Genomic DNA, 60,948 nt, shown 5'->3' with positions numbered 1-60,948 from the left:
AACAGCATAACCATCTAATAACTTTGCAAATTAAAGATATACATTAGGTAACAACTAGTAGTTTTTCACTTCTGTTGTGTTCTAAAAAAAAACATCACACATTTTCTGGAAGTTTCTGGGTGAGTTTTAATGGGCAGCTTTGATGTTTCTTCTTTCAAACTTCCAGTTTGGACAAAACATACAGATTAGGAGGCCCAACACTTTGGTTTTGTTTATGTCGACTGCCTTGTGACCTAAGGAAATGAACTTTTCTTGTTTTCTTTACTATTGATGACAATATTCCCTATTTCTTGTTGTTCTTTTTCCTTAAGCTACCAAGATTTCTGGGAAAAAACAGTAACAAAAAGAAACTGAAGTTGCTACAAAGAGGATTATTTTGTTGTCTTTGGGAACTTCTGGTTGCACAGCATGACATTATGACTTACTGAGGTCACTTAAAAACATTTCACTAAAATTCAATTTAGCCAACATCTGCATATCTAAAAATAGTAAAAAGTAAGGATAAAAAAAAGAAAAAAGTAAAACACTCATCAGCAAAATGTTTAGTCCTTTATTGCCCTCTTTGGTTTGATACAAAGATTCATTACAAAAATACAAACGTAGTTATTAGAAAATATACAAAATTATACAGATATTCCAACATTAAGGGCTATAAATTCATGATGGTATTATTGGAACAAACCGAAAGAATTAAACACCTACGCTAAGAAATTTCTTTCAATTTAGGATGAAATTTCTAAAATCAAATAATGTAGCTTATCAAATATATATATATATATTATATTTCAGAATATTTGATAAAAGCTTAAAATTATAAATATTCTTATAAAATAAAAGCAGTAAGTCCTTCAGCATTGGCAGATTTCTCTATTGAATTAACACCACAGCTTCAGTAAACATTAAGACTCAACATTTCTTAAATTCCCTTTTATATAATTTAAAGCTATTTCTACTTTTTGATGATTTGGTTTGAGAATTTGCTCTGGAGGCAAAAAAATAAAAGATTTTATGTGACATAAGCCAGAGAGTTGATAGAAGTGGCATCAAGAACTCATGTCCTGCTTTGTTGTCTTTGTGTTTCTGCTGTTGGTTAAAAAAAATGAAAATAAAAACTGCAACCTGCCATCAATACATATTTTGTCAAACTGTAAAAAGAGTTCAGTATAAATATTGCACTGAATGATTGTGACTATAAAGAAACTTGATAATTTAGTTGTGAGCCGACGTCTCGTACCTAAAATACACTCATTCCATCTAGTTTACAAAAACAGACACCCTGCTTAGACTGGCGTGCTTGTTAGAAATAAACCAGTAAAAAATGCTGTTTAATAAACAAAGGTATTGATAATGTTCTCTGTAAAAGAACACTGTAAAACAGGGATAGGTTTTGAGGTTGTTTTTTTTTAAATACAACATTCTTAACAGCTACATTGTACATTGGTGGTTGGGAATTTTGTTCATTTATACCACTTACAGCTACAACAGAAATATTTTTTTTTCCCCAAACCATAAACTGTAACGTATTTCTAACAGAGTTTCCAAGATTTGTGACGGTGTTGTAAAATCTGTTTAATGTGAGAGGTGTCATGCTGTAGATCCCAGTTGGTTAAAGTTTTTCAGGATGAGTCTTTTTCTTCTTTTTCCCTCCAGTTTTCCTGCTGTCCTGTGTGGTCACTCTGTTTGACCACATCACTTCCTGGACAGCAGCTGGTTCTCCAGTTGCTCCAAACGGGCAGCCATAGAAGCTAGTGGATATTGTATTAAGGAGCAACAAATAAAAGAATGCTGCAGCTGCTGCTGTGTTACAGTGATTTGCAAAAGTGTCCATGCTCCTTACACTTTTTCACAAATGTTGCTTATTTTTCCATTTGACTGAATATTTCAAATCATAAATATACATAAAGAGTAACACTTGCATGCTAAAGATCTGTTGAATTATTTTGAAAGGATATGTTTTTGTGTGAACTGATCCAGGCTGTTCATGGTGGCCTGCTGGAACTCCACCAGGTTCTCACAGGCACATGGATCCTTTACTTCAACCTCCCCCTGACTCTCCGCTGCAGACAAAAAAAAATAAATAATGTTTTCACAAAGTCATTACATTCATTATTCATTTGCATTTTTGAGATATTAAGTCTGTCAAATTTCAGACTAAATGTCAACTTATATATGTTTGTGATGGTTTTCTGTTGCCATATATTTTAATGGTTTCCGGAGAAACTGCCATGCTAAAAGTTTACCAGTAGATGGCGACAAACAACAGGGCATCTTTTGTTATGGAGAGAGTCACAGTACATCATCTGATGGGTGAATATTGATTAGTGCATAGTGAAATAAATTAAACAGTTTTTTTAACTCTTCAATTGATAATATAAAAAGCAAGTGGCAGACGTCTGACTTACTTTGCTTCATAATTTGTGTTTTATCTGAACTTCACAAACATGCACAGGTGTTGACATTTATGTCTGTTTTAAATATAGAATCCATCACTTGGTAAAACAAGATATTATGCCAAATATTTCTTATTAAATTGTTTTCTTAAGGGTTTTGTTGTCTAAATCTAATCAATCAAAAATAGTAAAACAATATAAAAAAAATCTGAAAACAAAGCAAGGAAAAATGACATACTGTATTCTTATTTCTAATCTGTGATTTCAACTTCCTCCTCGAGGATTTGTTTGTTTAGATCTTTTCCTTGGTCATTTCTTTCTTTCTTTTTTACCTGGGCACACATTAAGTTTGAGGTTGTCTGCGATGGTGTTGATGGCACTGAAATCTGTCGTGTAATAGAAATGTTTTTCCACAGGATCAGATGCAATCTCACGCAGCTCATCTTCCACAGCTTTGCCCACACCAACAGCATACATGGTGATTCCTGCAAGCATACAGATAAACATTAACTCAAAATGTATACTAAATGCTTTAAAATGTACAATGAATTTGAAAAATTGACATGAACTCATAATAGGCAGGAATTACATATTATGGAGTTTTTAAATTGTTATTTTTTTTCATCAGCAACTTTCAAAATCATAAACTGGGGGCACAAAAATTAATTTATTGAGAATTTTCCCCAGTCAAAATTATACATATATGTGCAAATATATATGTATAGTAAATACACCCCCACCTATTTTCATTAAACGTCGAATGCCAAACAACATTTATTGTTTATAACCATTAACAAGATTTTGGCAGAATTCAGGCTGGACATTTTAACCCTCTTATTACATAAAATGGTGCATTTTATTTATAATAGTTGGCATGCTGACTGTTAAGCATTTTTAACAGGGATGAGTCTGCAAGCTCAGGAAAGGACCCTGCAGAGGATTAATGTTGGCTTGTCTGTGTGTCGTTCTGCGTGCCTGGAATCAATATCTTGTTGAAAGACCAAACTGTTTCAGAGTTTCAGTCATAGCTGTTGATTTAATACACAGATGTAGAATATCAAGGTAGCACTTCTAATGACGATGATGCTGCCACTGAAGGCTTTCACAGATTCTCCTGCATTTAAAATATCATCTTCACTTTGAAAACACATCTCTTGCTGCTGTGGCTGAATAGCTCCATCTTTGCTCATCTGATTATGAAACCTCTCTCCAGGAGGAATTTGACTTGCCCATGTAAATAGCTGCAGTAAAGCTTGAGGGTGTTCACTTTGGAGAAATTGTTTTTTCTTGGTTGGTACTTTCTCTATCAATGGGTAACTTGCCTCACTGTGGACGCTGCTGTTCCAGCAGGTTTTAGTTCATGGTTTGGTGGTTCCTGTATGGTCCCCGGACATCCTAGCCAATTTATTTAATTTCACAATGGATAGTTTGGGTCATATGGGTAAAAGTTTGACACGGTTTGGTTTTCCAAAAGGATAAGGATTCCAAACAAACAATTTAGAGCCGATAAAACTGGCTAGCATGTATGATTATCCAACCATGAAGACAACATTTTCAAACTTATTGTTTAAAGTACAAAAAATGTGATTAATGACCAGATGAATGTCAACCTTTTATAGATAGAAAAACCTATTTGGTACTGACCGGCTTCTTTAGCCTTTTTGGCGTATTCGCTGATGTCATCTTGGGATCGTCCGTCTGTGAAAACCAGTCCAATGCGGGGGATGTTGCGACTGGCTGGACGGGCGCCTTCTGCTTCTGAGAAGCTGTACTCCAGCATGTGCTTTAGTGCCAGACCTGTCATTGTTCCTTTTTCCATGTAGTCAACCTAGAAGAATAGATGTTGTAAAGCCATTAAACAATTCTGTTGTGATTATTTTGCCTCCGAGTGAAGCAGATTTTAGCCCATAAGTATAATTTCACGTGTTTTTTGCAACCTTCATGACTGCAGCTTTGATGTCTTCAGCAGTGTGGTACATGTTGAGTGGGAACTCGGTCCTGACTCGGCTGGAGTACTGAACCAGACCGACTCTGGTACCATGAGCAGACACGTCCAGAGAGTCGACAACCTGAAGGGTGTCAGGAAATAAGCAAGACACCAGCTGCTTCTTCCAGTTTTTATTTGTTTTGTTTACTCCTAAAATAAAATCCAACTCCACTGTAAGAATATTTTCTTGTCCCTAGGGTGGAAAATACAAATACTAACCTAATATATTTATTACTAAGCTTTCTTTATGTAAAATCAACATTTACATGGTGCATTTGTCACAGTTTTGTGGTCTGTTGATTATCTTGTCAACACTCTGTAATACATCACAAATATATCAGAAAAAATAACTACCTGATTGACAAACTTTTTGACGAGCTCAAAGTTTTGAGGGCGGACGCTCTTAGAGCCGTCGATCAGAAGCACCAGGTCGATGTTTGCAGACTTGCAAGCTGAAATAAATACAAACAACAGATGGGTTGTGTTTGCTCCATGAAGGAGAGGATGTTGATTCTGTTCTATTTGTTTATCTGTTAAAACATAAGATACAGATCCCTCCATAAAAGACAGTGGTAAGGAAATATTAATCCTGAAGACAAAAACACTACTACAATAGACAATATTTAGCACAATATTAAAGTATTACAGCAGTGAAAGCATAAAAACTAACTTAAAAGTGCAGCATTTTTTAAAATAATCATTATTTATAATTATTTGAAACACCTTTCATCATGTTAGAAAACAAATTCCCCTTTAAAAAAAAGATGACATCTCCAACATTTAACTACCGTAGATTTTTTATTAATTTATTGAACACAGACTAGAATCCATTTTGGTCACGTAGTTTGAAAGTGGTCAGGTTTTGACTCTTGTTCTCCTTCCAGGGATAAAAACATTTAAAGATAATCCTCTCAAGCGTGGAGCCATTTTTTATTCAGACAGAGCTGAGCTGTTTTTCACATCAGTGCGGGTTCATCTTCAACATCTCATTTATCTTCATTTCAGTTCCAAGGCGTAGCTTCCCCTCTTCTTTTAGTCGGGTTCCCACCAGAAATCCTAACTCTTTAGTATGTTCTGACAAATAAAATACATCTGCTACAGTTTTTATTAATACTCTGCATTTATTTATGCTTTTCTTCTTCATAAAGTTTGTAACTAATCAGGTCAGTATCTTATAGTGATACTGACCTGATTTCTTAAGCATCTTATAATAAATCTCTATAGATTCACTTTAAGTTCTCAGTGTGTGCCAAGCTGATTTATAAAACACTTTCCATGTCTATCAATCATGTTTTTCTTTAAGGGTTGGTCTTACTGCCGCATGTCTTGCCATCATCCTGAAGCAGTTGTCCTTCAGGACAGATACAGTGGTAAGATCCAGGGGAGTTTACACACTGGTAGTCACAGCCATGTTTCACCGTGTTGCACATGTCCATGTCTAAAAAAATACAAATTCATTAACAATTACTCAACAAAAGATACTTAAAGAGACGAAACACATTTGGCATGTCATGCTGTGATATGCTGCTGTGATAAATGATGAGACATTGACAAAAATCCAAAAGTTATTGCAAGTTAAAAAGATTTATGAGCAATACAAATTTCTAAATTCAAAAATATTTCAATTAATAGTTATTGCAACACCAAATTAATCAAATCAAAGGACATTGTAATTATAGTATTTTTATTTCTCCTAGTAGCCTTTGACTTGACAGCAAACCCGCTGCTTTTGTTGCCCAGTCATTATTAAATTAGACATATTTCATAATAAAACATTGTTTTTCTACCAGTTTGTTGCACACAGAAAGCATGCTTTATATGTATCGTTTCACAAAGTTGTTTATATTACACAAAAGCAAAGCAATGCATGTCCTGCTAGATGATCCTCCTGAGACACATTTCTCCCTCATCTTTTCTGGAAAAGGGCTGCCTCTTTCTCAGTCAGCACTTAATCATCTTATGTTTGGACTTTTATAACCTTACCTTATAAATATTTTTGATTGAATTAAAACCTGGATGTCTGGAAGGTGGAAGAATAACTACGACGCTTGCTGGCAGATTTTTCAGACAGGTGGGAGTTGTGCATAAATGATGTGTGACAACTCAACCTAATCTGGTGTGTTGGACGATGCCTAAACTGACTAGTATATTGTATTACTATATTTCCTTGAACCAAAGTGCCCTACGTTGATGTAAAGGTTTCAAAGTTAACTGGAAAACTTAATGGTTTTGTACAAATACTGGATGTCCAATTCATCCAGTATTTTGAAGTCACTTCTGGCCATTAAAAGACAACAATGACACAAAATGTCATTTTAAGATCTGAGGTTAATACTGAGTTTTTACATTCAGTTACGGTATATTGTCTTTTTCTGTCTAGTTTCTCTGTTGATCAACTGTACACACATTAACCAGAGAAGAGGTTTAATCAAGTTTTGAATGTCAATTTTCAGGTAGTTAAAAGGATTTGACTTACAAACTGTAAGCCAGTGCTGCTTAAAACAGCAAAAATATAAAATGATTCTACAAATGAGCTGGGAAACATGAAGGCAGAGAAACAGTAGTGATGAATAAATTACATTTAATCAGCAATTGGTATGCAGAGAAAGCAAATGAAAAACAAACAAGCAGATTCACTGACTTGTGCACGTCCTCTTGTCCCTGTTGAGTTTGAATCCTTTGTTACAGTCACAGGTGAAGACGCCCGGAGCGCTGATGCAGATCTGTTCACAGTCATGTTTCCCCTCAGCACAGAGGTCAATGGCTAAAACAACACAGACATGCACATAGATGTTTTTCCAAGTCAGAGTTAAAGGGCAACGCATTATGAGTTTCTTGGTCAGCAAAACCAAGGACACGGTGACGGCCGTTCTGACTGCAGAACCATCTGTTGAGATTCTCCTCCAATACAAAATATATTTTTAAGAAGTGCCAAGACTGGCAATACAACCTTATGATGTATAATTCATTTTCCTCTTTTGACTTTAAGTTCAGTTTTGTTTAACTTTATTTATTTAACTAGAGCAGTGCCCATACACTGCAAAATTTTATGTAGTCTTAAAGCAGGAACTAAAAACATAGCCTACATTCAGATTTACCCAACAAAGTATCTTGAAACACTCATAACAGTTTCATATTCAAAAGGTGACACGAAACAAATGCAGACTGATTTCATCTATTTAAACCTAATAGGTATAAATATTGCATATTTAAAACCTGAGCAGCTCTTCTCATCCTCATTGAGTCTGTATCCCTTTTTGCAGTCGCAGGTGAAGACGCCCGGGCCCATGTTCACACAGACTTGGTCACAGTCATGTTTTCCCTCAGCACAGAGGTCAATGGCTAAAATTAGACGCAACAATTAGTTTCAAGCTGTTGTTAATTAAAACGTATTCATAAACAAATACATATGACTCTGTTGCCTATTAAAAAAGAATAGCCTTGTATAATTAAATATTATGTAGCAAGAAGCATTAAGACCAACAGTAGTAATAAGATTTAACAGAAAAAGCAAATGAAGAGGATAAAGGGGAGGATAGATATTTTTAGTCTTTTTCTTGTTCAATGAATGGTAAAGTCTCTATGAAACAAGAAGGCAGAATAGACCTGTAGTTAGTGATGTAAAGAGTTTTCTACCAAGATGGTGAAATTAATCTTATGATTACATTTAGAAAAAAGTGGCTTGATTATTAAATGGAAGTGTGAAAAAGTTTAAGTTCAATAAAACCCTCCTTTAGTTTTTGTAGTCTGTTGTCTGGGATGTTGCCAATCATGCTAACCACTAAAATGATTGACAAACTTTCATCAAAGCTTCGTCTACTGATCATATCTATGTTTTTATCACATTGCTCATTTTTCTGTTCTAGTAAAAATGTTAAGAACAATTATATTTAATAACTAGCAACTTTTTGGTTGGGTAGTTGACAGTTTTATATTTTAGATAATCTATTTTGTGCATTTTTTAAAGGTCAGTTTGAGCAACATCTTGGATAGTATACTTATATCTAAATATTTACTCTTGTACGTGTGTAGGTGATAGGGGGATAGAGGATGTAAGGCCATTTAGATCCAACATGTTTCAAGACTAGTGAGATAGCTGATTTTGACCAATTTAACAAACATCAAATACTGAACCTTGCAACAGCAGCAGATATTTTATGTTTTACAAAAAAGACTTAACTTCAACTTTGCTGTTAAGAGATATAATACCCATTATCCTTGGATTTGTGTAAATATGAACATATGGCTGTGTGTGTATTTTTGTGGGGGACTGACTAACGTGAGCATGTCTTCTTGTCCCCGTTGAGTCTGTATCCCTCGTTGCAGTCGCAGGTGAAGACGCCGGGGCCCGAGTAGACACAGACTTGTTCACAGCCATGTTTTCCCTCAGCACACAGGTCAATGGCTAAATTACACACATTAATTTAGTCAAATTCCCAGTCTATATTTCCATAAAGTTTTTGACAAAGTCATCAGACATTTCTTACTCAAAACATGACATTTGTATTTGTACAATTTCTTTTTTCTTCTGAAGAAGCATCATGATAACAAGACACAAGACAAGAAAGAAAGAGGATAATTTATTCAGGGTTGCTATATGAAGGTCAGGATTTGATATATGTAAAATCCAATAATGAACCAGGAAAGAAAAAAACCATAAAACTAATTAGAGCAATAAAATGTCAAAGAAGAAAAGCAAATAAAAATGCCTGTTGAATGTTTTTTGTTAGTTTTCAAGCAAATGACAGCAGGAAAAGCTAGACTATAAAGTTAGTAAAGTGAAGCATTTTTAATCGAGGACTATTTTGAAGACTGTAGCATCAACTTCAAGCTTACTTTTAAAATGTCTCATACCATTTTTGTCGTTTTTAGCACACTGACTCATGTTATACCAAAGCCAGTGGACCCAAATCCTTATCCTTGGGATCAACTGTCTGATATGTTCTAGATATGGCTGTTTTTTTGTTGTTGTTTTTTAAAGAATAGGTCATAAATGCATTTCTGCAGAGCTTGATGTCATGCTAAGATGGTCATGTAAATATTTGAGAAAGCACTTATTAAAAACATGCAGGGCAGTGGGTCCCAAGGACCAGGGCTTGGGACTACTGATTTTGTTATTTAGGCAGATAGCTTGGTTAATATAACAAATTACATAGTGAAAAATGTAGAATTTTTAGTACTATAAATCCAACTAATTTCTCACACTATAAACTAACATTACTGAAAAGTACTTAATACTTGAAAAGTTGTGTTTTCAACTTCAAAATAAGTATCACATCATCTGCATAAAGTATTACTTTGTATTTACTTGCACTGTCATTTAGACAGTGTTAATTGTACCTGCACAGAATTTTATAAGGTAAAGTTTAGTGATCTCATTTGATTAGCAGTAAGTAAATAAGTAAGGGTATTGATGTAGCCTTTTATACAATACTAAGTGATTTTTTTTATCACTTAGAGAGTTTTGGAAAAAAAGACAGAGTTTCGCAGAGAAAATTTTCAAATGTTTAAACAAATACATAAATAAATAAATTACATTTTTAGTCCATATGCAGCACAAATGTATGGATTAAAAATAGAGGCATGATGTGTGCTAACTATCCTAACAAACCTTTTCATTTTTGTACAAAAATCTTGGAAGCAGCAAAAAATATTTAATACTTTCCTAAGAAATAATGGAAAGAGGAAAGAAACTTTGTCATTTTTGTAAGACATATTCAACAGAAGGAATGATGAATAGATCTATATATGTAGATATGTCTGTACATGTGTGTATTTCTGTGATGGCCTGACTAACGTGAGCAGGTCTTCTCATCCACGTTGAGTCTGTATCCCTCGTTGCAGTCGCAGGTGAAGACGCCCGGTCCCATGTAGACACAGACTTGTTCACAGCCATGTTTTCCCTCAGCGCACAGGTCAATGGCTAAATTGTAAACATTTATTGAGTTAAACTTGTTAATCATTAAGCATTATTTAAACATTTTCAAACTACGTGGAAATGTTTTTAACAGTTCCAACAAGTAAAAACAATGTTTCCCATGTGGGCATTTTTAACTTTCAAATAATCCCTGTATTAAATTAAAAGCTAAATTAGTAGATTTAGTAAACAACCATTTGGAAGACCTCAAAAGCTCTCAGTCCTTGGAAAAGTATTCCTACAAATTCTCCCAATTACAGGGATTATAATATTCTTGGAAGTATTTAATTAATAAATAATTCTGAATCACTTCTTTGAGAAAATGCAAACATTGTGTTTCTAAATAAATATTAGCTGGAACAATAAATGTTGTCAGATAGTAAATGTCGTGTCTAAAAGCTTTCCTGATCAAAGTTTCAGCCATTTGACTCAAATACGAAGTCTGTGTAGTAGCCTGGTAGTAGACTTTAAATTTTACTTCAGGACAATAAGGGCAAAAGCATCTTCAACCTTGTTATCAGATTTAAACAATGTAGGTAATTGTCAGATTTCTGTAATTCTACTAATGTCTGTATAAGTATGTATGTTTGTGAGAGACACAAAACTGACTAACGTGAGCAGCTCTTCTCGTCCACGTTGAGTCTGTATCCCTCGTTGCAGTCGCAGGAGAAGACGCCCGGTCCCATGTAGACACAGGCTTGTTGACAGTCATGTTTTCCCTCAGCGCACAGGTCAATGGCTAAATTGTACACAATAATTGAGTTATCTTGTTGGTTTTAAAACACAACCGAAGTGAAATAAATATAAGTGTCTTGCACTTAGTCAGCAAGAAACAGCACAAATTTTGCCTACAAAATGAGGAGGTTGACTTTTTTTACAGAGAGTTTTTCCAATTTAATTGATCGTTTTCATAAATAATAACAGTATGAAATGAATTAGCTGGGTTGATTGAATTGCATAGGTTAAAATCTGTGGCTCGACTAACGTGAGCAGGTCTTCTTGTCCCCGTTGAGCCTGTATCCCTTATTGCAGTCGCAGGTGAAGATGCCGGGGCCCGAGTAGACACAGACTTGTTCACAGTCATGTTTTTCTTCAGCGCACAGGTCAATGGCTAAATAACAAACATTCCGTCAATTAAAATTGTTTTTTTGCAGCTTTCTTATCAGCCTTCACAAATAATTTTTATGAAATTATTTATGAATTACTTGCTGAATCTAATAAGTAATATGTGGTATATACACTGCTCAAAAAAATAAAGGGAACACTTAAACAACACAATATAACTCCAAGTAAATCGAGCTTCTGTGAAATCAAACTGTCCACTTAGGAAGCAACACTGATTGACAACGGGGACCCATTGTCGGGTCAATCAGTGTTGCTTCCTAAGTGGACAGTTTGATTTCACAGAACTTCGATTTACTTGGAGTTATATTGTGTTGTTTAAGTGTTCCCTTTATTTTTTGAGCAGTATATAAGCTGTTTTCTCATTTGGCAGTTTAATAATTCATGTTTTCAAACTGAAGCAAAAAAAAACAAACATCTTATTTGCAAGGCTTGCATCAAGATATAGATCCCAGTGTCTAAGTTTTGTTGAGTTGATAACTGTCAGATTGAATATTTCATAACTACTTAATCCCTTAAATAGAGCTTATCTCACCAGGTGTCGTAGGATCTCCTATACTTAAATAAGAGATATGCATTTTTCCTTAAAAAAAAAATTGATTACAACTGCATGTGACATGTTTTCAGGTAAAATAAGTGTGATGTCTTTAAACTCTCTTGAAGAACGTTCCAACAATTACAGTGACATGTGGAAGCTGTTCAGTGGTTATAGTTCAGGTTTCAAAATTAGAAGTGGGCAAAATATAAGTAAGGTTAACTTTGTTGTTGAGTCCTTTGTCCCTAGATATGTCTGTCTGTAAAAGTGTGAGCAGGTGTATTTTTGTGAGGGCCGGACTAACGTGAGCAGGTCTTCTCGTCCCCGTTGAGTCTGTATCCCTCGTTGCAGTCGCAGGTGAAGATGCCGGGGCCCGAGTAGACACAGACTTGTTCACAGTCATGTTTTCCCTCAGTGCACAGGTCAATGGCTAAATTGTAAACATTTAAGTTAGATGTACCGCTTATGTAACCATTTATTTCTAAAACCTTTAGCAATTGCAGAGAAATTTACTCTCAAACAATATAAAAGTAATATATTTTGCAGTCTCACATTATAAGCACAATGAGGGTATATAAAGGAGCTCATCTAAATATTCAGGTTTTTATGTCTTTATTAAAAAGTGGTATTTATTAATTATTATCTGGATGAGTCATCCACTGAATTTGATTTTCTAAAGCTATGGCGAAAAACAGTTGCACTCATACTGTATCAGGATTTAACTGTCTTTAGATAGTAAAAAAAATAAGTTAAAAAAATTATGGAACTTATGTAACTCTTTGATTTTATGTGTGCATATTTACATATCGTTATATATAAGGATTGTTTAGAAACATTGACTAACGTGAGCAGCTCTTCTCGTCCTCATTGAGTCTGTATCCCTCGTTGCAGTCGCAGGTGAAGACGCCCGGTCCCATGTACACACAGACTTGTTGACAGTCATGTTTTCCCTCAGCACACAGGTCAATGGCTAAATTGCACACATTTATTGAGTTAAATTGGTCCTGAATTAAATCTTTTTTTTTTACTGAAAACACACTGAGAGAACAGGCCTGAAACATGGTAAAATACATGTAATTATCTGTTTCACATATGCAATCACCAGTAACCTCTAAGTAGCCCCTGTACTCCAGTTGTTATAAATCAGAATAGTTGACAATCTGTCATTAAAAACACATTTTTCTGTTAACAGTAATTACATGGTACTCAGTCTTTGAAGATCTGTGTGACTTAAAAACAAATGTGGTAAGTCTTTGGTTACCAAAAGGTCTTAAATTGTCTTAATTTTTTGTTTAAATTATCCTGAGATCCAGGTGTTGTTTGCCTCCCTGCATCTGTAAATGAGTGCATGTGAACAGAAAATGCACATGAACAAAAACACCACTAGATGGGCATGTCTGAGTTTTATAGCTGTTAAAACATTCTGTATTTGCTGTTCAAAAGGTTCATATTGGTTTCAGATTGGATTGAATGTTACTTTCTTTTAAGGAAGTACATATTTTCAAAAGTAATAATTGTCAGTGCCATGATGGTTGTGACATGAGTGTGAGAGTAAATCCGATGCAAATACACTGGATTTCTTGTTTATAGTATGTTGTGTTGTGCCAAGAAGATAAATATAATAATGAAAAGTTGTTTGCCAACTTTTGTGGAGTGGTGGAAATGTGTTAGGAACACAAACAAATGCTTTTGGAAATGGCAGCTGTGCAGTGTTAATTGTCATCATTTAACCTCACGTCATTTGATTAAAAGGGACAGGGCAAGCGCTGCTACAGCCTGGCATAATTTTGAGTTTGCATCAAGTTATAGCAAGAAGCAAGAGAAATTCAGCAAAGCATTTATGATTTGCATGAAGCCAGCCAGAAAATGAATATTTCAGCATTTGATTTAGAGATTTAAATCCATTTGATGTTGCAAACTGCATGGCTAATTACAAACAAAATCCAGGTTTGTCTTAAACTGGAACTACTCTATTTGTCACATTAGTGACTAATATTGCTAATTTCAAAGCTAATTAAACTAAAATGAAAGTTCTCCAGGAGCCTATATAATCTTGTATGGTAAAGTAATATTGTAAGTATTCATAAAATGTTCTGTCAGATTATCAGCCACATGAACTTAAATCCTTTTTACAGTTCCAATTACAGATTACTAAAACAAGTAAAACTATCCAGCTGAACAAAACGTTTTTTAGCAAAACTTAGAAAATGTACCACATTTCCATTTCAATAAAAAATTGTTTCACATGAATTCATGCAAACAAAATCTTGATTATTGTAAAAATAGCAGTTTAATTTGCATGTGTCAAACTGGAACATGTAAAAACAGTGAGGTTTGTGTGAGTGTGTGAGACTAACGTGAGCATGTCTTCTTGTCATCATTCAGGTGGTAGCCTTGGTTACAGTCACAGGTGAAGGAGCCAGGTGAGCTGATGCAGATCTGCTGGCAGTCATGCTTTCGCTCAGCACACAGATCGATGGCTGGGAAACACATGAAAACAAACAGAAACATAATCACATTTAAAAAAATCATGGATTAAGTGTACAAGTTAGACATTTATCAGATCTTTTAGTAGAATAGCCAGTTGTACTTTCTCCAATAAATGATATTTGCTTCACTTCTAAAGTACCTGTATGTATTACTTAGTATGCATTTATTCCACAGGTGCAACTACAGGACAATCTGATCTAAAATATTCCATCTTGATCTGTAAAAACAAATGTGAAGCTTGTTGGTAATATCTTTACCTGAGCATGTCTTCCCATCAGCATTGAGCCTGTATCCAGGCAGGCAGTGGCAGGTGAAGGATCCTGGGGAGCTTTCACAGAGATGCTCACAGCCGTGGTCAGACTCCAGACACAGATCAATGCCTGCAGCATAGTTCAGGCCAAAGTCATGTTAACAACTGAACTATTTGCTTTGCAATGCAGTCTAAAACATGTGTCCAATGCAAAATCTAGTGATGTCATTATCATGCATATCAAATTAACCTAATATATTGTAATTCTGACGCTTTATTAGTTGAACTGTTGCAGTCACTGTTACAAAAATCTCCAATAATGCTGATAAAATAATATTATTAGTATAACATTTCTACAGGAACCTTGAGCACCTAATCAGCTTCATTCCACCCTTTGTTATATATTTTTGATGAAATCAAAATATATAACATTTGAATAGATTAATCTGATCTATTCAAATGAATTGTTTCCAGATTACTTTCTACCCCTTTCTTCCATTTAGCAAAACTACAATATGTTTTCAGAGTAACCGTTCTGTTCAGAAAGGCTGATGGAAGTGGAAATATGAAGGGAAACTTTTAGTCTGGTATGAAAGATATTAAAACATTTAGCAGAGAGATGGGAATTTTTTTATATTCAGGGTAAACATTTATTGTTTGTTGACTCCATAAAAAAAGGTTATTTTGGCCCAGTTGAATCCAGCTGCAAGACATTTTCACAATAGTTGGCTACAAGATAACTTCAAAAAACTGTAATCCATTTGTTGAATTAAACCTGAAGGCCAGGCTCAAATGGGACTTTTTATAAAAACATGATTTGAAATCCAGGAAAAGTGACTTTCCAGAGTTCAGGTAATTTATGAGCACCAAATGGTACTCAAAACTGTTCTGAGTCAGAGTTTTACATTCCAGCAGAAATATAATTTGTTTTTTACAGTTTATGCTAAGTACTGAAATAATAGGAAAAGCTCAAGCATCAAACCTAAGTTGGTCAAGAACAGTTTAATGAACATTTTCTTGAAACTTCACATTTGTGCGATGGTTTTTGTTCTGCAGTCTTACCACAGAGCTTGTCCTGGAACTGCAGGCCAAACTGGTAGATAAGGTCAAACCTCTCCACCAGGAACACATGATCTTCGAAGGGCGGGGAGGCCATGGCTCTTAGTGACGTCATGTCGGCTCTGGCCACTCCCACTGCATAGATCTCAATGCCTCTTTCTCTGGCCTCAGCCGCCACCTCCGCCACACGGTCCTGAGGACGTCCATCTGTCACAATCACAGCCACGTTGGGGACCTAAAGAGAAAGAAAGTCATTAGCTCGCTACTGGTGTGTTGACTATTAGTGAGCTCTCCCTTGCTAAAAGCATGTTCTCTCACATCACAGATATTACATTGCTAAATTTAGATAACATTTTTATGCCTTCCATACCAAAAATATTGATGAACTCCACTGAGTTTAGTCAAAAAATTCAGATTAAGATTTTTGAACCTCATTTGTATCAGTTTTGAAGGTCTTCAACCAAATCAGCTCGTCAAATAAATAGGAACAAATTGACTTCAGGCAGCAGTTTGTGTCATGTATACCTTTGGCCTGTCTCCTTGTCCGGGACTGAAAGCTTCATTCATCAAGTATCTGATGGCGAGGCCCGTCATGGTGCCCTGAGCCAGCGGAACGATCTCATTGATGGCTTTCACCATGTTTTCCAGCTTGCTGTGGGTCTTGAGGGAGAACTCACTGCGGACCTGAGCACAAAGAAGGTGACTGTCGACAGCAACATAAGCAAACTGTTCATCATTTCCATAATTCTTCTGAAAGAAAATCTGCAAATTAAATAAACTACCAAAGAAAATTTGTGTACACTATGAAAAAATAACTGGAAATGGTTTGGATGGGGACTGCAAAAAGTACCTGGCTGGAGTACTGAACAACCCCCACTCTTGTGGTGTCTAGTCCAATGTCCAGGGTGTTCAGGATGTCGATCAAGAACTTCCTCATCGTCTCAAACTCATGTGGCCTCACGCTGCGGGAGCTGTCGATGAGGAAGACTAGATCCACCGGGCCAGACTTGCATTTCTGATTAGGACCTGAGACAAGGGTCACAAGAAAACACTGTTAAGATAGTAGAACAAATGTCTGACCAAAGTCTTGAACTGGAAAGCAGGAAACATGTGAGTACTCTTATTCCATGTGAGCACCTGAACATTTTGATCTTTCATCTCCAGAGTCACTCTCCTGCCCACTTCAGCTGGCCAGCTTGATTTTATGAGCAGAAGGGCTTCGATATTAAGAAAACAAATAGCCACACTATAATAGTTGAAAGTTACAATGAGGATACTGTAACTAACTCATATTTCCCTCACTCTACTCCTTATTTTATAATTATCAGATTTCCCACCACTTCATGAGCTTTTTGAACTGGAATCTGCTATTTTGTTTTTTGACATTGATTGATCCATCCATCCATCCATCCATCCATCCATCCATCCATCCATCCATCCATCCATCCATCCATCCATTTTCTTACACCCTGGTCCCTCAGTGGGGTCAGGAGGGGTACATTGATTGATTGCTATTGGATTTCCAGTTTGTTCAACAATTCGTCTCAAACTGTTTAAATAGTTAAACATATTGATTTGATTTGTGCTGAGCAATAAGACTCTTTTAAAGCAGCTGCTGTTTACAACACCAGTAATTCATCTAAGACTTACTTCCAAACTAAACTTTGCTCCACACTGTTTGAGTCAGGATTTATAAAACAACAGATTATTTCCAGACCAGGCAGCATTGGGAAGCTCACTTCTGCATGAGTCTTATACTTAACATCTACAACACCTAACCTTACTTTTCCATGGCTCCAGCTTTCACTGGGCGTCTGTTTTCATCTTTCGTCTTTGACTCACTTTCATGTTGTAACATCATCATGGTTCAAACACACTGCAGCCATGAATGAGTTTTTGATGAGCCTGTGTTTTCGTAGCAGATTTATAAGCTGGAATGGGACTGTTTGATTAATGTATATCCAGAGTTTCAGCCCAGGAGATGAGCTTATGCTGGAAATAATAACCAGAGACACAGCGGTCAGTGTAAGAAGCCATGTGGGACTCAAGGAATCCTTCTTTAGTTTCGAACAGACGTGAGCAATGACAAAGTGTTTAAGCACCTCTGAAAGTCTATTGTCTGGCCATGAACATGAAGTTAATACCAGATGGAATATGAATTGACTGTTTAAAAGTCCTTTTCATGTAAATTATGAGTCCCATTAAGATGATTTGTTCCCACTGTGAGTAAGAAAAATGTCAAAAAATTAAAGATGACATCCACTTGATGTTGGCTGCATAGTGGCGCAGTTGGTAGAGCTGTTGCCTTGCAGCAAGAAGGTTCTGGGTTCGATTCCCAGCCTCGGTCTTTCTGCATGGAGTTTGCATGTTCTCCCTGTGCATGCGTGGGTTTTCTCCGGGTTCTCCGGTTTTCCTCCCACAGTCCAAAAACAATGACTGTCAGGTTAATTGGCCTCTCCAAATTGTCCCTAGGTGTGAGTGTGTGTGTGTGCATGGTTGTGTGTCTCTGCGTTGCCCTGCGACAGACTGGCGACCTGTCCAGGGTGAACCCCGCCTCTCGCCCGGAACGTTAGCTGGAGATAGGCACCAGCAACCCTCCCGACCCCATTAAGGGACAAGGGTGTAAAGAAAATGGATGGATGGATCCACTTGATGTTTACAACCTAATATTTTCTCCTGGTAAAGGCAGACTGACCTGATTTTGGTCTGGCGGAGGTGAAGACGGCAAGAGTCAGAACAATGAAGACACTCAGTCCTCTGAGGTTTCGCATCTTCACTCTGAAGGTCACAGTTTTGCAGAAAGTTCACCCACAGCTGCAGCTGGTTCTACTGGAGAAGGACCAAAATGTAAAGCTGAGAGTTGGTGGGTCAGTCAGAGGGAAAGCAGACAGACAGATGCATGAGCCAAAGTTTAAGGTGCGTCTTAAGCAGCCACTGTGAAATGTCAAAAAAACCTTAAAAGGTTCAGACCAGAACTACCTGAATTAATGATCTAGTTTAAATACAATGGCAATGTTGGCAGTAATTTCTACTTTAAGGAGATTACTGCAACAACTACTACTACTACTGTTACACTACTACTGCTACTACTAATAATAATAATGTTTAACTTCAATGTTGGGTGTGTTAAGGATGAAGCTGGAACTACCTGCTTAAAACTTAGCATAAAGACAGATAAAGAAAGTCAACATCAGAAGAAAATCAATCTATCATTTATCTCAGGAAAAAACATTGTTTCTAAAGTAACAATGATTTCCTAAGCTTATTTCTCAGTTTACAGATAGTTAATGATAAATATTAACCACAGAGACTTTAGAAAGAAACTCTATAAAAAGACACCAAAGTCAGGGAAAAAGAGGCCAAAGACAGTTTTTTTTTAGAGTGGCACTAAAAATGAGATAATAGTTTTCCAAATTTACTGGTTTGTTGAAACACACAAAACATGCGCACAAACAGAAGAGTTAAACGCTGATCAGTACAATAGACATTACTCTTTAAGATGAGAGAGCCTGCCTAATCTCTAGAGGGGCTGCTGCCTAAATCCAACAATCGCCTGAGCGATAGACAGAGTACACCCTGGACAGATCACCTGTCCATCATAGAGAAACATGGCGCATTATATAGAACCATGCAGACACTCACACCTAAAAACAATTAACATCGGTCAACCAAACATACATACTCTGGATGTAGGAGAAGGCCAGAGTACTCACAGAACACCCAGAACATTTCTCACACACTGGAATCATTTTTTATGACTTTCTTTTAACAGTGTTACAAACCGATTCACCCACATTTACTAACTTTCTGTCCCAAACTTTCATTTCCAACATCTACTTATATTGTTTTAAAACTCTCCTCATTTCATTTGTTGGTGCCGAACACAGTGATTAGCGAGGAAAAAAAGATTCCTGCAGAATTCCCCCCTTTGTGTTCCTAATGGCTCTGGCAGGCTTGTGTTGCAGTGGGACATTCCAGTCCGGCCCCATCATAAACCACTTGGCTGGAAACACCTGGTGAAGGTGCACAGCGGTTCCTGCTAATAGAAGGCTGTGGAGGAACACACACAAGTGCCTGGCCTGCCTGTGTGTCTGTCAGTAGCCCTGTAGGCTATCAGCTCGGCAGCAAAGGGGTAACGATAACGTCTGAAATGTGTTTATGTTCATGGAACCTGGTCAACTCAAACAGGCAGCATGAAAGCCACCTCTCTGTTTTTAGGTCCACAGAGATCATCCTGTGGGAGTTAATCTCTTTCAGACGGGTACAGAAACTGGAGTCAGATCAGAGTCATGAGTCAACAGATGTAGCCGAGCACAAAGGAACGTTTCTCTGCTTTTTGTCTCGTCTTTCTCTGAAGCATCTGTTCTTCCTCTCTGTGCCTACTTTCTCTCTCCTCCTTCAGTCTTGTCACTATTTTTTATTTTTACAGGAGCATCTCTGTGGTTAATGAAAGGCCAGCCAAACATCTGGAGTACATTCCTTATGCTTTTACATATATGTTGCAACAGAGCCAGGTCAATGGCTGCATCTTCCATAAAGGGAAGACAGAATTAAAGCCAGAAAACATAAAAGTTTTTTAAACACAAATGTCCTGTTGTTTTCAAGCCTGATAACTTCAAAACACTGACACAAAATTGCCCTTTTGATTCACCCCTTGTAAAACTGAAACACTATTATGGAAACAATGTCACAGCATCTGCAACATTGATGGTACATATTGTGGTTTTTGTTTTCTTGACAAAAAAATGCCTTAGTAACTTTGAATATGTTGAATATGCTACGACACTGAAAACACACAACAAGAACAATGTCTCTGTTGAGACCTTTTTAACTCAAAATTTAAGAAATAACTGGAATCTTGGAGCTGAAGGATGAGGACATAATACTGTCACGCCATGATTACGATATTGATTCAACAGCCAGACAGACCAATAAAACAACCGCTAGTGTTGCTTCTTGTGAACCAGCAGTTACCAAAAACCTCCACTATGTGGCAGCCTTGTAAAGCTCAACACATAATCAGCATCCAACACCAGGCATGGTGTTTGTGAACAGCTGATCTTAACAAGTGGAACTAGACGCGAATTTGACCAGTTTAATAGTCAAAAGAGAAAAAAAATCTGCAGCAGGATGAATCTGAATGTGCAAGAAATAAAAAAATCAAAAAAATTACTAACACCTGTTGTTAAGTTTACAATATGAAAAAAACATAAATGAATAGCCTCTGGTTTCTCTCTGAGTGAAACTTTTGGTCCAAACATTATTTTGCATGTAATCAAAACAGGCTGCAAACTGGAATGTAGATGTTAGAAATGCTGCCCATGACAGAGAGAGAGAGAGAGAGAGAGAGAGAGAGAGAGAGATGAATGGAACCACTGCATATGTTTTTCCTGCTGCTGCTATTGACAGTATTTACTAGGATTCTAGTGATTTGAGCAAATGGCAGCCGCTGACTGCTGAAGCTGAAGCTGTATGAAAAGTCAGCTTGTGACTTTGTGAAATTAATAGGCACTATGACTCTGTTAGAATAAATAACAGGACCCAGTACAGATATTAGAAAAAGAAAGCTCATATTTTATGCTGTATTATATTTATCTAATGAACCACTAATGAGACGGCTTGAGACTTGATGCTGTGTAACCGTGTGTGTGTTAAACAAAGACTCCTCAGTCTAACTTTCTGTGGAGAAGTGCCCCTTACCCACCGCCCCTCCTCCTCCTCCTGAGTCGTCCTCTCACCATCACCAAACAATGACCCACTACAATCCTGCTGCTGCTGCTGCTGCTCAGCACCACTGACACTCAAGCACACACATCTCCACTGCCTCCCACAGGCCAGCATATGTTCTATAAGTATCCACAAAGAAGATCATTCAGCCCATATTTTCTCTTTAAACATCTTATTAACTGGCCAGGGTGAAAGCAGCAAACAGTGTTGACAGTCAGTTATCAGTGCGGCTTTGACTGAGATCCTATTTCCTTTCATTAACACTTTACATAAATCACAACTGTTTGCCTCCTTATGTTCTTCAAAAATATAGCAGGCTGTGCAATTACTGAACATTTGAAAGTTGAAATACACTGAAAAGAAAAATGTACTCCGAGTTTAAAATCAAAGCAAACAGCAGTTAAATGTTTGTGAGGCAGTTTGATGCCACATACTGAAGCGCCAACCAGCCGTTACGTTTATAGATCTACTTCTGAAGAATAGTGGGGCCCAAGTTGGCATTGGCACACGGCGGCATGCAAGAGAGATTACAACAGATGAAACATAAACTGTAATTTTTACATTTTGGCAGTAAAAACACAACGTTCTCTTTGTACCAGTCTATTTGCTCTTAAATACATGGAGCAGTACAAGTTTGGCTTTGAAACATTTATTTTAATGTTTTTTTTTTAGGCTTTTCCATGTCATTAATACATGTGTCAAACTTCTCTGCATGTACACAGTAGATCTGTTTTAGATTACTTGTCAGAGACGGTTGACCACAGAAAACTTTTCAGTAAACTCTTTTGGAGTTACAGACACTGCTGAACTCTGAAAAGTGTATTGTATATTTTTGTCTTACAGATAAGACTGTTGATGTGATTTATTGACTACTTAGACCAAATCTTGGAATAATTATACATGTGCAGACACTGTTCTCTGTTATCCACAGTGTTGGAAGATTCTGTTAGGAAATACACTCATAAACAGAGGAGGTGAATGACTCTGAAACTGGCATCTCTTTTTTTAGACTGTGAAATTAAAGGGCTATTGCACAGTACAGTTTTTGCTGTTCTAGACTTGATAAGGAGCAATACAATTGCAGGCCATTTGCTATTCAACCACTTTATTCCATCTGCCAATTGCTTGGTTTAACATTAATCAAACATACAAATCTCTTCACTTACTTGAATATCAGAAAAGAGAGCATAAACACTCAAATCTGTGAGCTAAGCAAGTGGGTAGATTTTACAGATTTCCCAAAAATATTTCCCTCACATCCACTGAAACTATACAACCACTGCATGAAACAAACTCTGAGCTGACCCCAACTTCAGTTTGATGCTCCTGCAGAATAAGTTGTACGAACAAGATGTTGCTCCATGTCTGAAGTAACTGGAGGTCTGGGTTGTAACTTACTCTTCTTCTGGCATGCTTTACAGATTGCCGATTTAGTAGTGAATTATTGATCTAACAGGGTTTCAAAGGAGCACATTTAATCCTTTTCCATGTTATTTATATGAGACCTTTACGTAAATGTAAAGTCTTTTGTCTTTAAATCTGAGGTGTTTCTCTGGTATCTCTTTACGCAAATAAAGTAAAACACTTTTACAGATAACTCAGGATTGTAGTAAATAATGCAAGTGTGCTTTTTCACACAAAGACTGTTACTTTGAGATCAAATTGTTGCTAACACTTTAGAGTGTTTAGCAGCTGGAGACACTGCAGGAGATGTCTGACTTTAAGATGAATGTAAACACACCATCACAAAGGAAGCAAACTTATCAAGTGCGCCGCCTCTGTGGATATAAGTAGTATGGCAGACCTGCTGCAGAGAGTGTTGTTTCAAACCCATAAGGATGGTTTTACAGTTTCATCCTGCTGCCATGTCCAAGACCACATTCAGACTAAAAGTACACTTTTAAATAGCAACCTTTAAGCAGGTATTAAACCAACTTCATATTAAACACACATTTCTGTATTAAAAATATTTTATTTATATTTATAGATCTGGAGTAATATCTTATTTTAAATGTCATGTTTTCATTAGCCGTAAGCAGAAAAGTATCACAATTAAGAACTAAATGCTTTAACATAACTCTGAGCATAATTAGTTATATGTGTTTGACTTGGTGAAATTAGTTCCTGAAAATAATGAATGAACTTTCTAATAATACGATTATAATCCTGCAGATATGAATTAGATTTGCTATAACCTAGTGCCGCATATTAAATAGGTTTGAGCTGCACACTGTCCCTTTTTAAATAACGTTTATTATTGTTATTTATTTAAATGGATCTGTATGCAGTACTTCAAAAATAAAGAATGTTACAGAGTTGGATAGAAAGATTAGCTTCAGGATAAACTTGTCCTGTTTTCCCGTCTACGGCCAGGTTTTAGATAAGATAAGCAACTTTTTTTGTACCTATTTCTTTCCTGTTTGCTTGATATTTTCCATTCAAAAACTTTTAAAAGCAACACTTTTCTTCAGTATAAAACAACCATTTTCTCACAATAAGATGCCTTAAAGTCATGTATTGTACATTAGACTGACATAATAACTATAAAAAAACAGAATATCCTATTTGTGAAAAATGTAGTCTTCAAATATGTCGTGTGTTTGTCAAAGAGAAAGGTGTGTGTGAGAAAGAAGCAGTTCAGGAACAGGTGATTATCTCTTTAGGTATACAGACTGAACCACACACACACACCCACACACGCACACACACACACACACACACACACACACACACACACACACACACCACACACTTCTTACACACTGAAACTAGATAATAAGCTCATAATGCAGAGCAAACAGAAACACATTCTCACATTTGTTTTCCATCAAAGCTCCTGTTACTGTAGACTGAACTAAGATACCATCACATGGATCAGTTCATGGTCAGATGGACATTTTGCAGAAAGTAATTAATGCAGTTCTTCACACAGTGAGGATGGAATGTCGCTGCAGTGTTTGGGAATTCTAGAATTAGAGGAAATTAATCTTTGGCTCTAGAAACCTTTTCACTTTAAATCAAAAGAACAGCTCTTGAACCAAGAAGCAGAAGAACATCTTTCCTCCTCACCTGACAGTAAGAGCCATGACCTGATTTTGCTTGGCTGCAAATGAATGCAAAGAATGATTGACTCTTATATGCATTATCTTTGGATGGACACTTTCTTTTTTCCTTTTAATAATTACAGAGGATGTGTGTTTTGTACATATAGAAGGATTAACAAATATTAGATTTCAGCAGACCATCAAACTGGAACCTAAAGCTAAGTTAAGTCAACAGCTGTATGAGTCAAATTACAAAGCTGTTGGACCCTGTGTAGCACAGAGGAGGCATTATTTTTCTGCCAGAATAAAACTTGGCCTGGCATACATTTGCCTGTCCAACTAAATATTGATATTTATGACCATCTCATAAACAACTGGGTCTTGTATAGTTGGACTTGAAGATTTTCTACACAACCTTTGTCAACACAAAGAGACCATGAACCTGAAGTGCACCCAATTCTAAATGAGCAAAGGCTGCCATGGATAAAGTGGACATCACAGATGATAATAGACAAGGTGAGTAAATGTTGATTTTGACCCTCTTTCAGATTGATTTGCGGGAGTCTGAGTGCCTGAGTTTGTGCCTGTAGTTTGGTTTTGGTTTAAAGCTCCACAGAGTGGGATGTAATGGCATCAAGTGAAAAAGGATCATAACTTATCAAAGCTACACAGACGTAACCCTGCAACGCCAACTAACGGGTTTTGAAATGATATTGAACTATTAAAATAACCTAAAATATATTGCTTCTATATCTTCTTGAAAGTTACAGCAAAAGAGAAAATATCATAAGTAATACATGTATTATGTTTATTTACTATGTTTTCCTTTGATTATTTTTTTATACAAAAGACCTCAAGATCAGTCAGTTTGTATGGAAGACATCTTTTCCTTTTGTAATTTCTCAATTAAACGTAGATATAGACTTAGACTGGGCATTATGCTTCACTAATGTACAAACGTCTGAGCATCCACAGAACAGCTGTTCCTAATCTATTTATTTCCTGTTTGCTTGATATTTTTCCATTCAAAAACTTTTAAAAGCAACACTTTTCTTCAGTATAAAACAATCATTTTCTCACAGTAAAAGACCTAAAAGTCATGTATTGTACATTAGACTGACTTAATAACTATAAAAAAACAGAATATCCTATTTGTGAAAAATGTATGGAATTACACAGCTGTTGTCTGAATCTTGGATGAAGTCCACACTTTTTAGATTGTTGGTTAGAAAGATCTAAAAATATAAAATCATGTCATTTTCCTTCAGCACCTTCTTTGTGTTTGTCTATCACATAAAATGTCTATAAAATGAACTGATGCTAACATTTAACATGCAATTATTAGTTTAGGCCATAATTATTTTTTCTTCATCCTTCATTTTCAAAGCAAAAGTTTCTTGAATGTTAACCATCCAGTAGGTACTCTTTATCACCTGTAATCACCATTAACACAGTCACCTGGTACCCATTCTTTACTTACTTACATTTAATTTTGCATAAGCACGAATATTAAACGCGAGTTCACAGGAAAACATCTGTGATAGCATAAGTGTATGCATGCAAATGATTTATATTTTTCTCAAAAGCAGTTATAATGCATGCACTTATAAAAGAGCAAATACAGAAAGTTGTAAGCAAAATTTAACTCAGACAAAACCTAAAATAAAATCCCAGAACCACAAAGACTAAACAACACTGATGCTGCAATGTTGAATTTATATAGCCAGCTGTGAAAAAAATTATGCACAATGGACTTTCAAGATGTTACAGTTGCAACAGGGGAATGTGCAATACTTTTTGCATAAATGACAGTTTCAAGCTTGTCATATTGGACATTCCTCTTAAACTATTTGCTTTAAGAGTGCTTTTCCTTTTAACTCTTAGATTTTAGAGGCTAAGCAGATACTGAAAGCCCCTTAAGTGTTCAATGGTGTTCAATGAACAGGAGTAACGCACTCTTTATCTTGAAATAATGACCACATTCAATAAGTCTAAGCTTGCTCAAAAATCAAGTTATTCCTTTCCAAACATTATCAAAAGCCCATAAGTCATTGTCCAAAAATCTAAAAATTGTCCAATAAGTACTAAACTCTTGAGAGTTCATCAAAGTGCTTCCTGCCACCAATACCTGTCACCTCAAAAAAATGTGCAACTTCCCTAGGAGAACAGAAGTGGCCCAATTAAAGAACTGGGATTACATGTCTAAAAATATAAGAATATAATTATGATGGTTAAGATATAAAATTGTTTTAAATGTAGGACCACATGTTGTAGATTTTATGCATTTATAAGAAAGCAATTAAACTTAACTTCTATTTTATGGTCTTGTGAGTTGATATCTGAAGAACAACTCTGACATTATTCTCCCTTGTTTGCCCACTGAGTATGATGTAAGATGATCCTCTCAAGTGGAGCGGAAATTAAAGCAGGAGTAAAGAGGGTGAGAAAAGAGAGGAACGGCATGTACAGATGAAGTAAAAAAAAAAGAGTTATACTGTATATATATAAAATATAATTTCTCTGTAGATTTAACAGACAGTTTGGAGCTGAGATGAAAAAGGAAAGCAAAGATGTAGACCATGTGTTCATACACACTGACGCAGAAAGATATTCTGATGTAATTGTGGGCAGAGACAGTCTCCCAGTCACTGGACCATTTTTTTAGTGATTTGAGATTTGAGTGACAGCTGGAGCGCACATACAGATGAACACACAGCACTTCTTGTTAGTGGCGTTAGATTGGAAGCAGATGTTGACTCTGCTACTGTTAGCAGTTTTGTTGACTGCCTGACTGTTTTACTGGAGCTCAACCATCTCACTGAAATACCTGCTGAGCTCCTATAGATCTACTTGAGCCAGAATTCAACGCCTTGTTTGAACCTATACGCGGCTGCAACATCCAAAAGCAAAAAGATTAACATTTTAAATTCCCTTCCAAGTCATACTTGGTTTGATAAAAGAAAGAGTTTCTGATAGCTTAACAGTGTTTCTGATAGCAAAGCCCAACACTTAATATTGGCTATGGTTTCATTAGAGGTTAGAAATAAGGAGCAAAGTGGTTTGACAACCGATTTCACACTTATATGTGAAGTATCTAGTTGATGCAGAAATATTAAATTGCCTCAATTGGTTATAATGGTCAACAGAATCTTGGATCCAATGACCCTTCATCTGTCTATGTGTGTGTAGACTCAGTTTCAGTTTGATTTTTATTTATTTCTGCTTAGACAGGTTGACTAATCAGTCTGACTTTCTGACCACCACCTTCATGCTGCCTGTACACAGCGTCACCTCCAGGCAACCAGTGGGAACCTAGAGCATTGCTCTCTCACTCACTCACTCACTTGCATTCATTCATTCAAACAAAAACGTTCAAACTCTACAGCGGCATCATTATCCACTTTCAAAATTTCGAAAATATCAAAAAATTGGTCAGCTTTTTACGCCTTTTTTTACAGCAGCACCATTTTGCTAAAAAAAAAAAAGATTTGTTAACTTTATTTATTAGTCCTTAGATCGAAACAGGAACATATTAAAAATGTGTAAAGTTATTGGTGAAAACAATAATAAACGAAACAAACCACAACAACCACTTGGAATCTGTAACCTCTGAAAAGATTCATACTTTTTAAGCTGCACAAGTTTTTCTCCTTATGCAAAAAGCGTTGGTAAATGATACTAAAATGGTCTTAGGATGTTCCCCGTTTTTCGACAGATTATTAACCCAAATCTCTCTCGGTCTGTCAGAAACGTCCATGCAACAGGCGCTATTCTCCCATACAGACTCCGCTCTGCTCCCCACCTTCCCACTTCCCCCCGACCCGACAAACCCGCTGACTCACCTGGGGACGCTGATGCCTTGGCACGACGCACCGCGGACCGGCGGATGGGACAGGTAGGCCGGTTAGCACCGAGGTTCTTCACCTCCGGAACAAAAAAGCAATTTGCACACAACAAAAAACGGTTCCCCGGGTCAGAGGCCGTAAGGTCGCGGTTCAAAGTATCCCAAGCTTTTGTCAGGGGAACCGTGAGGAATGAGCGCTTGGACGTGAAAATGCGCTGAAGGTCTAACCTCTCATTGAGGAACCGATGGAATGAAGGAGTTGAGTTGAGTTGAGGTATTAGGATCCCAGGAGAAAATTAGGGGAGGGGGAGACCGCACCCCCTGCTAAAATACGAATATCAGTGAGAGCTGAGGAGAGTTTGGAGCAGAGGTGAACCGGTAACCACTACATACTTTCTGAGGCGTATGCGAACATAAACTTGCACAATTCATCTTTAATTGAAGTATCAATAATAATAAACATATATGTGTGAATAAGTTGCTGCCTACATGGCAATTAAAATGAATGAAACAAAAAACAGGGCGATATTTCATCATTTAACATATAAGTGAGCCAAAGAGCCACTTCTGTTGGCCTGAGTCTAGAACCGCTCAGGGCTGCAGGTCAGAGGCATTTTGTTAGCAAGTTTTCTATCATTCTTATAGCTTGATAGGAAACCAGCTGATTCCAATGATGCAATGTGATAGATAGATAGATAGATAGATAGATAGATAGATAGATAGATAGATAGATAGATAGATAGATAGATAGATAGATAGATAGATAGATAGATAGATAGATAGATAGATAGATAGATAGATAGATAGAGGCAGTGTTTATGTAGATATCTTTATCTACATAGATAAATGTAGATAAAGATATGTATAGTTAGACATATATATCTTGCCCAGAAAGATAAATACTTTTCTAAATTGTTCCCAATTCATATAGGTTTAGACTTCTAAAAGGCTCTTTTTGTTCAATGTTGTTTACATTTTCTTTCTCTAAATCTCCCTGTAATTAATAAATGTGGTTGTCTTATTTTCTGTTTCGAATTAGAAATAAAAATCTTACAATGGATGAACATGAGTACTGATGTTGTTGAACGTGGGGGAAGCCGGAGCACCCGGAGTGAACCCACACCTACACGGGGAGACATTTCCCACCGTGCAGCCCTGACTTTTTAATATTAAAATGTCCAATTAACAATTAACAACAATAATGTTCCAATTACTGCCAATCGCCCAACCCACACATGGCTCCACCCTCCTTTCAAATCTAATATACTGGAGACATAAGGTGGTGTCTCTGCTGGATGGACTTTACAACACCAGTTGAGTCATGCATGCTTGTATCACTGAAACTCTTGACTAGAGCAACAAGTGCAGCAGAATATTTACTTTCTGGAGGTAGGAGGTCGTTCTCCCCCTCCCCCACCCGCTTTGTCCTCAGCCCATTCAGTGTTTCTCCTGGAGGTCTGAGCTCCTAACTTACTGTTCTTTGACCTTTTGAAGAGGTGACTGTCACCTTGGTGACTGACCACACTAACAGCTACATCCACGCAGGTTTAAACCGTGTGAATGGGATCGCCCTCAAACATGGGCAAAATGTTGGTAATGGCTCAGAAAGCAAGCATGTAAAGCAGGCTGCTCTGATTTACATCAGTGTGCTGGAAAAGGTGAAAAAAACATTAATTTTTTTGTATATGTTTTCCTTCCCCCTCTCTCTTTATGAAAGTCAGGTTGACACATATTGAACATGTAAATGTTTTCCTACTTAGGGCAGTTGTCTGCTCAGGTCTTGCTCTGTTTGCTTTTCTGTGTTAACATTTCCAGAAAACTTTGTTCAATATTCTGAGTTAAAGGTTTTGGTCACATAAATGCAACAAAAATAAATTGTAGCACACTGACTTTTTGATTATATAAATATGCCATATTCTATTCTGTCAGCAATAAAAAATATGTTAGTTTTTAAGATTTTCATGGTTTTGTCCTGAGGGACGGAAGTTGCATCTACAAATAAACAGTCATGTCTTTTCTATTCAACCATCAGTCATACAATTCAAATCTGTCCTATTGTTCTTTAAAATCCTGCCTTCTTCTCTCCTCTTTTTGTGTTGACAGATTTCATTATGTGTGACATTCCAGAGTCCAGGCCTCTGGGACTTTTTTTTGCTTTTGCCTCCTTATTACTTTGTTACAGTGGAGAGAAAACTCAGTTAATGTGACAACAGCCTAACAGAACAATTTGACCAATAGTTACTGTTTAACTGATCTACTGGAAAATCAGTTGAGCAGAAAATCCACTGACTAAACAGACTAAGCTAAACTAAACAGAAAATCCACAAACAAATGGAAAACTTAAAATCAATTTTAACTTATTATTATTAACACACCTGAGTTAATGTGCAGAACTACTGTGACTACAAATGGAGATAGTAGGTGATATGGTTGAAGAAAGAGTTATTTATTCAAGCTGGGTTGAGGAGAAAAGTGACAGTAAATGGTCAGTGAGAGTTCTGCTTTAGACTCTAGAGGAGTCCAGATGATTTACTGTTTTTGTAGATGTGAAAGAAGGATATATATCACATTGGTACTACTTAAGGAAGTTAAGCAAGACAGAGAAGTATGTGAGAGGTTTGGCAGACAAGAATGGTGGGGAGGAGTCTGGTAGGTTTGGTGGATGGGTCAGAGGTGGGGGTGGGTCACCTTTGTTTGATTGGTTAGTAGAACAAAATGCTGAATCATGTGGAAATCTGAAGGCATATAGGACTAAGCTGAACATTTTAGTGTAACATTCAATTTGTTTACGCAATGTTGTGAAATTCAATTCAATTTTCACATTTTATTAATCCAAATTCATGCCAAGAGGGAAAAAAAATACTTTTTAAAAAGCAATATAATTTGACTAGATTCAACTAGGTTTTCCAAAATGAAAGTACTTTATTTGCTTCAAAATATTGGAAAGCAACATGTTTGCTATGCTGCTCCATCATGACTAATTAATATAAAAAACTGTACAAATAATACACTCTGTGGCTGTATATTACTGACACCATCATCATCCAATTAGGAGACTTGACCCGGGCTTTCAAGGCTGTCATCTTCTGGGTGGAGCGAGAGAGGCAAAACGGGAAGCTCATGCAGACCAGAGCGTCACCATCCTGCACGCCAAGGTTGCTCAGAAGTCTTATGGCAACGAGAAAAGGTCTGGTAATGTGTCTCTGGTATTGAAAAAAGCATTCTGCAATGCAAAAGATAACAGAAATAAAAAATGCAACAATATGGCTAACTTGAAATAACCCCCCATTTATGTCGTTGTATTTTTATCTAATGTGAAGTCATGACACATTAGAGGCTCTTTGAACCTGTTGGACATGTTCCTGCTTTGAACTGCAGGAAAAATTGACTAAAAACTCTGATAATATGCTTAAGTTTAGAGTTTTAGGAAGAAGCAGATAAGAGTAAAGCAAGAATAAAATGTCTGACTAATAAGAAATGAGACCGTACAGTAAGAACAGACTTAGAACCTGAGAAAAAGTTCAGTACAGTTATTAAAATGTGCATAAAAGTGCAAAAACTGCCTGTATATTTAAATTTGATGTAGTCTCCCACATCCCCATCAGGTTTTTCTGCCCTCCACCTTGTGTTTATATCAGCGGTCATGGATGGAGAGTCATGCAGGATCATTTGAAAGGTAACATGACAAAAACATTTAAGTTAAGACATCAAATAATCCTCTTCAATCTAAATTATTTCTTCTTCTATCTGACTCCCTACCACCCCATCATTCCCTATTTTCTTTCACCACTTGTCCTGCAGCGGGAGGTTATGGGGACTCAGTTTATCGGATATGTGGTTACATGTGTCTGGACAGCTCCAGTCAGTCACAAGCAGACACATTCAAGCTGCTCTTTGATGAGCAACCAAACTCAAGGGTGAGGAAGCTATGATCTATGTTTTGCACAAATGTGGTGTTAGAATTCATGTTTTGTTTCCAAATACTTTTTTTTGGCACCAATATTATCTAACTTCAACCATCAAAATCATTTTCTTTTGTATGTTTTGTTGGCTCTAGTGGCCTTTATTTGGTATTGAAAAGGATTTTCAGATGATAAATTATTTTGGTTGCCTTCAAGAAAGTTTATTTAGAAATGAAAGGGTACGCTCATGGTTTGAGGAGCCGGTTCAGACGTCGGTTCCTCGATCCGGTCACCATGTTCTCAGGAGGAGCAGAGGCACTTTCATCCAGCCCCTGGGAACAGTTGTCCAGATCTTTAGGGCACCAGAATCACAGAGGGATTCATGGGAGCTTGGCTGCCTGGTCTACATGTGTTTTGTGAATCTGGAGAAGGTTTACAACACACTCCCCCAAGGGTCAAAGGTCATGGCCTCCTGTGTGTCCTGGAGCAATTTGCAGTTGGGTGCAAAATGGACAAGTGTCCATTATCCCGACCCAGAAATCTCGGATTGCTGGTTGGAGGTTAGACTCCACCTCAAATGGAGAAGTTCAAGTATCTTGATGTTTTGTTCATAAGTGGTAAACTGTAGAGCAGTTTGAATTAACAGGTGATTAACAGGATTCAACAGCATTTAACGACGTGCTGAGGAGCTATCAAAGTCATTTTAATCAGGTAAACTTTGAGCAGCCCCAGAATTTGCTGGAGGGATTATAAAACCCTTCTGGAAACTGTCTGTTATCCTCCAGAATGAGCTGGAAACGGCATCTGGGTGTCCAGATGGACTCATGGTTAATTACAGCAGCATTCGGTTCCCTGAGAAAAAAACAAAGCTGTACTCCTGCTTTTGTTTTTCTGGCTTAGAGATAATTGAAAGTTTTCTCTAAAAGTAGTTTGAGACAGAATTATCCCAGTAAGTTCTAGTTTCTGTTACTGTTTTTTTCGTTTTGACACTGACTGTCTTTGTTTCTCCTGCAGTTGTTTGCTTGTGCAAAGTCTCTCTTCATCTCCGACCAGGACAAGAGGAAGCATTTTTGCCTGCTGCTGCGACTTTTTTTAGGCAACAGACAGGAAGTGGGTTCCTTCCAAAGCAGGATGATCAAAGTGATCTCCAAACCTTCCCAGAAGAGACAGTCCATGAAGAATGCTGACTGTGAGTCACACTTTTCAATCCAGGAAATCCATCTGTGTTTTTATTTACTTTACTTTTACAACAAAGCAAAGTAAATTTGTCACAGTAGAATGTTGTACAAATTGTGAAATAAACAACAAAGCATTAAGGTAGAAAGGAAGACAAGAAAATCAATATAGAGAAAAGAATTAGCTTGAATTAAAGTTATTGAATTTAGCATGTATTTTTCTGGGTATACTCATTCTTAAATACCCACATCAGTGTGAAATTTTGAGACAAATCAGAGACTAATTAAGTTTGACCCTCTTCAGTAGTCAAATCTGGATCTTTTGGTGAACCAGTGTAGTTATAAGTGTGTCATTGGGGCAGTTAGCATTTTTATGGGGCAGACATTTAGTTTGGTATTACAGCACAATGTTTGGCTTTATTTTGTGTCGCTTAATCAGTGAACCAGAGTTTACTGAAATGATGAATGCACCAACACATCCAAGTCTACAATTTTTACTAGAACAATAAAAAAATATAAGATTCATAATATGTAGACATGAACTTTAATTATTAAGCAGTGTTTTAGGGGTCTAACAGTGCACAACCACCATGATGGTCTGTTCATTACAGCAGAAGATGGGAACGATGCATGAAATATCAAAATGTTACTCTCTTACTCTTCACAGAAAGACCTGAGGTATGAATAAGTGTAGTGTGTCTGACAGTGTGCCTTTATGTATTTCCAGTGTGTATATCCTCCTGCTCCAAAGTGGCTTTGTTCAACCGTTTACGCTCTCAGACGGTCAGCACTCGTTACCTCTCGGTGGACAGAGGAGCTTTCATAGCCAGCGCCAGACAGTGGACAGCCTTCACCATCATCATGGGTAAATGTGTGTGTGTGTCACTGCTGGTGTGCTACCTGTAAAGTATCTTCAAAGCTTTTTGTATTCAGACGTGGTCATGCATCCTTTAAAATTTCACATGATTAGAACGTGCAAAAAATTCTCCAAGTTCTCATTAATCAATCTCTCTAGAGTATCCAGGGTTAAATGCTAATGTTTAGCACCAGTTTGCTGTAAAACTGGGGACATTAATGTCCATGGAAGAAGGTTGATAAGCCAATGGATGTACTCCATAATGTACTCTAACAGTGTGTTACAGGTCCTTGGAAGAGAAACAGGTGCTCAGCATCACAGGTCCTCCACCATACCCAACATTGTGCCGGAGATGCTTTATCACATCTTCAAACATGGAACGTTTGTTAGGATTAATCCACATGTTTAAGTTTTTGATATTAGGACAGATTTTTTTTTTCTTCAGAATTCCTCCAACGCAGCAAGATTTTATGCAATTACAATCAAATAGTTGCAAAGACTAAATCTTTGTAGCAGTTCTCTAATTGAGATATGAACATTGTTTTCCCACCTGTACATTACCTTTTACCATGCCTGGTGACAAGGTAAACATGGGTCCTCGTCATTTTTATGCTGTTTTTAAGGGTTGGCAATAAATATGGATGATGAAATGTGCATCCAACAGTTGAATTGAAACAAAATTGAAATAAAAAAAACACAGAATAAAGGTTGGATATGGTAAAGTGCCAAAATGTATATTTATCTTCACAAAAATGCTGACTCATGAGGTCTAACAGCAAATATCTCTGTAATAAAATAGCATCAAAGTTCTCCCTTCAGCTATCAGACAGCTCACCTCATAATTCAGCCTCCCTGCGTTAATAAAGACGCTGTATGTGTAAGCAGGTATTCATCAGCATTTTCCCCCTCACAAGTCTGCTGTAGCCCACCTAAAGGTCAGGGAGGTTATTTATGTAGCACGATGCTTCGAGAGCGCAGACCTCCCACAGCCAAAACCTCAGCCTCAAAGTGATCATCCATCAGCACTCCTCACACCATCTCCACATCACTCCTACTGTCACAAAAAATACTCTACTGTATGGAAATTAAAAGGTTTAATAAGAAAACATTTATTCACATGGTGGAAATATTTCTATGAATAATCACACAAAGTTCTTGTGTGTGTTTGTAGTGGATGACCAGCGTTCTGACCACGGCGGGATTGTGCTGAGTGAAGGCTTCATCTGTTACGGTTCTGTGGTCCAGTTAATTTGCACTGAGTCAGGAGTTGCCCTGCCACCCATGGTAACACACACACACACGCACGCAGACATGCACACACACGCACACACACATGCAGATTTAGGGCAAGGACCTCAGTTTTGCTGCCATATTATTAGACTTATGTATTGCTGTCATGCTTTGTTTCCTAAGAGAGAACTGTCACTTTAAATACTGTAGTGTGAATAAGCTACATCAAAAGGTTTCTGAATTATTAAATTACCAAAATAGGATCAGTCATATAGGAGAAACTTGGACATATCTCAACAAGAACAGCATAGGAATTTTGAGCTTATGATAATATTCATGCTGTGCAGAGTTTGGAATGAAACCTGCAGGAATAAAAGATTATTTAGACTAGACCAGAAAAAGGGACATTTTGAAGTGACATGAAGAAAACAGCTGAAAGTAACCAAAATGTCAGGTGTGTGTGTGCAGTGCAGTGGACATGAATAAGTTCATGTTTTGGATTATAGTTTTGTCATTAACTCATTGTTGTTAAGGGTACAAAAACATTATTAATGTCAGTTTAATCTTGTATTTAGAAACAGTTTTTGGTCAGATTTTTTTTTTCTTTGAATACAAATATGCTAACATGATCATTTTTTGAATATCCTTATTTAACTCAAATTTTCATCCAAAGGAACCAAGAGAAAATTTGTCTATTGAGAGTTTCCATCAAAATAGTTACCTTACCTCTTAAGTAGCAATTATGATTAATGAGTAGCCTGAGAAAATTTGAAGAGAATAATCTCTCACTCTGTTTTTGTCCTTGTTCTATAATTGCAGAGCATTTAAAATGGCTCCTATCCCTTCATCCCAACATAATATCAACTCTGACCCTTAGATGGTTATGTGAACATTTAGTCCCATAAATTGTTCTCCATTTTCTCCCATCATCCAATTTATTCCATACTCAGATAAATGTCTGAGCACAGAGTCCCTCATTTTTCGCTGAACAGACCTTTTCTTACACCCCTTGAGCTGCTGACACAACACACTCTGCTGTGGGTCCTGTGGAAGTCGGTTAAATTATACCCTCATGCTACACCTCTATATGTTATTGTAGTCGATTCCTATTACTGCACAGCTTGTTTAAAGTTAGAGAAATTTTGCCTGCTAAGTTGTTAGCGTGACAAGATTGTTGGCTCTGATTCCTTTAGTGGTTTTCTCCCAGATGTCTAAGGTTGGATGTATGGACCATAAAGTTCAACCAGATCAGCAGATTTAAGTATTAAAACAACATGTTTAATATCTTGTGAGCTGTGGAGTCAGAAGGGTTTTAATTCTCGGCTGTTAATATTTACGATCTGGACCTTAAACATAAAATTACCAAAATTAAACGACTGAAATATTTTTTATTAATTGACTGGACAGACAAGCTTGATTTTGAGATTGTTATTAGCTCCCTTAATAAACATTGATTATTCATATTAATATGCACACATACATTGTAACTGGTCAAAATTATTAAATCAAACAATGTTTTCACTACTTGAAAACAACAACTACAGATGAGAAAGAACAGAGAGGGAAGGATGAGACACACAGCTGCTAGAATTACAGACGGGCTTATGTGGTTTAGTAATTTCCTGGACATACTGACCAATCAAAGTGCTTTTACATAAAAGCTACACTTACAAGCCATACTCATACCACTGCAGATCGATTGACTGCTTGCTCAGCAACACATTATCCTGCATCAGGGGAGGAAGCTGGCGCCAAGCTTATAACTTTTCAATTGCGATGCAACTATTATTCTCAGGAAGCCATTCTGCAGAGCAACAACTCTTCCTCTTTGCTCTTTCCATCTACATGTTTGTCCTCTTGATATCCATTATTGCCAGGAAATTCAAACCAATATGTAAAAGGAAACATTTCTGTACAGTCATCAATATTCCAAAACATTTACATTTTTAAACCTCATAAAACAGTCTTGGCCTTTTTGTGAGAAATGACTCAGAGAGACTTTGTCTTGCTAGTGAGCACGTTTTTTTTAACTAAATGATAGCATTAAGTAGCCTGCATGAGTGAATAGCACTGTAGAAGGAAGCTTAACAGGCTGCCTTTGTGATTATGCTTTGATTTTACTTTGCCTCAACTACAAGGATAACATAGGATGCACAGGCACCTCTCAGCTGTCAGAACTGTGACAAGAGCAAAAACACTGCACTGTCTGCTATGTCTAATTCATTTACAGCAACCTGTCTGACCAGAACAAAGGGATATTGAGTTATTTCCATTAAGCCATGCTCAAGTCTGGGGTTTCCATGACTTACAGTGATTACATTATTGTAAGCTGTCCAGAATGAAATAAGTTAGCATGCTTCCATGTTGAATATCACTTTTTTTAAATAGCCCAGGGTATGCAGACCCCATCCTGCCTAACATGAGTTATAGGAAGCCCCCCTGCCCAGCTGTGAGTTGGTGAAAGGTTTACTGCATGTAAATATTTGGATACAACTCTAATGCACCACAAAAAAGTTAAGTGAGGCGTTTTTAGTAAAATCTCAGCTTGTTCCTTTAGCTTACTAAACTCGCTTTCACAGGAATTCGATTTTTTTTATTTTTCTGCAGAAATTATCTTTGAGGGTCTGAAAACATTCCTGAGATTTTTGATCCCTTCAGGTTATCCGGAAGGTCAACAAGCAGCACGCCATCTTAGACGTGGACGAACCCGTTTCTCAGCTACACAAGTGTGCCTTTCAGTTCAGAGACAATCCCAACTCTTATCTGTGCCTGTTGAACGATACCATCATACAGTACCAGGTAAAGCATCACCTCACTCTATTTTCCTTTCTTTCTATGCTCCGTTTACTTTATCTTTAATTATTTTCATTATCTCAATCTCTATGTCAACTTGTCTTCTGACGTCTCCTCCACCTTTACTCTGATGAGGCTCCGTCCAGCATCAGAGACTCCAGCAGGGTGGTGCTAAACGATGGATCCTGCTGGACCATTATTGGCGTGGAAGTGGTTGAATTCACCTTTAATCAGGGTTTGGCCTGCATTCAGACTCCAGTCAGTCCTTTTCCTGTTATTAATGGGTTAGAGGTGAGTTTGTCAGAACATGACTAATTAAAAAACATTGTGGAGTTCTTTTCCACAGATCTTCTTAAATCAGTTTCACCTCATCTGGTTACATGTTGACACTACAGACATCAGCATTATTTAAATGGGTTAATCTGTGGTTCTATTTAGCCTAATATAAAATTGAACAAATATCTGAGATAAAAATATAGTCTTCATAAATTCCCTATGTTTTTGAAGGTGAATGGTGGAGGACATGTTGCCATGCTGGAGATCCATGGAGAAAACTTCAGCCCTCACCTCAAGATGTTGTTTGGGAACAGAGAAGCTGAGACGATGTTCAAGTGAGTTCAATAAGGGGAAATCCAGATTATGACAGGAGGGAGGTAAACAGAGAAATACTGGGTAAACTTTAAATTGGAGCAAGTCAGTGAAGCTGTAGAGAGATATTGTTAAAAGATAAATAATCCATCCATCCATCCATCTATCCGTTTTCTTCCGCTTATCCGGGGTCGGGTCGCGGGGGCAGCAGCTTCAGAAGGGAGGCCCAGACTTCCCTCTCCCCAGCCACTTCTTCCAGCTCCTCCGGGGGAATCCCAAGGCGTTCCCAGGCAAGCTGAGAGACATAGTCCCTCCAGCGTGTCCTGGGTCTTCCCCGAGGCCTCCTCCCGGTGGGACGTGCCCGAAACACCTCACCAGGGAGGCGTCCAGGAGGCATCCTGACCAGATGCCCGAGCCACCTCAACTGGCTCCTCTCGACGTGGAGGAGCAGCGGCTCTTCTCTGAGTCCCTCCCGGATGACCGAGCTTCTCACCCTATCTCTAAGGGAGAGCCCAGCCACCCTGCGGAGGAAACCCATTTCTGCCGCTTGTACCCATGTTCTCGTTCTTTCGGTCATGACCCAAAGCTCATGACCATAGCTGAGGATGGGAACGTAGATCGACCGGTAAATCGAGAGCTTCGCTTTTTGGCTCAGCTCTCTCTTCACCACGATGAACCGGTACAGCGCCCGCTTCACGGCAGACGCTGCCCCAATCTGCCTGTCGATCTCCCGTTCCCTTCTTCCCTCATTCGTGAACAAGATCCCCAGATACATAAACTCCTCCACTTGAGGCAGGACGACCCCCCTGACCCGGAGAAGGCACTCTACCCTTTTCCGGCTCAAAACCATGGCTTTGGATTTGGAGGCACTGAGCCTCATCCAAGATAAATAATTGCAGATTAGAAAAGACGTATGCAAAGAGTCATATTGAAAACTTTAACACAGTAAGCATCACATGGAGCAACTCAGCAGCTCGGCCTACAGGGAGACTCCTCCACTTAAATCTTCTGTGGGAGCTTTTAATTTACAGGATGATTCTGCAAAAACTGGACAGCCATCCATCCTCTTACTGAATCTCACACAGGATGAAAGCAGTTCCTCTGACGCAAGAACTGGCCTCAGATCCCACACCTGAAGAGCTGGGGAGTCATACTTCAGGGTCTCTGGTAGAGGACGGCTCACCACAAGTTTCTGCCAGAAATCCTCCCAGCAGCTCGGCCGTATCTAGGAAAGCCTTGTTTGAATAACTTATCCCTCCACAATGTGCTGCTTGTACGAAAAGCTGCAGCCAGACGGCAGCATGACCTTTCATAACCACACAGCCCCAAAGTGTAATTTCACTTTAAATGACAAATGACTATTTCTTTGGTTTTGTTTATTTTACGCTACTTTTGTTTTTTCATTTTGTCAACTTTGTGTAAATTATGGAAGGTTTTTAAATGGTTTTACTTTTTGCTGAATTTTTACACACAATTGTCCATAATAACAATACAAAGTCCTGGATGTAATTTATTTGTCATTTGAGCTGTAACACATTAAATAGAAATATTATACACCATCTTAGTTATTACCTGACTTTTAGTGATCCTAGCCACTACTTGTGGAAATATACACGTAACATCAAGTGACAAATGTGAAGAAGAATTATTTATTCTCTTGCTTTTATTCCCATAAGTCTTACTCCTCTGTTTCATGCACTTTTCTCTCTTTAGGTCTCCCAAATCTCTGCTCTGCGTCATCCCAGATGTTTCGGTTTATAGTGACAGCTGGCACTGTTTTCGTCGCATTATCACCCTTCCTTTGTCGCTCAGCAGAACTGACGGCCTCATTTACCGAACATCCTACAGCTTCACCTACACCCCGGAGCTCCACCTGCCTGCATCCTCCCGAGGAGCAGCCGGAGGCAGAGAGGGAGGGGTAGATGGAGGCCAGGAGGACGGGGAGGACATCCTGTTAGAGACAATTCATCAAGAGTTCACCAGAACTAATTTTCACCTCTTCATGCAGAGTTAACCAGCTTGTTTACGGTCCTCAGCTGAATTTAATATTATGAAACAAAGAAATAAGGCCTGCAGTCTGGTCCAATTACATGAAATCACTCATTGTAGTCCTTTGTAGACTTATTTGTTCTTGCAGAAATACATTTTACATGAGGGTGTCCAATGAAGGGTTTAAAAAAGTAGTAATTATTTGTTAACATGGTTCTTTCAGTGGGTTTGATCTAAATCCAAAGGAAAGATCTGAATTCAAACCTTGCAGGAAGCTCATCTGTGTTGAATACAGAGAGCAAACACTGACTTTTTGCAGCCATCAGAAAGACACATTTTGGTATGTCTAATATAATATTATAATGTGTATTGAAAAAGAAATAAAATCTTGAAACAAAAGACGTGTTGACTGCTCTGTGACAGGATGTTGTTTCTGAAGGGACAGACTCACCATCTGAGGGCTGCCTGCAGAGAGAATAAACTGCTTCCTATTGGATCCATTTAGAAACAGCTTTCAACTTCAGTTTCTGTGAAATGAAGGAAGCAAGAGTGTAATCTGTACCTTTTTATGTGCTAGTTTGTGACCCAGCTGTAATAATTTAAAGTCATGTAAGACAAACATGGTTGAGTTTCAAGTAACCACTACAGGTTTGCGGTAATCAGCATCATATACTGAGAAAGGGAGTTAGGAAACTAAACAATAATTTGATCAAGATCAGCTTGTGCATATAATTTATATAGTGAATATTTAAATGCTCCTGTTGGGCAAAGCATGGGGTCTTTCTCCAGACCTCTGTCTCCAGAAGTCATAGGGTAAGATTCATGGTGTGCAAAGTTGACAGGTTGCCAATCAGTCACAGGGACAGTGAAGCAAATTAAAGAAACATTTTAATGCAGAAGCGTGCCAAATAAGACAATGTTAAGAAATGCTTAAAGGTTTTTGTGTTTTTTTTTCACAAGGTACTTTTTATCTGACAAGACAACCTCATGAGAACATATTCTAATTTATTGAAAATGACTCTGCATGCTTTTGATCAATCTGAGGAAACCAGAATACCCAGAGAGCAACTTTACACAGAACTGCCAGGAATTTAACACAGGGCCTTTTGATGTGAGGCAACAGTATTTACAACCAAAGATCAGCAGAAAATTCACTGATTAAACGGCTTCAAATGAAAGGCAGATGCAACACATTGTAATCGTTTGTTTTTTAGCTACAGTGGCATTTTGGTTCTTAGTGGAATTGGGAGAGGAGAAAACTTTGTCACACTGGGTGAGAACATTCAGACTCCACACAAAACGGCCCCTGAGAGATGTGAACCAGAGACCTTCTAGGTGTTGGCCTACAGCGCTGACTGTGCTGGAACAGCGTTGACAGCCCGACTGACCCAAGTGTTACTTTGAGAGATTTGTGCCTCTTGCAGAGGTTCTGTTATGAAAGACAACAGTGCCATGTCACCAGTGCTGCTAATGTTTTTACTGCCTCTTTGATTTATCCAGCTCACATCTGATTAGACACACATTTTGGCTCTGAACTGTTGTTGGCTGAGTTCATAGTGACTCTTTATTTAGTTGTGATTTGCTTAAATCAGTTTTGAGCTTATGAAAATTTTAGCTGTTGTTTTTAGGCTTCTGTCTGACTAAACACTGCAATAATAATTGGTGGAATAAGGTTTTGTTAAATCAACAGTATCACAACTTTGCATATTTATGTATCTATTTGTATTTGTATTATGCATACATCTAATGTTATACATGTAAGCTTGGGTCATTACTAATCAGCTTCATCTTTAACAGCACTTTATTCTCTTTGTGCTATCCGTTTTACAGGAACCTAATATTTATGAAGGCATCTACATTGACCAGCCCAGTATAAAACTTGAGACGACACTTGAATAATTACTTTAGATTACCAATGATTGTTGAAAAGCTTTCTTTGCAAACTTTGTGAACAGATAAGTCAAGCTGCTCAGGTAGCCGTGTTTTCATGAGTTTAAGGATTATTTCTGTGGCTTTGCGTCTGGAATTGCCTCTGATCTTCTGCTGTGCTGCACATTAGACAGAAATGTTGGAAGCAGAATAAAGCGACGACAGATATCTTTTGGATCACATCCCATTTGTTTCCACCGCTCTACAATATTAGCCCTTGGCAATGTTAGGTTCTCAGTCCTTTTTTGTTAATCCAGTTAATCAAAGTGTCAGTTTGCAGCAAAACTCAAACACCAACAAAGTTTACTTTGCTCAGGCTTTTTAATTCCCTAAAAAGGTATTGTGATCAAGTCTCTGGTCAAACGAGCAACTAAAAAGCTCTTTTGTTTCCTCCAGAAAAAGCTTAAGAAAACCTCCCACACGGCTCTCCACTTGATTCTTTTTTGCATATCCTGGATGCCAATTGTTTTTACTGTAACACAGCGTCTCAACAGTTGATATGTTGTCCAACAATCACGCAGATCAGTTGTTACCAGGCTGATTGCAATCAAAAACTGCAAGTCGTTTGATTTATTTTTAATAAAGCCAGACTTGTTTTCTGCCAACATAAACTTCTAGTTTTACTTCATCAAAGTTACTTTCAAACTTGGAGTTTACTGAGTTTAGGTTGTTTGTTTGTTTTCTTCTTATGAAGTGTAGTTTTGTGAACAACCAGTTTCTTAAAAAAAAGTTTGGTTAATCAGGGAGAAGTTTTATGAAGGAAGTTAAAATAAGAACTTCTCAAAGCAGGAACTTTTCATCAGGAAGCCTCCTTAAAATCAATGAAACTAAAAACTGAATTCTACACTGTTTTACATTTGCATGAGATTGTAACGATTATCTTGTCATTCATTTCTCAACAAAACATTTTGGGACAAATGTAATGCTTTGTTCAACTCCTGTTGTTCTGCAGTTCTGGCAACATTTATGGAAGCTCACATCAAGGCCGACAGGGAAATTATGAATCATTATCGGGATATCAAAGGAGCTCATTTTTATTTAAATTGCAGAAATGTTTTTGGAAAAATGAAGGGAAGAAGAACAGAGGCTTTGTTGCATAAAGGACACATTCTTATTGGCTCCTTCAGCCCAATTTGATTTTGTCCAGATAAAAGGTTATGTACAGTACCTTGGCAATCTGTGCATTTTTAATAATATTTTTTGGTCAATCTAAAATATGTTTTCATGTCTGTAAAAATATCCTGCTGCGCTTGGCAGTGCATCACTGTGACAGTATGGGGCAGGACATGTTAAATGTTGAAATGACTACAAATGGCACAAAAAGAGGAAAAAACTGAATAACTTTTCTATTACTCAACCAGGCAAGAGAGGGAGTAAAGGGACATTGACCTTCCTTTCAGACCTCACATGTTGAAATTCTGAGAGGCACAGAAAGGCATGAGTCTTTCTTCCTGCTCACATTCTTCCTTCCTCTCCTCCTCTTCCTCATTATTAGCAAGACAAACACGTGTGAGAGAAAGGAGGAAGGAGACTGGTACAAACACAAGACCGTGGCGTCTCTGAACTGCTAATCTCTGTCATGTGGGAGAAACTTCAAACTAAAAGATTCACAAGCCCAAAATAGTGAAGGCCCACACGATTTTCCCTTCATCCCAGTCAATGAGAAGTCGCATGAAAGAGGCCATTCTGAGGTTCCCATCTACTGTAAAACACCCTCATTATTTATTTAAACTTTAACCTCCTTCCCTGTGTTACGTAAAGAAAATAGCTTAATGCATTTACAGCCTTTAGATTAAGTATAGCCTTTCTTAACCCCTTTATAATGACTTGTTCTTGTAATCACTTTTGAGAAAATAAGCTAATGATTGACAGCTTATCTTAGTTTTATGTGATATTATGTTGCTTATCTCCACTGAGCATTAGATGAGAGGTGAACAACACAGGATTGACACTTTGGTCAACACATTTCAGTCTGATTCAAATTGATCTCATCCATTGTAAGACAGCAGGTAAAACATAGTACTAGTTCTTACAACAAAGTTTGGACATCAGTAAGTAAAGAAATCTGCCACTAGAGTGCAATATTTGGCAGGGATACAACTGTTCTGATGGGCTGCACAGTGGCGCAGTTGGTAGAGCTGTTGCCTTGCAGCAAGAAGGTTCTGGGTTCGATTCCCAGCCTGGGGTCTTTCTGCATGGAGTTTGCATGTTCTCCCTGTGCATGCGTGGGTTTTCTCCGGATACTCCGATTTCCTCCCACAGTCCAAAAACATGACTGTTAGGTTAATTGGCCTCTCCAAATTGCCCCTAGGTATGAGTGTGTGCGCATGGTTGTGTGTCCTGTGTGTCTCTGTGTTGCCCTACGACAGACTGGCGACCTGTCCAGGGTGAACCCCGCCTCTCGCCCGAAACGTTAGCTGGAGATGGGCACCAGCAACCCTCCCGACCTCATTAAGGGACAAGGGTGCAAGAAAATGGATGGATGGATGGACAACTGTTCTGAAATGTCTTAAAAATACAGAGAACCATTAAAGAAAGTTGAATACTTATAAGGGTTTATTTCATCTGATTGAAGACCAAAAACCTGAAAAACTGTGGTTTGAGCAGTGAATGCAAGTTTAAGTTGGTGAGTTTAGTTTCAGGTTTAAGATTCAAACCTATGGGATTACAGAACGATTTTGAACCTCGATAAAAAAGACACGTGCACGTCTGTGTGAGAGGGTACAGGAGCTGTATTATAGAGGGGCCCTCCGGTTTCAGCACTCATATCCTTCACAGTGTGGTCACGGGGCCCCGGTCCCTCAGGTTCCCTTTTGTTTATTACAGTGGAATAAAGGAGTCTACTGTCCAGCACTGGTCTGCTCGGCCTCGGACGTCTACCTGCATGTCATCACCTCAGCATCACTGTGATAGACAGGCAGCAGGTTAAAAGACAAGAAATCAGTCCAAAATACAGAGGCAACGCAAAAAAAGAAAAGCCCAAAAAGTGGCAAAACAGAAAAAGCTTTAACATTTCTAAAAAGATTGTCTTTAAGAGTAAAGCGGTTCAGAAAAACAACAAAACACAGCAACAGACAAGTGTTGACATCAGATACAGTTCAGTAGATAAACTTTACATCATCAACGTGCAGCAATGTTTCCTCAGAAGGTGGATCTCATCAGTGATCTTGCTGCTCGCAGCTGTTCAGCTCTTGGTACTGACAGGTTCTGTCCGTATGAGGAATCCTCCTGGCAGACGATTCACAGAAACATGAGCAGAATGATAATTGTTTCAAGCAAATGGAGCATGTGAAACATGGAAGGAATGCTAATGACAGGTAATAGAGATTTATACCAGGTGAGAGTGTGACTTATGCTTTGAGACAAAGTAGGACTCAGAGAAGATGGTGGGGTTGTGTGGAGTATGTATGAAGAGTAAGTAGCTACTATTTAGAGAGATTATCCAGGGACAAATTTATGTGAACTAAAACAACTCAAACTATAAAACATTACAGAGCAGCTGAAAGAAAGACAACTAAATACATTTACAACTTTTAACTGTCCAAGGAGACACCTGATTGTCAAAGCACACACTGTGTGATTTCAATAATCGTTAAGGTCACACTGCGCAAACTCCATAAAAATGTATGAGTAACTTGTGTCATGCTGTAATTTTTTAAGATTTAACAGATGCAGAAATGTACAAAATGTGGCTACAGGAGGTCATCACCGGAATCTGACAAAGATACAGACCAACAAGAAGGAAAATGTTGAAATGAATGCTTTTCAGACTCCAAAAAGAGGAAGACTGGAATGAAGAACAGGAGAAAGTTGTGAAAGCACTAAGGCTGGGAAAAAGGAGAACAAGACTTTACTCATAGCAGTAGTCATACTACGCAAATGTTTCACTGTAAATCTTGCCAGATATTTGTTGTAAATCATCTTCAGCTGAATCAGCTACTGTTGAGTCTGTGACCCTGAATGACCACAGAATGTTGAATCAGACTTATGACCAATAGGTTTATGATTATAATTTGATGTGAAATCATTCTGCTGAAAATATGTGACTTATTTCTAGGGCCTAATTCCAGCTGCAGATTATTAAAATTTTAAACATAAATTGTTAGTTCCTCCAGCTTTGAGAAAGGTCATGCTCTAAAACATTCAAAGAGGTCAAATCGCAGTGGAAAAGAAAGACAAGATGGATGATTACATGATGGTAATGCTTCACGTTAAAGAAAAAAAATTCCTGCATGCTATCTCTGCTTTTTAGTAACATAATTCTTAACATGGACTATGTAAAATATAAGCAGTTTTTATGACAGTTTCACCTCATCAGAGTCACTCAACATACAGGTGGACTTTCCTTCTGTGCTCTGTCACTGAACAGAATATGTTGGTGGAGTATAAAGTTGGTTGTTTTTAAGAATTTCTGAGTCCGCAGTTGTGCTGTGTGTGTTTTTATTGAAAGACTGAACCAAAGGATGGTACCCAGCTGACACAGGATGTTTCTTCTTATTCAGAATTTCTCCACTTCTCTTTCTCTAACTTCCCCATAATGTTTAAAAGGTTCTCCTGACCTAATGTCAATGTTATATAATTTCAGGTGTAGTTTTGAATATAAAATTAGACAAATAACAGCCCAGATGAGTTTTAAGCAGTTAGATCAAATTCTCCTGACTCAGTGTGTGTTTGTGTTAGAGCATAATCCCCTGCTAATCCAGGACCTTTGCACATGCTGTGTGTCTGTGTTTTGTGCAACTGGTTGACTGTGCACAGAGGAAGTTGCCCTGTATTTCCAGACAGACTAGGGTCAGATGTAGAGCAAGACTACAAGCTTAAAGAATTTACGAGCCTCCGCAGACATGAAGCACCTTGTATCGTGGTGTGAAAAGCATTTTACGAGCGCCCAGTAAATTTTGCTCTTCATCATTCAACAGTCAGACATGTCTCAAACAACATATGTTTTGATGATTTTTGGGAGGCATTACCAAAACCGACAGCTTAGCAAGCAAGCTGGACCTCTGGGTTAATGTTGATTGAGTGAAAGGAACAGGCAGGAACAGCCACTCGGACCATACAGGAGTTCAAAGCAGGTTATTGTGTACAAATTTAATCAAGTTAAATCCCTATAATTTGTTTTCTTTGAATTCTTTAAATTAAATCCATGTGTTCTCCTTTAAAACCCAGCATGATCATTTGTTTACGTTTAAATATTCAGGTTCTCACAGTTTTATGTCTTTACCACACAGCTTCATTGAAATGTTTCCTCTATGAAATGCCATCTGGGACACAGATGTTTCAGAGAGTCGTATTTTAATCACATTATGTATGTGGACTGATGCCATGTGGATGTTAAACATAAACTGATATCGCCAAACTGATATGGAAAATACATTTAAATTCAAAAGTTATGTTTCAATTTAAGTCACATTGACGTTTTAACTTTTGTTCATTAATTATGGGCGTAGAGGGGAAAATAAAACTTTACATCAATGTTTGTTTTGCCAAACATGAACATTTTAATTAGTTGGGATTTCATTTCTCACTATAAATTCCAAACATCTCAGTATGAGATATTGACTCTAAAGTGTTTTAATATACTTACCAGTGTGGAGTATGTGCGTGTTTCAGTGACTCTTGACCTTTAATTAACCTTACTGACCTTCACATCTTCCTGTCAGCCTTTGACCTAAATTCAGCAGGACTTCAGGGAGAAAACACATGATGACAGAAACACACACCCTGCTCACACAACCATGCTCAACAGTTGGTTTGCACATTTTTGTTATAACTACAATTTGAAAAATTATTTATAATATCCAAATTTTACAACAGTTGCAGGTTCTAACTAAGCTGCTGCTTAAGACCCTTAATCATCAGCGGCCTCCTATAAATGCTTGAATTTTTCACACAAATTATAGATTTTTATTGTTGAGATTAAGAAATAAATTTTTATTTGATAGCTTCAGCATAAATACATTGAATGATTGTTTGATCTAAGACTCAAATGTTTATTCATTCAGCTCAGTTTGTTCACAACTATATTCTAGAAGTGAAAAATTATCAGTTTTAGCAGTTAAGCTGGTAAAATCACGAAGCCAATTGTCTCCCTCCCAGATTCTACCAGATCTGTTTTGAAACACTCTTAGTTTTGGTGACGTTCTTAACAGGTAAAAAGGCACCAAATCAAATTTTGCTGAAGGCTTCATACAATCTTGGGCGAGCTTTGAGCTCTGTTGACACTGAAAGTGAATCTGTTTCCTGACAGGAAGCGTTTACCCACAGGAAGGCTGAGGACAGACACGTGAACGCAGTCACACGTAGAGTCACAGACAGTAGTAAAATGTAGCCTTTCTCTCTATGGTTTTCTCAATGTGTCCTCCATTTATATGAAGCTGTGCACCAGTTATTTTGTGCTGAAACTTGATTTTGCCCCATAAAAAATCAGGTTGCTCATCCTGTAAATTACAACCTATAGACCTATAGTTATGTTTTTCTATCCAACAGCTTATTATTTGAGACAGTGCTGCTCACTTGCTAAAAAGAAACCCCAAACAGAAGTATTTATGTCTAAACAGCAGAGAGCCCTGCTGATTGTAGTAATAATTGTGTAACTAAAGCAATGTGTCATTTCTGATGTATTTTTTACAAGCTGTACTTTTATCTTTCAGCTGTTTCCACAATGTTAGAACTTGCCTAAATGAAGCTGAAATTATTGATTTCTAACTGGGTGGCATAAGTGGAATTTTTGAAACATTATTCAACTTAAAATAAAAAAGACTAACTGCCACAAAATAGAAATATTACAAGCATGCCAAAATGTTTGGACACAACTGGTGTAAAGTGCTAATTGCTTGATTTGAGTATAGAAATATTGTTCTAATTAATTGATCATGATCACATGATAAACTGTAAATAGGCTATTTGTGGTTCCCACACAGTAAAGAGACCAAAAAAAGTATTTTAAATGATAAAAAATGATCATTTATCTCTTAGGTGCTTTATTAAATAATAAACCACAACTTTCTCATAACCATAAAACAACATAGGTAAAATACCATTTAAGGTCTTTGATATTCAGTCACCGAACTGCTGTGCAAACAACTTGTTTAACTGTAAAGTTAAACACAACGTAGACACATTTTATTTTCCTCCCCTTAGCATCAAAAACAGAAGAAAAAAAAAATCAGAACAAGAATGTAGGTTTTGTTCAAGTCAATAGGCCTTATGTTGTGTTCAATCATCACAGGTGAGCTTTATGAGCAACAGATGAAGCAGGCTGCATAAGAAGTGATGAAGGACTGGAGGAATCAACAAGAGGAGGCGAGGAGCTCAATGAAGCCTTTCTTATCTTAAGAAGAAAAGTACAGTAGGAGTCTATCTGGTGTTGAGAAAAGAGGGAGGAGCTGAAATACAGGTGGGTTTGGTTAGGAGGGGAGGAGGTGGTGAGCGGAGTGGGAGGGGTCAGAGAGGACTGCCAGGAGGCTCCTGTGTGGAGGGTACAGCCTGGAACCAGCTTATTACTGGAACCAGTCAAACACGAAACCCATCTCTGCTGCTGTTGGCTAACATTACTATGAGCCTAAGGGTCATGTGTCTCTGCTTGTTTCTTGTACCACCAGTTTTATTTTGAACTCTTCTTTGTTTATTCCAGTTAGTTTTTCCCCTTCTGAGCATGTTTTTTCATGCACAATTGAAAACACATGCACAAAACAACTATCTCTTTATCACTGTCTGACATTAAATATGACCCAAAGCAAATAAAGTAATCAGCCAGGATATCATGAAGAAAATGTCACATCTGGCTTGTCCTTCGGTGCAATTTCAAGATGCCTGAAGGTGCAAACTGTTGTATGCAAGCAAAAGCACCATGTTAAGCCATTTTATCATTTTAGTGTGTGCAGCTAAGCAATGAACATGTTTTGGTGACAAATGTGTATTTTTCTACCACAAAGTAAAAATATGCCAAACTTTACTTGTGTTAAAGGGTCAACACATTAAACTATTTCCTTGCCAAACTTCAATTAGCATTATATTGCAGAAAAGAAGCAGCGCTACAAAGAATATCACAGATAAAGTCACAAATGATGAATTTGGAATATTCTTTTGTTTTTTAATGCTGGATTTGGGAGATATGTTTCTTCTCTGTTTTGATGCTACATTACAAACCTTGTGTTGTTTGTTTTTGTATGACAATAACCTCAACTATGGAAAAGCTCTGTAAATGAGCATAGTCTGCAATTGTTGTAGTGTTTAGTGTTGCAGTTTTAGTTGAAACCAAGCACTCTTCTCAAAAGACATGAGCTAATAAATGAAAAAGAAGATCTTGGGTAGATGCTGTTGAATATGCTGAAAGGCTACTTAGAGAAGAAGTATTCAAATGGGTCTTAGTTACAAAGTGGTTTAAGATATACAACCATTACAAAGCTCCAGCTCAGGTTTATTGAAAGTGTTCCTAATACAGCCTATTTTGCTATGAGTACAAGGCGATGTTGCAGGATGTTGCTTTCTCTTATTCCATGGTCATATCCGTGCTATGAGCTGTCCAGTTTTTTATCTGAACAGCACTACACTGTTTGATATGAAACCAACTTTGGATGACATGCTAAATGCCAAACAGATTTCATCAAAGTGACCTTCCTGTTCTGTGAAAACTCATTGACCTGTGTGACGGGGTTCTCTTATGCTCGGACAAACAAAAAAATGACTGACCAAGGCCAGAGATCACGTTGGTGAAATTTATTCAGTTCAAGTGAACAAAAGAGTGGCGACATACAAAGACGTCCAAGGCAGGTTCAACAGCAGACAAGACAACAGTACCTTCCATGTAAGAGTCCCTCACCTTCACTGTGATCTGGCAGGCGTCTAGCCACAGACTGCCTCCCTGTGGCGCAGAGCCACGATATTTTTTCAAAAGTAAGACATTTCAAACATTTCAAGGAACTTGTGTGTACATTCCCCTGATGTTTAAGCATCCATGGTTGAGTTACTGGGTAAATAAAGCTGAGTGCAAGTCATAAAACTCAAATATTTGAGGGACGTCTAACATTTAGTCTGGGCTCTGATAGAAAGTCTCAGGTGGTCCATTCATGGGTTCCAGACATTACAAGGCTGCATTTGTAAATAGGCGTAAATATTCAAAACCAGCAGAGCTGAGTCTGATTTATAGCTACAAATATTTCTGTGACTTGTACTTTCATATCACTAATGACTGACTTTATTTTTGTAGTCTTCATTTCTGCAGACATTGTGTTTAAGCCAAGACTGGGCTGACAGATTCTCCCTGAATTCAGTCAAATTTGCTCTTAGCATATAATATTAGTCTACATTTTCAGAAAAACAGAGTAGAAATATAAAAGATATTGTGTGATAAACTCCAATTCTTTACACTCATTTCACTGTGATAAAGGGATTATTTTGCATCCCTCTCTGTCTCTGCTGGAGATTTAGTTCACATGACCACTCTGGTGCTGATCTACCTGACCGAGCTAAAGGGTCAAATAAATCTTTGTGACCTGGCAATGGGACCAGAACATTACCTGTCTCAAAAAGTCAGTGTGTGCATGCATATGAGAGATCATTTGCTTTCTTTGTTTTTGGTTGTGTCTCTTTACTGATCCTTCTGCAACTTATCTAATAATTTCTAAAAATGTGATATTTGCAAAACCTGGAAACATTGTTTTTTTTTTTTGTTTTTTGTTTTTTTTTACCACAAACAGTATTGCATTTGCTAAATAGATTTTTATTGCAAAAATATTTTCATTCTCTTGCACTGGACAAACATCTAATATGTATGTGGCCATGTGACGTCCAGATGTAATTCATCAGGAAGCTGAACTTACTAAAATACACCAAGAAAAATCTATTCACAATAAAGGAAGAGATCAAAGAAAAAGTTAGAGATAGAGAGTGAGGTATCATATTAGGTTTTTACAATGTTGCAGAGATATCAGAAGACATTTCTAATGCCTTGGGAACTCGTACTTATTGCAGTTCCTGCTGTTTGACGCCAGAGGGGGGAAGACACCATGCCAAAGATATTTGGCTTCAGTTTTCTGAGCTGCAAACCTTTTCAGATAATAAAAGACATGAATGTGCAGAATTCCTCAAATCTGTGGTATAATTTGAGTGTCCTGATCTAATTAGGAGAATATAAATAAGAAAAAACAAACCACAAATCAACTAACAATCTTTTATTGTGTGTTACAGGATATTGCTTTTTTTCCCTCCCCCTTGTATGTAGATTAGTTGCCTATACAATACATGTTGGATTTAATATGGATATTGAGCATTACTTTATTTTCTTGTTATAAATCCCAGATGTTCTTAAATACACACTTTAGATTTGTTGTAATCCTCATGTATCTCAACTATATAAATTTTTAAACCCTCTTGGCTTTCAGTTAAGTCTATCATTTAAAATATGCCCTAAAACACACTGAGGTGAAAACGTTTAAAGCTGTAACGGTTAGCTTACCAAGAGAATGAAAAGGTATTTGTTCACGTTGACTGCGTACAGATTTTTCAAGACAAAGCTAATGTACACAATCACTTGAAAAGTATCAATATTCTGCAGACAGGACAAAGTTTTCCTCAGACATCCACACACAGCTGTGTGTGGATAGTTTCAGGTCATCCTGAAAGCTATGGGTTTCCACAATAAGTGTAAGGCTGTGTGGTGACCGTTGTACTCACTATGTACAATTGATTGTACCCTGAGTGCAGCTGCCCATGCACCATCTGGGTTTTTATGAAGAGAGTCAGCAAGGAGTTGAATAGCATGAAACAAACTGAGAGGATTAGGAGGTAAGTTCATACATAGTGCAGAAGCTCATCCAGTATTTAGCTAAAGGAAAGCCTCCATGTTGCTGTACTAAGATTTAGGAAGAAAAGTAGTAGTGGCGAGGTGCAAATCAACTGCATATCATTAAACAGTCTTCAGCAAGGGTGGCCACCCTTATTACTGGTATCGTTTTGTTAGCTTGCAGGTCTGTGGCCAATTATTTGTAAGCACAATGCAAAAATAGTAAAATATCAGCAATGACCTTTTTATGGACATTTTCCTATTCAAAGAAGAAACACTGAATACATTAAAATGACAGAATCAATAATTTGACAGAAGATGCATCTATTGCCATTATATTTTTATTCAAAAGGCTAAAACAGTGTTTTGAAGAGTCTCAGAGATTGAGAGCACCTTACACAGTGCATGCATGCTTTTTGTTCACATTTCAATACACACCTTTCACTTCCTCATTCCACTATGCCCCATTTTGTCAGCAACAGATTCAAACAGAAATCACACCTCTAAAAATGTGTGGTCCACATCCTCTTTTCACAAGACAAATTCAAAGAAAATACTCAACCTAGTTCCTTTTTCCAAGTGAGTACACAGTTCTCAAAGCACAAACCTTTTACACCTTTAAACCTTAAAGATCAAGTTTAACAAATTCAAAGAAAATACTCAACCTAGTTCCTTTTTCCAAGTGAGCACGCAGTTCTCAAAGCACAAAGTTTTTACACTTTTGAACCTTAAAGATCAAGTTTAACCCTTGTGTTTACAAATGGGGTCCAACAGACCCCACACACGTAAAACTCGTATCATTTGCCAAAGTCCTCTACGTTTGCCTCAGTCCTCGCACGCACAAGGGTTAAACCTTAAAGATCAAGTTTAAGTTTTCCACTACACCTTAAAGAAGGAACAACATTATTTGAAGTGCTTCATTTTGTTGTGCAGTTGCTTGTTAAGATTAATGACCTCACAGATAGACTAAGACAGAACAATATTGTCAGGACTCTGGGTTTTGGCCTGAGCGACCTTCATGTCGCCTTCCAAGGCCTGAGCTCCTCAGTCACTGGCCACCAAGGTTCCTCTTCGTCCACCATCACTGGCCACCAAGTTTCTTCTTCGTCCGCCGGCGCTCACCAAGGTTCCTCTTTCGTCGCCTGGACGTCAGACTTTCTATACTGAACTCTAGTCTGTTCTTTGCAGTTTCTGCCCTCCTTCCAAGGCCCCCTCTGCCCACAATGGGTGGATTGTTTTTGGTTTTGTTTTGGACTTGTTTTGATTGTGTTCCCTTGTATATATTCCTAGCTTCCTTGGCCACCTTCTCCCCGCCCCTCAGCCAGCTGCTGCTCCAACTACTCACACCTGCTATCACTCTTCTAATCTAACTAGGTCATTGTTCCAATTACTTGTACTTCAGCTCCTCTTTTTCAGTCACAACTTGCCAGTCTGTCTTGTTACCCTGTTCATCACGTTGCCAGTCATTATCTTTGTTATCTTCGTGTCTCCTGTTTCATTGTGTTTTTGAATTGCCTTGTTTTCCCTGGATTTTGTTAGTTAATTTTCTTCACTAAAATATCATCCACATAAACTACGTCTACTGCCTGATGCAGTAGACGTAGTTTGTCATGACAAAACATCATGATAAATATTGCTTTGAGGTTCCAAGTTAAGATAACTAAATCTGTTTAGCTTGATTTTGTAAACACTAGAACGGTTTAAGGCAACAGGTTTCAATGCAATTTTCTAGTAAAGTTAACTAATTTAGGTTAAGAGTGTATGGCCTGTAAGACCAAATTTCTCCTTCAGGAGATCACAGAAGAGTTTGCAAAGCTCTCTAGAACAACGTCTTTCAGATGAGACTAAAATAGAAATATTAGTTTACACAGCAGCACATCTGACTGCTTTTATCTTATAATGGTTCACACAAATCTTGCTGTGATTCTATTTTTTTAAACTCTCAGCTTCATCCTTTGATTTTAAGTGATTTTTTTTACATTATTGTTATTTTTTAGTACTTCTGTAAAGTTCTGTGAATACCCTACTATACAATGGAGAATTGTAGCTTGAAAAGTAAAGAACATTGTGTGCTCTTGCAAGAGAAAGGCAATGTCATTAAATCCCTCCTCTACTTCCTGCTTTCAGAGATAGTGGTATGCAGCTTGTGAGCAGAATGAATTAAGTGCTATTTTGAACCTCTATCTCAGCACATCTCTGTCTGTCCTCTTATGTCTGCAGAGAAAAACACAACCTCTTGTTTTGCTTTAAGGAAGCTGATATGCAGCTCAATGTCACTTGGTGAATAGATATAAAAGACGAAAAGGAAAATTCTCCGTCACCTGCCTCTGTGCAACACTCAACAATGACCTTGAACTGAAAACATTATCACCAGGCTCATTAATACTTTAAATATGTTTCTGCTTACCATGAGACACCATTTCTAATGCAACACTAACATGGAATAAAATGTGGCTCAGATTTGTAACATAATCTACAAACAGCCTGTTTATGATGATTATGAATTTATTTCACCCAAAATGTTATATATTTTACATGTAATGTGTTTCCATTTTTTCAAGTTTCAAGTCTTAATTTTAAGTACACTCTGGATTCTCCTTTCCCAATAAACAGTCAAATGTTTAATTAGAAATTAAACAATATATGTTATCACTTTACAACTGAAAAATAATTGACCTCATTTCTATTTACTGTAAGGTGCTACTAACTTTCTCTTTATAGGTAATTACTGTCATAAAGATAACTTCTATCTCGCTAAAGATGCCAACATTTTAGGTCACATGTCTCAAAGTGTGACCTGACAGTTGAGATTAGATAAAGCTACACTGCAGGTTATAGAGAAGAGGAAACCTGAGGACATCTCCTCCCCTTTTTAAAGGGCTGAGTTTCCAAAGAAACTGCCTCAATTTGATTAATGTTTAACTGGTACAACACAAAAGTTTCCGGAAAATGCCAGGGGCCTGATTCGTTTTCCATTATCGTGTGGGGAGGATAAAGTTAACAGATATTTCCTGTTGGATCCTGCATACATATTTCAAACAAATGTTAATCGCTGTCTACAATGGTAAGGAGTGAAATGTGCTAACTTGCTTATACTTGTCCATCAAAGGTCCCGATTGGAGTTTGCATTTCTGGTACAAAGCATGTTTGGAAAGATGTATACAGGATTTAACAGAATTGCAAACCCCAAAAGGGATAACGGTTGGACAAGTATAAGCAAGTCAGCAAGTTTCACTCCTGCTTTCTCACTACCATGGAAGACAGCAATTAAAATTTGTTGTATGCAGGTCTCTGTATACAACTAGTGTTGTAAACAGAATACTTGTTCTGTATACAACAAATATTTGTTCTGTATACAACAAATATTCTGCATGCAACAATTGTTGTATACAGGGTTAGCCACATATTATTTGTTAATTATTACTTAATCTGGAAAAGATTAAGTAATAATTAACACTAAACTGGTTTTCTCCTCACTATATCAGAAGAAGGTATCACTGCTATAAGTTAACACTAAATTTATGCTATTTATATTCCAAATGAGTTCAGAAGCCTTGTTTCTGTTGCCCTTCTGTTTCGGTTTCATCAGAAACCGTTTTTTTTTCTGTTGAAACCGAAAGAGTTTGAGATAAGCAACATGATCTGAGGGGGAGAGAAAAGCTCTCCACCTACAGAGCTTTGCTCTGTATATGAATGGTGGGAGGGAGGATCAGAAACACAGATGAGGCTGTTACTTGTCTAGTTTGAGGAGCACAATCAACCAAAATCATAATTAATTTTATAACAGAAGCAGAAGCCAGACAGTTTGTTTTATTTATTTTTAAACTCTAATTGAATCCCTTTTAAAGCTTTTATCATGTAGAAAATTTTCATTACAAAATGTGGATGTTTTATATCTCAATCATACATAACTTTATTACTGTAAACACCTCTCTATCCCTCTTTCTAAATCAACTGGGTTCTCTGGTTACATATAATCCCACAGGGCTGATGTAGCCTCACACCAGAGCACATTTTGTCCTTCCTGCTCCTGTGCTTTGAAAATGAGAGCTTCTTAATACACAGTGTGATACAGAAAGCATTAAAAAGGCAGCAATATGTTGAGCTGAGATCAGAATATGACTTAAAAACCTAGGTACAAACCTATCATAGTGATGACTGATATTAACTGATGTTAAACATTCAGATGCAACTTCAGAACAGGATTCAGAATTATACACCTATTTATCCTATTCTGCACAGCTTTAGGATACACAGATAGCAATCAGAGCTGCTGGTGCAATATTTAAAGGAAAGTAAATTTTATCACAGCATTATTGTTCATGTACTGTAGGTTAACCAGCACATAGGGTTGCCACTTTTCAGAAATAAAAATAAGGTACGCTCCCCACAGCATGTAGTCCTACTCTCATGGAGTGGGACATCCGCTGCAGTGATGGACATTATTTTATGTTTTTAAAAAGTGATCCATAGAGCAATCGTTCATGCATAGAGGTCGGTTAGAGCAGTGGTCCCCAACCCCCGGTCCGGCGACCGGTACTGGTCCGTGGACCAATTGGCACCGGGCCGCGCAAGAAATAATTAAATATTTCCGTTTTATGTATTATTTGAGTTTGGAGGATCTTTTATTTTGAAATTATATCCACAGCTATGCTGTGGATATAAGCAACACTTCGGGTGTCATTGTCTCTCATCACTCACAGATGGCACCGTCTCATTGCAGAGAAACAAGCTCAGGGCTCCTGTTGAACACCATACACAATTATAAAAAGTACATTTGCAGATTATTAACTGGACTTCCCGATCCCTCATGTTTATCATGTTGCCACTCATAAACATGTAGTCTTGTCATAGTTAATGATTACTGAGTCATAATTACACAATTAGCCACATATTATTTGTTAATTAATTAACACTAAACTGGTTTTCTCCTCACTATATCAGAAGAAAGTATCACTGTTATAACACTAGATTTATGCTATTTATGCTCCGAATGAGTTCAGAAGCATTGCTTCTGTTGCCCTTCTCTTTCTGTTTCATCAGAAACTGGGTTTTTTTCTGTTGAAACCGAAAGAGTTTGAGATAAGCAACAGGATCTGAGGGGGCGAGAAAAGCTCTCCACCTACAGAGCTTGAGTTATCGTGAGTTAAAATGTTCACAAAAGTAAAATGTTCGTTTTTGTGGCGCATCTGTATCTTATTTTGAAGGGATATGTAAACATTACCATAGCGGCCAGAGTCAGAGAGCATTTGGGCAGTGGTCGAGATGAGATGAGTAGAGCTTGTGAGTCTTAATTTCTGGTTTAGACTGCAAGATTTAAGAATTATCGGCCGATTCTACAAACCTCTGTGACCACAGAGCTGATAAAAGTACAACAGGTTGAATCGGTTCGTGTCTCCAGCCACACGGCAGGAGCAACACACCACGCGAACCGATTCCAGTCACGAACATCCCGATTCCAGAAGAAAGTCCACAAAACTCCCAACATAGCATACGGGAATTTAGAATAGCCAAACACGGATGACGATGTAGAAGTACTAGTGATAGTTTGTGGAGTCATTTTAAGAGATAAAAGACTTAACAAAAGTCTTTTGTTAAGTCTTTAACAAAAGACTTAACAAAAGTCTTTTGTTAAAGATGGGAGCCATCTTTTGATGGCTCCCATCAAAAGAGCCATCTTTCGATGGTGGGAGCAACCGCTCTATTTGCTGCACTATGATTTGGAGGAGACTGTTTTTTCATAGTTAACATTTTTAACTGAATAAACATATATAATAATGACCTTTACATATAATAATAAACATTTCCACATACCATCTCCGATATCCACCGGACTCTCAGTTGCGTGATATGTTAGCTGTTTGGGATTCCCCTCTGTTCTTATGTCACAGCGCTTTCTGATTGGCTACCTGTCACATTCAACAGGTTGTATTCTCGTTCCCAGTGGTGGAGAAAGTACTCAAAAAATTTACTTAAGTAGAAGTATAAATACACAGACAAAAATGTACTCAAGTAAAACTACCATATTAACATTTGTACTTAAGTAAAAGTACAAAAGTACTGGCTTTTAAAAACACTAAAGTATTAAAAGTACTTGCTGAATGGATTACCTAATCGCTAATATCATTAAGTGAACCGATCGTATTCAATTTGAATACATTAGAAATGTGTCAGTTTAATGAACAATGCTACAGATAAAACATGTTTTTATTGTGTTTACTCTGTAACATAGTTTAGACTTAGATATGTGATTCTATGCATCATAATTTCAGGGATGGAAACATCTCATCTCCTGTTCAAACATAACATGAACTTCACTTTTTTTGCCACTACTGGCGTTTATTTTTAAAAAATCCAACAGAAAGGGGATGGAAAGAAGGTGGGTGGGAGAGGACAGGCAACCAACAAGCCAGTAGCAGAGTTGTAGTCAAGACCAGCACCCTGTGCTACCTGACACAAGAAAATTTACTTTTACCTATCAAAATTGCTTCTCAAATTGATCTGAAAGATCCACAGTCCCATGAAAAACTAGATATTAAATACTTAGAGCTGAAATAAATGTAATCAGTAAAGATCCGTCCAGAAGAGTCGGCTCGTTCCTCAATATCGTACCACTATATTGCACTTTGGTACCAGCGTTGTCCCATATATGTGACACCTCAGTCAACACCTCCACACAATAATTCAGTGCATGAGTGACTTTTTTTCATGCAGATGCAGCATGTGTCTCTGTACAGCTAGCTTTGCTAGCATCACGTCCACAGAACTTACCTTTTTTTAAGCTTTCCTTCCAAGTGATGCTAAAAGTTGGACGAAGTCCCGTCTGTGAAAGCGAAGCGCTACTGATTTTACATGTCGCCATATCTTATGATTTATGCAGCGCTATTATATTACTGACGATTAGACAGACATCTTCTCCTGCTCAGAGAAAACCACTGCACATGTCTTGGAGCTTCGTGTGCGAGTAAAGGGGGAGGCGATGGGTGACAACAGACACGTAAGTCACGTTATTGCTCGGATTTTACGGCGCCACCTTAAGTCCCTGAACTTCACATTTTAACGGAAAAAAAGAGCAACGCGATTTGGATGTAACGAGTAACGCGACACTTTTGTAGAAATGTAGTGAAGTAGAAAGTACAGATAGGCTACTTACTGTAAAATGTAGTGGAGTAAAAGTAGAAAGTACCCATTATTAAATCTACCTAAGTAAAGTACAGATACACGAAAATTGTACTTAAGTACTATGCTCGTTCCCAGTCAGAGAAAACCCCACAGGCTTCGATAAAAAGACCAAGACAAACCAAATTGGGTATATTCAGGATTTAGCGAGAACAC

General features: G+C 37.6%; 2 protein-coding genes across 8 annotated transcripts; one reads left to right on the top strand and one right to left on the bottom strand.

The window, feature by feature from the left end:
• Positions 1–535: 535 nt before the first annotated feature.
• Positions 536–28,862, bottom strand: matn4 (matrilin 4). 7 transcript variants are annotated; one of them, XM_081606956.1, is made up of 22 exons: positions 28,364–28,862; positions 18,446–18,576; positions 16,601–16,776; positions 16,276–16,434; positions 15,754–15,985; positions 14,699–14,821; positions 14,309–14,431; positions 12,796–12,921; positions 12,256–12,381; positions 11,280–11,405; positions 10,908–11,033; positions 10,175–10,300; positions 8,657–8,782; positions 7,594–7,719; positions 7,019–7,141; positions 5,693–5,815; positions 4,732–4,829; positions 4,328–4,459; positions 4,035–4,218; positions 2,723–2,875; positions 1,955–2,057; positions 536–1,750 (listed from the first exon to the last, which is right to left on the bottom strand). In XM_081606956.1, the coding sequence occupies exons 2-22, from the start codon at positions 18,519–18,521 to the stop codon at positions 1,690–1,692; spliced, it is 2,748 nt and encodes a 915-aa protein (XP_081463082.1). In that variant the 5' UTR covers positions 18,522–18,576; positions 28,364–28,862; the 3' UTR covers positions 536–1,689. The 7 variants fall into 7 exon arrangements, with proteins under 7 accessions (XP_081463082.1, XP_081463081.1, XP_081463085.1 ...); XM_081606955.1 differs by having other exon boundaries at positions 18,446–18,579; positions 28,364–28,861; XM_081606959.1 differs by lacking the exon at positions 8,657–8,782 and having other exon boundaries at positions 18,446–18,579.
• Positions 28,023–42,571, top strand: rbpjl (recombination signal binding protein for immunoglobulin kappa J region-like). The gene is made up of 11 exons (XM_081606962.1): positions 28,023–28,416; positions 31,418–31,552; positions 31,971–32,041; positions 32,167–32,282; positions 33,282–33,456; positions 34,170–34,307; positions 35,470–35,582; positions 38,187–38,327; positions 38,457–38,612; positions 38,829–38,932; positions 40,623–42,571. The coding sequence occupies exons 1-11, from the start codon at positions 28,175–28,177 to the stop codon at positions 40,921–40,923; spliced, it is 1,692 nt and encodes a 563-aa protein (XP_081463088.1). The 5' UTR covers positions 28,023–28,174; the 3' UTR covers positions 40,924–42,571.
• Positions 42,572–60,948: the final 18,377 nt, after the last annotated feature.

This window comes from Poecilia reticulata, chromosome 5 (assembly GCF_904066995.2).
Source record: "Poecilia reticulata chromosome 5, P_reticulata-male-v2, whole genome shotgun sequence".
Lineage (NCBI taxonomy): Eukaryota > Metazoa > Chordata > Actinopteri > Cyprinodontiformes > Poeciliidae > Poecilia > Poecilia reticulata.
This window is presented reverse-complemented; position numbering and strand designations above follow the sequence as displayed.

Bases quoted from the DNA above. Each gene is read 5' to 3' on its own strand.
- rbpjl (XM_081606962.1), top strand. From the start codon at position 28,175: ATGCAAAAAGCGTTGGTAAATGATACTAAAATGGTCTTAGGATGTTCC. The intron at 28,417-31,417 runs GTAGGCCGGTTA...TCATCCAATTAG, and splicing joins CGGACCGGCGGATGGGACAG to GAGACTTGACCCGGGCTTTC. The intron at 34,308-35,469 runs GTAAATGTGTGT...GTGTGTTTGTAG, and splicing joins AGCCTTCACCATCATCATGG to TGGATGACCAGCGTTCTGAC.
- matn4 (XM_081606956.1), bottom strand. From the start codon at position 18,521: ATGCGAAACCTCAGAGGACTGAGTGTCTTCATTGTTCTGACTCTTGCC. The intron at 11,406-12,255 runs GTTAGTCCGGCC...TTTGTTATTTAG, and splicing joins GGACGAGAAGACCTGCTCAC to CCATTGACCTGTGCGCTGAA. The intron at 4,460-4,731 runs GTAGTTATTTTT...GACACCCTTCAG, and splicing joins TCAAAAAGTTTGTCAATCAG to GTTGTCGACTCTCTGGACGT.